The 63156-nt window shown below is 33.8% G+C and overlaps 2 protein-coding genes and 1 long non-coding RNA gene across 16 annotated transcripts; 1 reads left to right on the plus strand and 2 right to left on the minus strand.

Annotated features, from left to right (window-relative positions):
* Nucleotides 1–2465: 2465 nt before the first annotated feature.
* LOC141664409 (uncharacterized) lies at nucleotides 2466–6545 on the minus strand. 8 transcript variants are annotated; one of them, XM_074470354.1, is made up of 7 exons: nucleotides 6215–6541; nucleotides 5937–6057; nucleotides 5552–5622; nucleotides 4852–4993; nucleotides 4022–4099; nucleotides 3263–3332; nucleotides 2466–2853 (listed from the first exon to the last, which is right to left on the minus strand). In XM_074470354.1, the coding sequence occupies exons 1-7, from the start codon at nucleotides 6223–6225 to the stop codon at nucleotides 2843–2845; spliced, it is 504 nt and encodes a 167-aa protein (XP_074326455.1). In that variant the 5' UTR covers nucleotides 6226–6541; the 3' UTR covers nucleotides 2466–2842. The 8 variants fall into 8 exon arrangements, 7 of the variants coding, with proteins under 7 accessions (XP_074326455.1, XP_074326461.1, XP_074326470.1 ...); XM_074470360.1 differs by having other exon boundaries at nucleotides 5552–5619; nucleotides 6215–6540; XM_074470369.1 differs by having other exon boundaries at nucleotides 5937–6092; nucleotides 6215–6538.
* A 7077-nt stretch (nucleotides 6546–13622) lies between these two features.
* Nucleotides 13623–15062, plus strand: LOC141720031 (uncharacterized). The gene is made up of 3 exons (XR_012574215.1): nucleotides 13623–13642; nucleotides 14218–14314; nucleotides 14817–15062. It is a non-coding gene; the product is annotated as an uncharacterized LOC141720031 (long non-coding RNA).
* A 3027-nt stretch (nucleotides 15063–18089) lies between these two features.
* Nucleotides 18090–54061, minus strand: LOC141664443 (uncharacterized). 7 transcript variants are annotated; one of them, XR_012552023.1, is made up of 4 exons: nucleotides 53750–54053; nucleotides 48079–48320; nucleotides 44825–45012; nucleotides 31495–31710 (listed from the first exon to the last, which is right to left on the minus strand). XR_012552023.1 is itself a non-coding variant. In XM_074470398.1 (4 exons), the coding sequence occupies exon 4, from the start codon at nucleotides 39696–39698 to the stop codon at nucleotides 39180–39182; it is 519 nt and encodes a 172-aa protein (XP_074326499.1). In that variant the 5' UTR covers nucleotides 39699–40236; nucleotides 44825–45012; nucleotides 48079–48320; nucleotides 53750–54061; the 3' UTR covers nucleotides 37477–39179. The 7 variants fall into 7 exon arrangements, 5 of the variants coding, with proteins under 5 accessions (XP_074326502.1, XP_074326506.1, XP_074326499.1 ...); XM_074470398.1 differs by lacking the exon at nucleotides 31495–31710 and adding an exon at nucleotides 37477–40236 and having other exon boundaries at nucleotides 53750–54061; XM_074470401.1 differs by lacking the exons at nucleotides 31495–31710; nucleotides 48079–48320; nucleotides 53750–54053 and adding exons at nucleotides 18090–18173; nucleotides 45114–45252.
* Between the last annotated feature and the right edge of the window lie 9095 nt (nucleotides 54062–63156).

The following is a 63156-nucleotide window of genomic DNA, read 5'->3' on the forward strand; positions in this document are numbered from 1 at the left end:
CTTTCGATTGGAACCTTGCTGAGCTTGCTGACTGATCACTAGGCTATCTTTAGTCCGACGTCAACTCTCGGGTCCTCCGACTAGAACCTATAGAGTCGAACTACTTTATGTTAGACAACCAGTTATGCTTGACATATCCTCTCTATCAATTCTACCCAAACGATATCATAACCTGACTCGTAATTATACGTATTATTGCAATACACATAACAATCAGGTCTACGTACTTAAAACTCGGTTCGATAATCATTTTCAGAAATACACATACTCGTTATTTCGGAAAATAGAGTTGTCAAATATTTTACAAAATATTTTATCACAACATATAAGTATGTTTCGTGAAAAAATTATAATTATATGGTTATATACGTTTGACTAGTAATCCCGATAATCACAGGATATGTCCCTATATTTTCGAATTTAATTTCCCAAAAATTGGGCAGCGTCTCCTCTGTTTATCGGCCTACCCGTCGAAACATAATCGACGTCTCAATCAAAACCAATCAAATCCGGAATCCAATTAACGATGTGACTTTTAAAAATAATTAATTATTTTTGTCCTGAAAATAATTTTACGAACTAATATTATTTTAATAATTGTAGGACTCCGAAATATTCATCACAGTCCACCGTCGACTCGCCGAGGCTCATCGTCGACGGCGGCAAGATTCGGGTGTACCCGTTTATTTTCGGCTTCCTACATAATTTTCCGAACAAATTAAAATTAAAATTAAAGAATCACAGAAGTTCATAAAACATCAACCATGAATTCGAAGTACATCTTTGAATTTCACATAGAAATTCAGAGAACCCACCCGCAAAATTCACCGCACAACGGTCCTGACTGGGATATACACATGCATATGCGTGTGTATATATTCCAATAACCCCAACTGAAACTGAAATCAGGCAGCCAGAAATAGAATAGGTGATCGGCAAATGCCAAGGCGGCGGCCGAACAAAGAAAAGGCAGCAACACATTGACTACCAGTGAAGCAACAAGCGGGGAAACAGGGGAGAATATCCGGGGAATCATGGGAAGAAAAGAAGAAAAAATGGGGGGAAAAAGAGAGAGGAGCGAAGGGAGAGATTGAGAAGAGACCGATAGAGAGATTTGCAGAGAGATTTAGTGAAAGAGAGAGACGAGGTGTTTGTGTGTGTGTTGTGTTTTTGTGTTTCATTATTACTATTTATTTTATTTTATTTTACACAAGTGCAACAATGTCACGTATACAATAAATTGCCACACATCTGCTTTACTTGCCACGTAGTAGAAAAGATTAGTACAGTCTTTTTGAAGCTCGCTCCTAACTCGCATTTTGAAATTTAACGACCCAAATTGCGGATAAAAATAACCCAAATAATTATCGAAACAATTTTAAAATTCCCAGAATAATTTAAAACTAATAAAATAATTTTTTTCATAATTTTTAAAGCATTTTTGAATCGCAACTCATACCTGCATTTAACGATTAAACGAACAGACGTGCGGGTGAATTTAGTCCGAAAAATTTCCAAAATAATTTTAAAATTCTCGAAATATTGAAAACTTAAGACAATATGAGTTTCGTAATTTTTGAAGCATATTGAATTTACACTTAAATGCAATCAGAAAATAATTCAAGGCTAAATAATTGATAAAATATTGATTACTAAATTTTATAAACTCCCAAAAAAATTATTGTAATTATAAAACCATAAAAATAGTTTTTGAGACAATTCAAATATTTATGAAAATAAATCTTCAATAAAGTCACTTTTAAAAAAATAAAAATAACACAATACTGCTCAGCATTTAATTATACAAATAATCCTCGAACACTAATAAGCCTCACATAATTAATAATAAAGCAACACACAACTGACAGAACCAATGCACGTATTTTTATTTATTTAATTATTCGATAATTACATTTATAATAATACAAAAATACGAGTCGTTATATCCTTCCCCCTTAAAAAGATTGTGTCCTCAGAATCTCAATTGATTAAACAAGTGAGGATATTTGTCAAGCATATATGTCTCTAACTCCCAAGTAGACTCTTCTACTCGAGGATTTCTCACTACGCCATAGATTGGATTCCGCAACCCCAAGAAACCGTAACTAAAGGCCAAAAAAGCGTTGCTAAAGGCCAAAAAAAGGCTATGGCGACTTTTTTTCGGGGTTGCAATTTTAGGCGTTGCCATAGAGTTTTTTGCAACCCCGGTGACAGCCTATTGCAACCCTTGTTTATCCGTTACAGAAACGTTCTATTGCAACACCAATGGGGTTGCAATAGGTCTTGAAAAGTGTTACCAATAGGGTTTGGGCTATCAGTACAATATTTGTGGGCCCCACAATGGGGCCCACGTGTGGGGTATCGATGCAACCTTTTTGCAACGCTTTTTATTGTTTTTTACAACATTTTACACTGATTATTAGCAACACTATAAAGACATACTGCAACGCTTTTACAAAAAAAAATGCTAGGAATTGTTTGTAAATTAGCATGCCCGTAAATAAGACATTGTCTTAAAACCAACAAAATCCAACAACCATAAAATCAGTTACCCCATCAGAACCTTCATTGTATTCAAAGATAAACAGAAGCTATATATCATACACTAAAACCTATACTAGACTGTGAAAACTCTGTTCTAGTAGAAGAATAGATTGAAGCTTTGTCCTGCTTTATAAAATAAAATCAGAATCGATATTATGGTTAAAATCAGACGGCAGCTGAAACTTCATTTGCTGATATTTCGTTCTTCTTTAATGATTATGGAGGTTTCTGTACAGTAACAACTTTATTTGGTACCATTACTAGAGTCATGCTTCTTTCTCTGAAGCTTTTGCTCTCTTCAACTGCAAGCTGCAAAGTAGGCCGATAAAAAATACAAATAATTCAGTAATGAGAAAAAGGGAAGGTCTTAAATATGATGATAAGTTAATATATAACTTGATAGATTTATAGCTTTGGAAATTGAGAATTCATATTAAAACACTATCTGTGGAAAGAAAGTCACGAGTTGCTTCCCCTAAAAGCTGCTCTGCTTAGAATAATTATTAATGAAATGATTTTTGTTTCAGGTGTAGTGGTGAACAAAGAAAGCATACTACCCATATTCTTTGGCTTTGTGCAAAAATCAAGAGAAACGTGAAAGAGAAGTGGCTTTTGTAACTGATTTGGTGTTTTAATACTTTTGTTTACAAAAAATGATATTAATGATTAAAATAAGCATAATTCAGGGACAGAATCAACTGATCGAAAATGCTCTCACCTTGAAGAGCCTCCTTTACAAAGTGAAGTGATTCCCTCGCTGTCCCTCGCCTCATATATGCCTTCACATTCTACAAAGAGATCAAACAGGATGTCTGCGTCAACAACTAGTTATGAAATTTTGTATACCTAACCTATGGCTGATTACTAAAAAAGAATTGTAAGTTGATTTCATACTCCTTTTAAGTGCAATTCTCATAGTTAGGACAAGATATAAGTTGTTCAGTCCCAAAAGATTAGCTAGGATTAGATATTAGTTGTGTAGTCCCAACAAATTAGCCAGGAGATGACATTAGAAATTTATGTCCTAAAGGTTAAGAAAATAAACCTATTACAGCTAATTGAGGTTCAGCTAATAACTTGGTTGATTCCAAATTTTTAGCTGGATAGCAGATTGACATGCCTTATTATCACGACTCTTGCAATCTCATGTGTATTACTTACCAATTTAAAATAATACGAAGACTTAGCTAGTCACCCAGTCTCACCTTATGATTTAGAATATTAGAAGGCACATTTATATTCAAAAAATAGTTCTGAAAATAATTCATCTTTCTGATTTCAACCAGAATTGCACTTAGTATGTGTAAGCAAGCCTCAACAGCTAGTGTGAAGTCATTAACACTGCTTGTACCCCTAAACATGTAGTCAATGACAAGTACTAATTACTATTGAACAACCGACATGCTATACCGAGATGAGAGCAACGTAAAGATAAGTTAATGAGATGATATTTCTTTACATTAAATGGTTTACATACCAGTGATACGATATAGAAACAGAGGGTACACCTTGTAGAAAGGCTTGGCGAGCACCTACTACTGTCCCAGAGTACCAACTATCAGTCGAAGAAACTATATAACTTGAGTGTGAGAGCATAGACAACTCCTAAATGCCTTATAAACAACACAAACACATTCTTCAGCAACAGTTTTGCATTTAAAAGTCTTCATAAACTGCTAGTTTAAATCCGAGCCTAACCAAACAAAACAAGCCCTATTGGGCAAGAGTATTTCTGATCTGACATGACAAGGTACACCTGCCCTATAAGAAGTCCTGATCTTGCCACCTCGGACAAAGTGTAATAACTGCATCTGCCTTATTTTTAAAATATTTAGGCCTCATCTAAAAAAGGTTAAGCACAAAGTCCCCCTGGACATATTTACCTATAGAGCTCCATTGTTTAACCTTTATTTATTCAGACACTGAACTGGATTGTGGATTCCATCTCACGAGTTGTCTAGGTCTTTTGGTGGTTTCTTTATGACCACAAGGGTGATGAAAACCCGCAGCGAGGACACATCAAAACTTACATAGATACATATGACTGGAAACCCGATAGCTAGTATTAATTGTACATACATATGGCTAGATGACTAGTAATACAAGGAAAAATCCGATGTGAGTAACAAGACTCCTTGTTCACTATAATAGGCCGATATCAGTGACATAACTTCTTCCCCGCAATATAGTAATAATAAGAGTAATTTTTCCGTTAAAAACAGGCACTTGAATATTAAATAACAACTTATAAAATTGTTACAGATGTCGAAGACTATAAGGCTGAAGAAAGAAAAGAACTATACTAACATGCCATGGCCATAGTTGTTGTGCTTGTCCAATATCATGAAGAGAAAGTGCCAAGTTCCCAAGGACTGTCAAATATTGTGCAACAAGTTGAAGATTCCCCAGAGTAACGTGGGTCGTCTGCAAGCCATTAGCTAACCGAAGTCTACACATTAAATAAAAAACTATAATTCAATTACGTCACCGCTAAGTTATTCATACTATACGTGGATTCTATTCCTGTTCTTTTTGTGCTCAAAATCTGACAAAAGTAATTCAAGATAGAAAGGCTGAATTATTTTTAACTGTAGCAAAGGTAAGTTACAGAATCTGACATTGACAACAAAGTCATTCTGTCCCAGTTAATGGTTAACATATTTTACCTTGCTTCTTACAGATTCTGTTGTTTCATCAATAAGAACCCATAAGAAAAAAGGACAGAGGTTTTTTCCCAAACAGTAATTACAGAAACATATTTTAAACATTACAAAACATAATAGATTCATCATATCAAGAACAGGATCACAGTAAGTCACGGGAAATGCTTAATTAAATCAACACATAAGAGACATATTTCGGCTAAATACTGAGCTTCCTATCCTAAAATCAACACAGTAATGAAGACCTATCCAAAAATATGATGAAGTCGAAGGCATAAAAATTACCAAGGCATTATACATACACTACGATAAAATCAGCACATATAACTATATTACAAATGTACCTCAGAGTCACATTTGCCATAACAAAGTCCTGAAGTCCAAATCCTGGACCTCTTTCGGAAAAAGAAAACTGCTAAAGAATAAAGAGTTAGTAGAAGTGCCTAAGACTAATAACATCAATAGCAGATTAGCAGGTAGATTACAATCAACACAATGCTCAAATTAGAAATCAATTTAAGATCAATATCTCAAATAACTTAAAACTAGGAAGGATCATTATCAATTAACACAATGCTCAAATAAGACTTTAATATAAAGATGAATATCTCAAAGAACTTAAACTCAAAAGGATAGTTATCAACATATAACTTGGAGGGGGAGCCTCATGGTCCAAATTAACTTTGGAACTGTTATAGCAGACAAAGAACCTACAAACGCGGCACTCACCATCTCTAAACGCTGCACTCGCAAGCTCCGGAAAAGTCGCTTCCGGCAACCTAAATCTCCAAACATCAAGCTCCATCTCATCAACCGATAGCTCATCAACACAACCACCTCGTACAACGATCTTAATAATTCAAAAGTGTTGTCGGTTGTAATAACCTGAACAATTGAAAAGAAATCAACCGATTAAAATTAAACAATTATTTGTGACTTACAGGTCGATAATGATCAGAAGGTAAACGATAAATTGATGATTAAAAATAAATTTGAAAAGAACTTACAAATTGCACATGAACAGAGCTAAAATTTGAGACAATAATACCTAATCAAATTTGATTCCAACTAATTGCAATTAACAGAAATTAGGGTTTCGCCTAATTGAAAATTGACCATCTCTATTCAATCTAAGGTTTTAGTGTGAAGAAAAAAGCTAGGGCTTATGTATATGTATAGGGCTTTTGGATCTTTATGTGGGTCTTTGAGGGTGGGTTTTGAGAGAGCCGGGAGAGACAAAAAGAGGGGTGAGAGAGTACTGAAAAAAGAGGGAGAAAGTCGGGGGAATGAAAAATTAAAGGGGGCAAGTGTTTCAAAGTAGGGGGAAAATACGGGAGCCTGTTGTTTTATTTTTAAAAAAAAGTAATTGAGACATTGGTTTTAAGAACAACCGATGTGTATAAACTAATTTAACATCGATTCTAGTAAAATTGATGTAAAATATTTCATTAACATCGATCCGCAACTTAATTTTCAACCCTGCCCCCATCTCAAATCTCGGCCCAAATTTTATTCAAAATAAACACGCGACACAACTTTTTTTTCAAATTTAAATTATTAAATTCTTTTTTCTTTTAATAAATATATTTTTTAACAATTAATTATAAAAAACTAAATAAATTTAATAATATATATTATAAATCACTCCACCAGTGATTTTTAAGTTATAAAACTTTCAACTGATAAATATATTATAAATCATTTCACTAATATTATTAACTTTAATAAATAAATAAAATATATATTTCAATTATTAACTCATTTCTATGTAAATAATTATGTAAATAAAATATGTTATTTAATTTGGTAACACATTTTGACTATACCGCAACATCAAAAAATAGGGGTTGTGATAGACATGGGTTTAGAAGGCTATTATTACACTTTTGTTTGCAACCCCAGTGTGAACGGTTGCAGAATCCAATCTATGGCGTAGTATCTCCAAAGTACTTTAACTATAGGAATAAACTTATTCCTAAGGACTCGCTTTTTACGATCTATGATATGGATTGGTCTGTCAACGTAGGATAAATCTGGCTTAAGCTCAATTGGCTCATACTTAATGACTTGGTTTAAATCAGGGATATATCTCTTCAGCATAGATACGTGAAACACGTCATGGATACGTTGCAGCTGCGGCGACAGCGCTAACTGATAGGCGACTTTACCTACTTTTCTCAATATCTTAAATAGTATAATATACCTAGGACTCAGTTTACCCTTTTTTGTCCAAATCTAACCAAATCATTTCCAAGGTGAGACTTTCAAGAATACCTACGATCCTAATTCTATCTTCATATCGTTTCTATACAAGTTCGCGTTCTTTCTCTGTCCATCCTGGGGTGCTTCTAATCTTGGCCAAATCAATATCACTACATCTTTAGTTTGCTTTTTCTAACTCGGGACTAACAACTGCTTTTCTCCCAGTTCATCCCAATAAAGGGGGGCTTACACTTACATCCATACAAGGCTTCGTAGGATGGCATCCATATACTGGTATAATAATTATTACTATAGGAAAACTTAATCAACAACAGGTGATCATCCAAATTGCCTTTAAATTCTAAAGCACACATACACTCAATATATCTTATATCGTCTGAATCATCCTTTCGCTTGACCCTCTGTCTGGGGATGATAGGCAATACTTATTTTCAATTTTAGTGCTCAAATAATCCTGGAATTTCACCCAAATACAACTTCACTAACTTATCCAAAGAATAGTTTTCATTGGTCTTTGATATTCTGCCTTTACTGTTTGACAAGTGTTACATTTACTAATCCAATCTGCTATCTCCTTTTCATCCTTGGCCACCAAAAGTTCTTCTTCAAATATTGGTTCATCTTATTGCTTCTAGGATAGATAGAAAACTTGGAATTATGGGATTCTTACAAAATTTCATCCTTTAGCTCAGTCACATTGGGAATCCATATTCTCGATGAAAACTTGATTATACCTTTGCTATTGGATCCTGAATCCTCTCTGCTATCTTCATTTCTGAAATAGAAACCGAATATAAAACTTTTATTCCTCCTGACAGTCAACTTTTATTTACTTTCAATAACTAGGACTGTCTAACTACAGAGGTTACTGACGAATTCATTTCCATGGGATATCAAATGAAATTTCGAAATCAAGGAATCACTTATAAAGGAAGGAAAATTGAAGAATATGTAGATATGACTGAGAGAAACCATATAAGTACATAAGATGGCCAGTCTTAGTATCATACGGTTTATAACACATAATTCGGTGGCATCCACCAGACCCTTTGTCACACAAACAAATGGTCAAATCATATGCATTGTCTGCCCCAATCAACCAATAGAATTAATGAGGTAGGAAAAAATGTTTAAATAGAAAATTAATGGATAAGAAGGAGAAATTTGGATCATGATAAAATCAACACAGCCTCGAGTTCGCTTACTTCGAGTCTTGACCTTCTTGCGGGAAAATAAGCAACTTATTAGGCGATAGACAATCATTCTGGGAAATAAAATGTATCTCAAAAAATGTGTGTAAAGGTTCAAGATATAAACATCAGTATTGATCCATATATTCCACAAGACTTGGCTGTCATAGCAGCTGCCGACTAATATAATACTATCTAAACTCACTGTTATGGATTAAAAACTAAGGTAAATGATTGTTGTATTTATTACTAAGGAACGTGAGCTTCGAGGCTCGATTTGACTTCTCTTGTGTTTCGTGACTCAATCTGCCTTAACAAGATGCCTACGTACCTTGCTGATTGCCAAGGATCAAGTCGAAAATGTAGTTCTTGGTGATACTTGCCCTTGGGGCTATGGCGGCGAGGGCTCACCAAGGACGTAGTGACTTTCATGTCCTCCAAGGACTAAGTCTAAAACGTAGTTCTGATTTGTGGGGTGAGACCCCTTATATAGATGTTGGTGGTCCTTGAATTGGATTTGGTATAGGAGACTTGGTGGTCAAGTCTCTAAATTAGAATGGACTTTGGAGTCCTAGGAAGTAGGAAGCGGATTCCTTATCCCATGAGGTTCCTATGAGACCAATCTACAAGGATTTATATCCCCACCAGGACTCATCTTAATAGCTATTTTTCTCCCTTATTAATTAATTACGAAATTAATTAATATTCAGGGTTTTGGGCCTTCTTTGTTCCATCAGGCCTGATCTGGTCGATCAGGCCTGATCAATGTGTTAACCTTTTTGGTCTGAATATCATACATCTTCTAATTGGGTCTTGTAGCCCAAATCATGTGTAATTAATGCAATATTAACTACGTAATCAGGATTTCTTTTCTTCCCTATCATTTGCCCCTAACTTTTGGGAAACAGTGACTAGGTTTCGCAGAAGTTACGTTCATTTGTTCCCTTGCAGGGTATTGTTTTACATAAAGTGTGGAGCGACCTACACATTTACAATGATTTAATTTAATCCCTTTTATTTAGGAATTAACTTAATTTCCAAGAATTTTTCCCTTAATTCTGGGATTTTTCCTTAATTTTCAGGAATTTTTCCCTTAATTCTGGGATATTTCCTTAATTTTCTGGATTTTCCCCTTAATTATGGGATTTTTCCTTAATTTTCAGGAATTTTTCCCTTAATTCTGGGATTTTTCCTTAATTTTCCGGAATTTTTCCCTTAATTCTCGGATTTTCCTTAATTTTCAGGAATTTTCCCTTAATTCTGGGATTTTTCCTTTAATTATTATTTTTTTCCAGGATTTTTCTTCCCTCTTTTTTCTTCTTTTTTTTTCTTTTTCTTCTCTCTTTTTTTTATACCTGGTTCGACCAGGAATCCTTTCGACTAGGATCCTGGTCGAATTAGGCCTTTAATTGCCCTAGTCGACAGAAATTCGAGCAAGATCCATTCGACCTCACTTCCTGGTAGAATTTCGACCAGGGTTTTATATTATATATATATATATATATATATATTCGAGCAAGAAATTTTCGTTCAGGATTTTGGGTCAGAATTTCTTGCTTTGACCGAATTAGCCATCTTTTTAAGCCCTGATCGAAGCAATTTCGACCTCAAGAATTTCGATCAGGATTTCTTTACAGTTCCTGGTCGAATGGGTCTTAATTCTGGTCAAATTAAGCCTTTTATTCAGCCCTAATCGACAAGATTTCGAACTCAGCTCATTCGATTAGGAACGTAATGTAAGTCCTGATCGAATTGGGTCAGGATATCTACCTTTTATTTCTTTTTTCCTGGGCATTTATCTTGGTATTTATTTTTGGGCCAATCCGGGCCTATTTTTCTGGGCTTATCTGGGTTTTGTATTTGGGCCCTTATTCCCCAATTAGGCCCTTTTTCTGGGCTTACCTCTTATTGGGCTGATCTTTGCCCTAAACCTGGGCTAGTTTTATTGAACCTTGTATTGGGCTTTTACTTTGGGCCCATTGCTTTTAACTGGGCTTCCCTTCCACCCCTCTTTCTTTTTCTATTTTCTCTTAAAAGTTTAAGTTTGGGCCCTGTGCTGGGCTTGTTTTATCTCTAGGCCCAATAGGATTTGGGATGGGCCTCCTTTTCATCCTAAAATCAAGTTTTTTCTGGGGTTTTTGTTAGGGCGAAAACACGCGCTAATATTCACGCAAGTATACGCGTTCACAAGTAGTATAAGATATAAATCATATTCATTCCCACAGAGACTGGTTTAGGTTAAGTTTAATTTATGCACTGTTGCTTGCTAGCTGCTGCAATGTACTGTTATTTTATGTATGATGTTTGCTTTCAATTATGTGGAAGACACTTACTATCCTGTTCCTATATTGGGTTTCTGAACCCCATTTGGGTAATTTGTTTTGTAAAATGTACTTTCTTTATCGCTGAGTCCCACAAGCTTGCTAGGGTTGGTCAATTTATAGAGTTAATGAGACTTAATGGAACCAAGAAACAAACTGTATGTGTAGAAACAGGATAAATTGTAGAAATTGTAGAAATAGGATAAATGATCGATCGTAATAATTCCACTATGATGCAAGAAGCATATGTTGGACTAAACTTAATTGAAGAAAAAGAAGGACCACACTTCTATTCTCCAAGAAGAAGAGTTGATTTAATCAAGCAAAGATTAAACGAACGAATAAACACTGATGTGGCCGAAGAGTTCACTGAGTGTCATGCCTTCTATTGCTGTGAAGGTAAGATTTAATTAAGATTTAATTATCTTTAATTGATTAAATTCCGGTGTGGCCCCGAATTGGTATCAGACAGTAATCAAGGTAAAACCCATGAAGTACAGTCCTCAAGATCGAGAAGAATTTGGTAAACAAATTCAAGAGCTTCTGGAAATGAAAATCATCATTCCTAGTAAATCACCTCATATGTCTCCAGCATTTTTAGTAGAAAATGAAGCAGAAAGGAGAAGAGGCAAGAAAAGAATGGTAGTCAACTACAAGGCAATCAATGAAGCCACCATAGGAGACAGCCATAATCTACCAAATAAGGATGAATTACTCACCCTTATTAGAGGTAAGAAAATGTTTAGTTCATTAGACTGTAAATCTGGATTTTGGCAGGTATTGCTAGATGAAGAATCACAGCTATTGACAGCATTCACATGTCCCCAAGGGCATTATCAATGGATAGTCGTACCATTTGGACTCAAACAAGCACCATCCATATTTCAAAGGCATATGCAAAACGCATTCAGGACTTTTGAAAAATTCTGTTGTGTTTATGTTGATGATATTCTTATCTTTAGTGATAATGAACAGGATCATATTAGGCACTTAGCAGCAGTATTAAAGAAATGCCAATTACTTGGTATTATCTTATCAAAGAAGAAGGCTCAGCTCTTCAAGACAAAGATTAATTTCTTAGGATTAGAAATTGATCAAGGAACACATTGTCCTCATACGTGCATCCTCGAACATATTCATAAGTTCCCGGATAAACTTGAAGACAACAAACAATTACAGAGGTTTTTAGGTATATTAACTTATGCTTCTGATTATATTCCTAAACTTGCAGCTATACGTGCTCTTTTGCAGGCAACACCTGCAATTTTTCTTGCCTTTTGGGCAAAACTTAGGTTTATCATTAGAAAAACTTTTGACTTAAACTAGATTTGGGTTTGCCCTTTTTGTTGGTGCCTATGAAGGAAGGATAAATAGAAGTTATTAACTTGAAATCCAATTATTAAAAATTTCACTGTAATCAATATCAATATACTAAAAAAATTTCTAAACTTTATTACAAATTCAAATCACAGTATTTCATTTACATTTAAGTACCTTGTATAAGAGTCATGTCCTAGATCTAGGCCCCGCCCTGTTTATTCTACCTCCATCCCTAGTTTTGATGATTGAAAAAAATATGAATAATTTATTTAATTCAAACTTGAACCCAAGTCTCGAAGCTGTTGAATACAATTTGGGTGGGAGATTTAATTTGTTAGTTGATACGCTGTAGTTTGAGGTCAATTAATATGCAAGTAGTATGAGTCACTAGTCAGTACTATGTCCTATAGGAGGAGTCATATTTTAAATTATTAGCTGGAGTCATGTTGTGCACAACCACTTGTCTGTTAGTACTATGGTATTGAGTGTCCTATATATATGGTCTGCAGAAGTTTGTTATGCTCATGAATGAGAAGAATATTTCGTGAGGGGTAACCACATTCCTTGACCACTCTGCCACGGCCCGGGAGTCTCCCACAATTGTGTCCTTGTTGAGAAGGCCCCATTTAACCACATAAGGGTTGGGGTCCTCCTCGACCGACACAGGGTTAGGAGCAAGAAAGGCAGAGACTTGCTCCATAGGCTCAGATCCACCATCTTTCCTCGACCACTTGGGACGAGGAACTGAAACAGCAACAATTTGGGAGGTAGCATCCCAAGGTGAGCAAACTTGATTTGTTCGTGAGCAAACTCGTGTTCGGCTCGTTTATTAACGAGCTGATCTTGAACATTATTTTCCGCTCGGTTGAAAAACTCGGATCGGTTCGGCTCGTTTAAAAAAAACTTAAATTCGGCTCGACTCGGGCAAAACTCGGCCCGACTCTGTTCGTTTGCAGCTCTATCTGGGGCTGTGGACCAATTCCTTATATGTATTATATGGTTTTTAATTTTTTAGTAATAAATTTTTAAATCAGTCACGTTATATTATGAGTTTTTATTATTTAGCATTCTCATCATATTTTCCTAACCATGGTTAGATTAATAATTCAAATTTAAATGTAAATAATTATAATAATTTAATATTTTATAATTATTTTTATAGATAAAAATAAAGAAGAAAAAAAGTATAGACAAATAAGTGGACAAAATTGGGGAAAATTGTACAGGTCAATTTTATTCGTTCATCCCTAACTAAGACAAACTCTCTCTCGATAAATCCCTAAAACCACTGACGGATGCTCCAATTCTGAAGTTTTGAAGAATCAATTGGGTCAATTAAAGAATACGTTGGGTTCTCTCGCTACCTCGTTGCCTCGCCATTGTAAGAATCTTTCTCCCTTCACTCTCCCTCTCTCTGCATCTCTCTCCCTCTCCCTGTATTCATCTCTCTCCCTCTCTCTCCCCCTCTCCCTCTCTGTCTATTGTCAATTATCTCGATTGTTATCTTTTAAGTTGTCGATGATGTATATGTTCAATGACTTATATGTGTGTCTTGTTTTATGATCTCAAAATGCTAATACTCTCGCTCTCTCGTTCACTCTCATCTCAATTAAGTTGCTATATTTAATAAAATTCCATGGAAAAAAAACAATTCTTTGGGTTAATCAAAACGAACCTGGGTACAGTTCGGGTTATTTGTTAATCGAATCGAAACTTCACCGACTATTGAGTTCGAGAGAGTGAGTCACTACTGACTACTGAGAGAATGATACAAGCCCTTCTTCTTCAATTACATACAAAATTCTTAATTAGGTACGATTGTACGACTCTTCAAGCCCTTCTTCAATTTAGGGTTTTTAATTATTGCCTCTTTTCATTAATTTAGGGTTTTTCTCTCACTCTCTCTGTACAAAACCCCCAATTTAGGATTTCTGATTGTTTACTCTCTCAATGTAGGTAGATGGGATGAGGTCGCGACGAAGATGAATCAAGGGCAGCTTCACCACGAGCATCTCTGAAAACAATAAATAATTATTCCAATTGGAAACAAAAGGTAGCTTAGCCGCCTTTATAAGTAATAATTTGATTTTGTAATTTGTATGTATATGTGTATCAATTATTTGATTATCAATTATTTGATTCGAGCGAAGAAAGTTAGGGCTTGAAAATCTTTAGCAGCTAAAATGATGTTTCATGGATTACATGTCTTTGCATGAAAACACATGAGAATATGTCTCCTGCCTAATTTCCATTAAGATCATCATGTTTAGCGTGTAGTTTTTGCGTTATTTAAGATCACGAGAATTGAATTTTTGTGTGTTGGTTGTGATTAGGGTTAGGTTATTTGTGAATTTTGTATGAATGATGAATTTTAGAGTTTATAATACAAGTGTATGTTATTTAATTGATTATTTGATTCATTATTATTGTTCGTATAGTGAATCTTGTGTGAACGGTAAATTATGTGTGAGATTTTGTGTTGATTGTGATTGATTTGATTATCTATCCTTGGTTTATTACTTCTCATTCTACTCGATTCTGGTTGTGGGTTGTAGCTGTGGGAAGCCTGCCGTAGAAGGATCCATGATGATCGCACCCGCCTGCTTTGGAGGATGAGAAGCCTACCCAACAACAACAACATCAATATCAATTATTCTTCTTCTTTTTCTTCTCTTACTCATCAGGCATCCCCCCTCTAACTTATTCATCCTTTTCAAGATTATAATTTTATTATTTTGATCAGGTTATTGTTCATAAAATTTATCTATCCCCTCTAATGTATTAACCGAAGCTTGATTACCAGGAGTAAGAGAAGACCTAACCCAATTTTTATATCATGTCGAATTCTTCAGAAAAAATTGGGTCTTCCTTATTTTAAAGGCACCACCTTAGATGATTTATATAAAAAATTATTTATATCCTTTTTCACGCATCACTCTTTTCTCTTGCCTCCAATTATTATTTCAATATATTATTAATTTAATAATAAGACACAAATATATGACATGTTGTAAGAATTGATAAACAAAAATATTATCTTAAATTATTAGAACATTATTTTTCATTATATTTAAAAGGAACTATTGAATTGCATTATGTCCCTACAGAAAAATAATTAGCAGATATCTTTACAAAACCTATGATGGAATCTACCTTCACTAGGCTTGTTAGTGAAATTGGTATGTTAAATTCATCATAATTTTTACATGAAAATATTTATCTGTTAAATTGTTTCAGTAATATTATTTTTAGTTGTTCAAATAATCCAATATTATGTTCAGAGGCTGACATGATTGGTGACCGGTGAGTCATAACAGAGAGTGACAAGCTATTATTAGTTTTTATCATACGCACGAGCATTTCTTTTATATATATATATAGATAGATTTATTATGTTCTTTCCGTATAATCTAAGATTTTGAAATAAAAATGTTATGCATATGACTTTTTCTATGACCAAAAGACTATGAAGGAACCCGTATCCAAGTCAAATGAAGTTATATCATATTGGATTTCAATTTTCTTATCGATTAGAGTTGGTTCCCGCTATCATTCTTAAAGTAGTAGATCCATCGAGCTTTACAAATGTTAACTTTTATTAATTTGTTTATATGTGAGCGTTACATTTAGCATGGATATTTAAAGGTAATTTGCATTTGATTATTGACACATATGTTACATGTGTCCGGAAAATATCCGCACATTCCAGATAGAGGTGATGGATCAATGCTTGCAACGACAAGCAGTAAAGTCATTCTAATTAAACAACCAATATAAATTTTCTATATGTGATCATATGTCCAAGTCTTCGCAGCTCTTTGCCTGCGATCTTAGAAATCAAGAATTTCATATCACTGTACTCTTTTGTACTTTGCAAGCATTAGAAGAACTGGAAAACATGGATAATCAAACCATTTACATTAAAACAAAAAAACAAAAACCGCAACCGCATCAAAAACCGCAACCGCCGGTTCCGTTTCATTTTTTTCGATTCGGTTTTGACATTATATGTGAATAATATAATTAACTGTAAGTTCTTATCTTTCTTAATTTTCATGTTAGTTTTTCTGATTTTTTGGTGTTTGACCGCTTAATTATGGTTAAAAAAATTGAAATTTAAATTATATAAGGAATTATATTAGATTGATCTAAAATTTAGAAATTGCCAACATAGAATAATTGATGGATTTAACTATGGTTAAAAAAATTTGGAAGTTAAATTATATTAGGATTTATGTTAGATTTAATTTCATTGGTCTAAAATTTGGAAACGTATCAGTTGAACTATCATTTCTGTTGACTACTCTTAGAATTATAGACAAAGAAATGTATTATATTCATAACAGAAAATGAAGATAGAAAGAAATGTATTCCAGAAGTTATGAAATGATTTGTTACAGTACTATTTATAAGACTAAAGCATGATTAATTGAAGCCTTGTGTTGAATATGTGCTCCAGCCTTGACCATAGCAGTATAAAGGGCATTCACCCACACTAGAATCAGATATTATTAATTTTTTAATTTTCGATCCTTAACATATGATGCATATTACTTCTTTTGGCTCATCCAATTATTTACATTTTTTAATGTTCAACACGCATTTAAGGTGTAAATAAATCATACTTCTTCCTTTCCTTTTTATTTAGCATTTTAAAGTTTTAGAAAAAATTTCACAAATCAAGAAGGATTATTATTATTATTATTATTATTATTATTATTATTATTTTGTCACAAGGGAGTATATCCATTGATTGATAAATAACCGAGTATACAAATCCGGAGGAACCATTATTCCTAGGTCCGGAACAAAGAGTTTCTTTCGTTAAAAACTTATTATAATATATTATTTATATTATAGAGTGCTCTTAGTCATGTCCAATCTTGTACTTGATTTTTCTACTTACATGTAAACAAATTATATTTTATTTCTTCAATGCACGAATGATTTTATCTTCCATTCTCCTTTCCCAGACCATCTTCTTTGCTCACCTTTTTCCAATGTTCACATCACATCTCCCCCTGTCTCAACATTTGCGATAGATAATCGCCTAGAAACACATTCATTATTGTCTTCCGGGAATTTATATAGTCCTACGACTAAGATTTTGGTATTCTCACCTCCCACCGATGCCTCATTAAGGGGAAATGCCCCTCAGAATATCTCTTATTTAGACTTATGAAAGTGACATTGTTAGCTCGAAGGTCTTATGATAGTGACATTGTTAGTTCGAAAGTGCTTTTAATAGTTATGAAGAGAGAATACAAATCACATACCTCCACTATCCACATTGCGCCAATTGCGCTTGACTTCTTTAAGAATGCAGACTGCAGCTTTGCCAGGACAGCAGCTCCCCAAGCAAAGCCGTTTACAACATCAGGAGTTAAATCCTTCAGAAATAGTAGATAGCCGACGAAAATGTCAGTCTTGTGATTCTCAGGGAACAGAAGTGTCCCAATTAAGAAGAGTAGGTAGGCCCTTGCATAATTAGGAGTCCATGTGTTTCGGCTTTTTTCGTCTTGCATGTGAGCCTCGTCCACTGTCTCTAACCTCCTAAGCAACCAAGACTTCTGAACATAGTAGAAGGCCGCCTCTCTTCTCGGGTCATCATCGCCTAAAAAGTTCCACCAGGATATTTTGTGCATTAAAGTTTTTGCATATAAGTGGCAGCCCATCAACCGGAAGACCCGTGATATTGAATATGTCTTCCAAGCCCAGATACAGATGTGTTCCATTGAAATTGAACACCCCACATTCCAATTTTTTGATTGCAGCATCTATAAACCTATTTTCATTATGAAAATAAGTCATGTCTCTGAAGGAACTGAAGCACGTTTGATTTACTAGCTCAGCAACTCTTGCATCCAAATTCCAGGATTTGAATTGCTTGATTGCGCAAGAATTGCGTTCACCTGCATTGTCATTGTATTCGATTCAGTTTTTAATCTTCTACAGAAATAAGAAAACTCTTATTTTCAGAATACAAAAGAGAATATTAACTTCTGCTCTCAGTTTCCGAATACGACAAACCAATAGCCAACAAAACTAAAAGTTCCAAAGTTGAGAAGATAAACAACAAAAGAAATCTCTAATTTTACGGGGACGTACTAACAATTTCGGCTACCAATTCCCCCTGAACCAACAAACTTAATTAAAAAACTCGAGTACCTAAAAACACGATAACACCATCACGGAGACACACCAAAATACATCTTCTACAAAATATTCATATTATCAACAACCATTAACTGTTAGGTCACACACACACTGTAGAGGGGGTGAATATAGTGTATAGTACACTCAAATCGAACTTTAAGATCTTAAGTAATAGAAAACAAACTTTATTGAAACAATAAACTCTGTTACAGTATGGAACTGTTACCTCTCAGTGATGAACAAATATCACGAGAGCTGCTAGGGTTACAATGAATAATCTTTTCTAATAATGATAACACTTATAGTGTAAACCCTATGTCTGTGTTTATATACTACATAGTTACAAGATAATCGCTAATTGATATGGAATATAATTCCGCTTCCTAAAATATATCAATCAGATATCTTTTCTTCCAAGTATTCCATTCTTCACGGAATTCCTTCTTCATGCATATCTCTTCTTATGTTTATCTCGATCTTCTTTCCTTTAATCAGCTACTGTCCTTATCTGATTGTCCTTCAGCACTTAAGTTCTGATATCTATCTTCTGATGATTATCTCCTGATAATATAAGTACTGATATCCTTAAGTCCTGACTTCCAGTATAAGTACTGATCAACAATTAAGTACTGATTTATCCTGTTCACGTAAGATCTGAAAGCTAAACATAAAACATATTAGCCATGACATTATCAAATATATCTAACAATCTCCCCCAACTTGTAAATTAACAAAATATACAAGTTTAACAGATATTTGATGATGTCAAAAACATTAAGTACAAATGCATGAGAAATAGACTAGATAACTACAACTTACAGTCCTTAAAGTTTTTACCAATTTCAACTTCTGATAACAACTTCAATCTGTATAAATATCAGAATTTAAGCAGTTGTAGATCTTCGACTTGGTTTCTTCATTTTCTGATCTCTCTGATGTCAGGAGTTATTCTGAGATAGTTCTTCAACAAACATTTCTCAGCATATCTTAGTTCATCAATCATTCTCCTTTGAACACCTTTAAGCTCTGCAGTATCTTCACCAGTTTGAAAGATTGCAGCTCTGAGATCATTAATCTTTGCTATTCTCAACTCCTGATCTAGTCTTATGACATAAGCTTTGTCAGACTCAAGATTGAATTCAAGTCCCTTAATACCAAGATACGTTCTGATCTGTGCAGTATTAGGCTTCATATCAACAATATCACCATTGTGATCTCTGTACTTTGGAACATATCTGCTGTCAGACTTAACAGAATAAAGCCTTTTCTGTCTCTGAATCTCTTCTTTTAAGTAGTTTGCAGCAGTCTCTGTTATTTTGTCATCCACTTAAAGTAAGAAAAGTACATGCTCCAATTCTTCAAAATACTTCAAAGGAATGGCATTTTGTCTTATACGATAAACCCTACCATCTGTCATGAAATACAACATAATGTATTCTTTCAAGTAGGTATGGTAAACCATCTGTACAGATTCCAGTTGATTCAATCTCTCAGGAGTTGCTCCAATACCTGGTTCACTCAAGGAAGTTGGACCATTGGTAGTGTTGTGTACTCTTCTTTCATCAGCACTTCCCAATCCAGTTTTATCTCTAGCTTCCTTTCCAGTAACTACTCTTGCTTCAAAACCACTTGCAGTAGTCTTCAAAGATTGAGTCTATTTTGCTTTAGTGAATCCTGGTAGGAGTGTCTTTGATCTATTTTCTGATATTAAGTTAACTTGAGCTCTGTCAGAGGTTACTAGCTTCTTCTGAATATCAGAACTTACAATTTCTTGACTCTGAACAACTTGAGTTATGTTAAAGGTTGTTTTAAGAATATTTCTTGAAGTCAGAGCAAGACCATCTTTTCCATCAGTAATTTCTTCTTCCTCAGGAGGTACATAAGCCTTGATAGGTTCACCAACCTTTTCTTTACCCTTGGATCTTGGATCTATCTGTGGTTGTGATCTAGCCAAAGTTGCTTCAGTATGTGTCCTTTTTTAAATCACAATGCCTTTAAGTTTTGGAAGTAACTTTTTACCAGAAGCTTTAGATTTAGATGTGACTTTCTCTGATTTAAGTCTGGCTTCTTCTTCCTTTAAAATTTCCAAGTCCATCCCTGGATTTTCTTGAAGAAATAACTGTCTTGACATTTCCTCATCAAGATCTAGAAGTTCATCAGAACTTATCCTTTTACCAGCAGCAGAACTTATTCTTTTCCCAGTAGCAGAACTTGTTCTGTGACTAGCTTATCTTGATGTAAACCTTCTACCTTGACTATGACCACTACCCATTCCAGAGTTTCCTTGGTCATCTTTTCCATCATCCTTTCCTTGCAGTGTCTTGTTGGTTTTGCATTTGGACTTAATTACCTTCTCCCCCTTTTTGGCATCAACAGGTAATAAAAGAGAGATAAGTAGTTCCACTGAGGTCTGGATTTCAGTAAGTTGCGATTGCTGAGAAGCTTGATTTGTCAGAATTTGATCAATCTGAGCTTGTTGTTTCTCTTGAGTTTTCTCAATATAAGCAATCCTGTCAATGGTAGTTGAAAGAACTTTTTCTTATCAATTTTCCAAACTTGTTCCTGTTTGATAAAGTTCTCCTGAATCTTGTGTAGCTCTGCATGAGTATTGGAATGAAGACCTTGTAGATGTTTAGTACTCAATGCAGTGACTCTAAGCTGGGTTTTAAAATCATCAGAATTTAACATTTCATCAGCTTTAGTCAAGTGCTCAGCAAGATGTAAAGCATTTGGAACACATGAAACTGAGTTCCATTCCTTAGTCCACTCCTGACCTGCAGGAGTTTCACTCCAAGGCACTGGTGCATCCCTGATAACAAACTCCTTTACCAGTTCAGACTTAGGAAGAGTCGGTGGAGGAGTATGTCCTGAAGGACCTGCTTCATCAGCATCTACAGTTGTAGCGGCTTCACCAGTATCTCCAACATTTGCAGCATCAGAACTTAAAGAATCAGTATCTTCTGATAAGACAACAGTGTGAGTAGTAATGGAGGCTTCAGCATCCTCTAATTGCTGATCTGATACTAAGTTCTGATCAACGGCCATATCCTGATACTCACCTAAAATCTGATCATCAGCATCTTGACGCAGAGAAGGTGTTGTTGATAACTCTGGAGTTTGAACAGCATCAGAAACAGGTATTGTGGAAGGATTATTTGTTGTTGGAGCTTCTAAGAAAAGTATTACAGGCACAACCAGGTTCTGAATATCAATTTCAGCACTTGTGCCTAGATCAACAAGACACACGGATGGTGAGTTAGCCTTGTCAGATACAGCTTCCTGAGATGGAGTTGATGGAGAAGAAGTGACTGGAGCAAATTCCTTGTCTTGTGAGATCAGAGATTCCTGATCCCCTTCCTTAGCTGCTTCCTCCTCATCATCTGAAACTGGCCTTTGTTCCCTCTGTTTCTTGTACTTCCTTGTTGATTTGGATTCCTTGGGAGTTTCAGGAACTATCATACGTCTAAGCCTCTTGAGAAGCCTAGAACCCCCAATTTCAGAATCCTTCTGAGAAGTTGCTTTCTCAGCTTCAACCACCACAGGTTCCGAAGAAGGAATCTGTTCCTCAGAATCTGATTCATCTCTCAAAGTAATTCTCCTCCTCTTTTGAGGTGTTTGAGGAACAGTCTTTGTTCTCTTTGGCTTAGAGGATGTAGGCTTCACAGTAGGTGCTGAAGAAGAAGGTTGAGCAGTCTGTGAAGTGGAGAGATAGGATTTGAGATAAGTTCTGAGGGTAGGTTGAGTAGAATGAGAGGTAGGTACTGAGGTTGATGGATTTTGGATGGTGGGAGGTGGTTAGACATCAGAGTAAACAGATCTATAAGTATCAGGAGCAGCATTTACCAGGATCTGTTTTACAGACTTAGGAATCTGTAATGGTCTAACCACTTTCTTCTTAGTATCAGCATTTACCAGGTCATTAAAGTATCGTTTTGCAACCTTAAAATGTGGGGTTTGAGTGCTGACTAAATGAGGTTCATCAGTACAGTAAGTGTAAATAAGTTGACAGAATCTAGCAAAATAAACAACATCTCGATCCTCTGTCATCCTATCCCCAATAAAACCAATTATTCCAGTTGCAAAATCAAAATGTGTTTGATGGATAATAGCATACCCTATGTGCTGACTCAGAATTGGGATAGCATCAAAATTTGAACATTTGTTCCCAAAAGCTTTGGTGATGCAATCAAAGAAGAAACTCCATTCTCTTCTGATATTAGCCCGTTTCAACTGTCCAAGTTTCGTCAGACTCTTTTCATATCCCAATTCAGCCATTAACTCCCGAAGGGCTGAGTCCTCTGGAACTGAGAAAATACAATCCTCTGGAAGATGTAAAGCCCTGCGTACTGTACCAGGAGTAACTACAAAGGATGAATCACCCACTTGGAAGATAATACTGGGAGTTCCACGGTTACCACCATCATCAAAAACTCCAGTCCTCCAGAACCTCAGAACTTGTTGACTTGAAAATAATTCAGGCTGAGTTAAGGCGTACCCAACCTCACTATGTGCAAGAAGATCTTGCACAAAGTGCAATTCAAATGGAGCTTCAGCATGATCAAGAATTGCAGCATAGTTGTTTGGAACAAACTTTGCTCCATCAATGATTAAATCCTTTGGTGCCATGTGAAAAAATATTGAGATTCAAGTATGCCTGTTAGGTGTTTGAGATAATGTCTGTATGAAAAACCAACGTGAGAAAGAAGGAGAAAGAGAGTAAAAGTAAGGAGAGAGATAAAGTATAAAGAAAATAAAAGATTAAAGAAATCTTCTCTCTGTTGTACTTATACTCGGAACAAAAAAAATGTTACCGTTGGACACCTGTCAGACATGCAGTAATAACGGTCAGTTACCGGGCTCGAGAAAACAGGAATCATTACTTACCCAGTTGCCTAGTTTCAAGGAAAAACCGTTCCATTAATCAAGAGAAACAGTTTTAATTCAAAATTTAAACCATTAGTACTGATTGAATTATTTTTCACTGCATCATTGATATTCTGAAAATACATCACATGAAAATGACCAAGATAATTTAGATGAGTAAGTGCTGAAAATGAATCAGAACTTAATTAAAAACAAAATTTAAATGGTCATCAGAATATCAATCAGGATTTATCAACACAAGATAAAATAACTCAGAGACAAAATCTTGAAGTAAAAACAATTTTCATTAATATATCAAGTCAATACATTTATGAAATGGAAATTACATCAATACTTATACAAGATTTTCCCTAAGCTTCTAATCCTAACATCAACAGCTTTAGTCCTAGCTAAGAAGCCTGACAAAGCTGAGGATGAAGAAAAACAGGAAGAAGACAAGATTAAGTCATCTTCCTCTTCCTATCTTCGACGAACAAGATGGCGAGTCGTATGATTCGCTCTTGCTGACAGATACGACGAAGGTGAAGGTCTCTTCGAACGGCCACCAGATCACGTTTGATAACCTCTGGAAATTGAATCCAGAGATTGTGAGGGATGTTGGTGATAGGGTAGGGAGTTGGAATTCCATTCAAAAAGACATGCACAGTCTCATCACCGTAATTGTAGAACCAGCCAAATTCAGCCATTTGTGATAGAAAAAGAAAAACAAGACTGAATTTGTGATAAAAGTGTGATGAGAAGACTAATGTGAAGTGGCTGCTTATATAGGCAAGAGAATGCCAGGAGACGCAAAGATATTTAATGCTGACAGGTTTAATTAATTCTACCTCGTCTCCCTAGACTTTGAAAAAGAATAACAGTCATTGGAAAGGGGAATCATGGTCTAGACCGCACAAGACACAAGAAACAGTGGACTGTTCAAGTACAAATACCATTAATCCTAATCACAGTGACTATTAATCTTCCACTTCAACATATTCGAGTTCGAACTGAGACTGTTATCAAATTTTATTCAAAGATAAGCCAAGTAAAGGATTAGACTGAGAAATCAGAACTTAGACCTATACCAGAACTTAACAGTCATCAGAACATAATTTCTTAACTCGAAAAAGGAATGCCTATCTTAGTAAATACTCATACAAGTTCTGAGTTATGGACGTCAGAACTTAATCATTAGAACGTGTAACTTAGAACTTGTCCTCAGAATTTGTGCAATAATGACACAATGACTGTTTATCTAAAATAACATAGACCACCACAGAAATTTTCATCATTCAGATGGAGTGATTAGTGTGTGCATTAAGCTAAAAAACAAACAAAGAGTAAAGTCTGATTCACTTCAGTACATCTTAGAAATAAGGCATAACTAAAATTTTGCTAAAGATCTGTCATTGTCCTGAAACCTACTGATGAATGAGTTCATGCTAGAGTCCATCTCAACTGTTTTGTGCTAATTTTATGCATCTTTTGCAATTCTGTTTTACAGTGGCTTCTCAGTGTAAGTGAGTCACGACTGTTTATCAGAATTTATGCTATTTTCAGAGTATTTCTCCAGTAATCATAGAGTGTGAAAAGTCACCAAGAAAATATTTTGCTTTTCTGATGCATATTTACTTAATACCAGCAATGCACTTGGGTCGTCCCTTCCACATTTTTACTCTAGATCTCAAAGGAGTACCTGATTTTAATCTTTGATCTTTTTGCTTTTTTCTTTTGATAAGAGAGGTTTATCAGCACTTAGTACATTCAGCAGTTTTACTAGTATCAGAACTTAACAGATGAGTAGCATTATTCTAATTTGTGACTTAGTAATAAGATATACAAAGTAAACTTAACTAAGCTCAGTTATCAGAATTTGCTAGTGTCATAAGATTTCCACTGAAATAATTACTTCTTCCATGGAATCATTTTGTTTATTGAAGACTACTAGGTCAGTATCTAGCACAGTTATCCTCATAGGATTGAATAGGTACTAGAACAAACATATCACTTATCATAGTTTAGAAACATATATCAGACAACAGTCAGTACTTAAAGACATTTATCAATTAAGCACAGAATATACAATGAGATTAATTCTGTAAATACTGAACATAAAGTCTGATAACACAGAACAAGTCTAAGCAGATTTAGAGAAAGAACCTGAAACCATTCCAAGTTCATTTACCAATCTTGTAAAAGTAGCTTCACATAATGGTTTTGTGAAGATATCTGCCAACTGTTGATCTGTGGGAACAAAATGCAATTCCACTGTACCTTCATCCACATGTTCCCTGATGAAATGGTACCTGATGCTGATGTGCTTTGTCATTGAATGTTGAACTGGATTACCTGTCATAGCAATAGCACTTTGATTATCACAGTAAATAGGGATTTTGAAATATGTTAACCCATAATCCAGTAACTGATTCTTCATCCAAAGAATCTGTGCACAACAGCTTCCTGCAGCAATATACTCTGCTTCTGCAGTTGATGTGGAAATTGACTTTTGTTTCTTGCTGTACCAAGAAACCAATCTACCTCCAAGAAATTGGCAGCTTCCACTTGTGCTTTTCCTGTCAATTTTGCAACCTGCAAAATCTGCATCTGAGTAACCTATTAGTTTAAAATCTGATTCTCTAGGATACCATAATCCCAGAGCAGCTGTTCCTTTAAGATACTTAAAGATTCTTTTTACAGCTGTTAAGTGAGGTTCTCTTGGATCTGCTTGAAATCTTGCACAAAGACAGGTAGCATACATGATATCAGGTCTACTAGCAGTTAGATAGAGTAGAGAGCCAATCATACCTCTGTAGTCAGTAATATCTACTGATTTACCGGTATCCTTATCCAGTTTTGTTGCAGTGGCCATTGGAGTGGATGCACTTGAACAATCTTGCATTCCAAATTTCTTTAGCAAGTTTCTGGTGTACTTGGTTTGACAAATAAAAGTGCCTTCCTCATTCTGCTTGACTTTAAGGCCCAGAAAATAGCTAAGTTCCCCCGTCATACTCATCTGATATCTTGACTGCATAAGTTTGGCAAACTTCTTGCAAAGTTTGTCATTTGTAGATCCAAAAATGATATCATCAACATAAATCTGGACCAGAAGTAAGTCCTTTCCATGGTTGAGGTAGAACAGTGTTTTGTCTATTGTCCCTCTGTGGAATCCACTTTCCAGAAGAAACTGAGCTAAAGTCTCATACCCTGCTCTAGGAGCTTGCTTAAGTCCATAAAGTGCTTTGTCAAGTCTGTAGACATAGTCTGGATGTTTGGTATCTACAAAACCTGGAGGTTGTTCAACATATACCTCTTCCTCCAATTCTCCATTGAGAAAAGCACTTTTCACATCCATTTGAAAGACAGTAAACTTTTTGTGAGCAGCATAAGCCAAAAATATCCTTATGGCTTCTAACCTAGCAACTGGTGCAAATGTTTCATCATAATCAATTCCCTCCTGTTGAGAATATCCTTTTGCAACCAGCCTTACCTTATTCCTTATAATTATGCCATCACTGTCAGTTTTGATTCTGAATACCCACTTTGTACCAACAACAGATCTATTCTTTGGTCTTGGTACTAGGGTCCAGACTTTGTTTCTTTCAGATTCATTCAACTCTTCCTGCATTGCTTGCACCCAATCAGCATCTTGAAGAGCTTCTTCCACTTTCTTTGGCTCAGTCTCAGAGAGAAAAGAATTCTAAAGACACTCATTTGAAGTACCTGTTCTAGTTCTGACACCTGCATCAGGATTTCCAATTATCAAATCAGGTGTATGTGATTTTGTCCACTTCCTTGCAGATGGAAGGTTTTCTCTAGAACTGGATGCTCCCCCATGATCCATGCTATCTTCATTTTCATTTTCTGATGCTCCCCCTGAAACTATGCTCTCTGAGTTGGATTCTTCAGTATTTAGATTTTCAGCACTATCAGAACTTGGCTTATCAGAACTTGACGAATCAGAACTTGAAGAGCCAGATGCATGTTCGGATGTTTCTTGAGATGTGGTAGGATCTTGAGTATGCTCCCCCTGCATAGGTGCATCTTCCTTTAACGTAGTCACCACAGTTTCAATAACATCAGAGTTTAATCCATCAGAGTTTGCAGTATCAGGACTTAGACTGTCAGGATTTTCAGTATCAGAATATGAGTCTTCATTTGCAAATCTCAGCTGATCATGGTCAATGAAATCTTTAAGACCAGTGATCTTCTTGCCATCAAAAGAGACATTGATAGATTCCATGACCACTTTTGTTCTCAAATTATAGACTCTGAAGGCTTTTGTGGAAAGTGGATATCCAACAAAGATTCCTTCATCAGCTTTTAGATCAAACTTTGATAGCTGTTCAGGATGAGTCTTGAGAACAAAACACTTGCATCCAAATACATGAAAATATTTCAGATTTGGCTTCTTTTTCTGCACTATCTCATATGGTGTTTTTCCATGCTTGTTAATGAGTGTTGCATTTTGAGTAAAACAAGCAGTCTGCACAGCTTCATCCCAGAAATAGGTTGGAAGCTTTGCTTCTTCAAGCATTATACGTGCAACTTCAATGAGAGTTCTATTCTTCCTTTCAACAACTCCATTTTGCTGTGGAGTACCAGGAGCAGAAAATTCATGCTTTATTCCATGGCTTTTGCAGAACTCTTCCATTTTCAAATTCTTGAACTCAGTGCCATTATCACTCCTTAAAATTTTCACAGAATCTTTGACCATTTTATCCAGCTGTTTGACATGATCAATCAAGATAGATGCAGTTTCACTTTTTGTGTGCAAGAAATACACCCATGTGTATCTGGTGAACTCATCCACTATGACCAATGCATACTTCTTCTTTGCAATAGACATGACATTTACTGGACCAAATAGATCAACATGTATAAGATGATAAGGCTCAAGAATTGATGAATCAGTCTTGCTCTTGAATGAAGATTTTCTTTGTTTGGCTTTCTGACATGAATCACAAAGACCATCAGGAGCAAATACTGTGTTTGGCAATCCTCTCACAAGATCTTTCTTGACCAGTTCATTTATATTGTTGAAATTTAAATGAGAGAGTTTCTTATGCCAATTCCAGCTTTCTTCAATTGATGCTCTACTTAACAGACAGATTGCAGAGCCATCAGTACTTGTTGAAAGCTTAGCTTCATAAATGTTACCACGTCTGTATCCTTTCAGAACAACTTTGCCTTTAGATTTACTCATAATTTCACAGTGTTCTTCAAAGAAATCAACATGATAACCTCTGTCACAGATTTGACTTATACTCAGTAGGTTGTGTTTAAGTCCTGAGACCAGTGCTACTTGTTTAATTATGACATTTTCAAGATTGATATTGCCATATCCCAATGTTTTTCCAATGTTGCCATCTCCATAAGAAACAGTTGGGCCAGCTTTCTCCACAAAGTCTGATAGCAGGGCCTTATTTCCAGTCATATGTCCTGAACATCCACTGTCCAGAACTAGAATATTTTTCATGTTGCCCTGCAATCACAAAGACCACTAATTATTAGTTTTAAGGACCCAGACTTGCTTGGATCCTTTGGCCTTATTAAGTTTGTTAACATTTGCAGCGGATTTAGCATCAGAGTTTATGTTAACATTTTTCTTAACAGAATTTACACTAGAAGGAACAATGGAAACTTTCTTCAAAGAAGGTTTTATTTGATAATAATCATAGTACAAACTATGATATTCCTTACAAGTATAAATGGAATGCCATAAACTACCACAATGAAAACAAGGATTTTGTGGTTTGTATCTAACAGACTGACTCTTAACTCCTGATTTTGAAGGTAAGGAGTTAATATTCTTATTCTTCCTGCAAAAAGAAGCCAGATGGTTAGAACTTCCACAGTTATGACATGTTTTCCTAGGAGCATCAGGAACAGGTTTATAATCATTGCTTTTATTCATACCTTCCTTTCCATTCCTATTTTTCCTAGGTGATTTTACCTTGTTTGCATTCTTGATATCTTTCAGCTTATGCTTAAGCTGCTTCTTTGTCATTAAGCCTATATTTACTTCAGCTGTCTTTTCCTGTTTTAGTTTGTCAGAATTTAATTCCTCTTTAACTTCTGATTTCTCATTATCAGACTTTACAGTTACAAACTTAACAGGTTTTAACTTTGGATTTTGCTTAACAACGGGCTTAATTTCTTCAGTTCCTTTATCATTCTCATTCTCTCCATAACCTAAGCCCTCTTTCCAATTTTCACTACTTAGCAAATTTTGAGTTGTTCTGCCAGAGTTAGTCCAAGTCCTGATTATCTCTCTTTCCTTTTCTAACTCAGTTTTTAGAGATTCATTCATTTTTAGCACTTCATCCCTAACATAAAAAGCATCATCTCTATCCTTCTGAGTTTGATGGAATATAACTAACTCTTTTTCTAAGAAATCATTTCTTTTCTTAAAAGCAAGATTTTCAGAAGTTAATTTTTCACATGTTAAGGTTTGATCTGTATAACTAACAAACATGGTTTTAAGATATATTCTCAACTCATTAATATCATCAGTATGAAAAGCATAAGTAGTCTGAGGTACTTTTGTTTCAGCAGCTTCAGAACTGCTCTCAGCACTTTCTTTATCAGCATTTGCCATCAATGCATAGTTCTCCTCACTTTCAGAGTCTGAAGTATCTGTCCAGCTTTTCTGCTTTGTGACAAGAGCCTTGCCTCTGTCACCCTTTACCTTCTTGCAGTCAGGAGATATGTGGCCTTTCTCACCACAGTTATAGCATTTAACATTGGTGTAATCTCCTCTGTCAGACTTTCCTCCTCTGCCTTCAGATCTTCTGAAATTTTTCTTATCAGAAATTATGCTTTTCCTGGAAAACTTCTTTCCCTTCCTGAACTTCCTGTATGCAATCTTGGTGATTCCTTTCACCATAAGAGCACACAGCTTCATCATCTCCTCATCAGCATCAGTCTCAGGCAAACTTTCAGAATCTGAGTCATCATCACTCTCAGAACTTGATGACTCAGTATCAGACTTTATGAAAAGAGCTTTACCCTTGTCTTTCTTTGAGGAAGCTGCTTTGGGGAATTCTTCTTCAGCCTTAAGAGCAACTGTCCTTGACTTTCCTCCTTTCCTCTTGCTTCTTTGTTCCATCTCCAGCTCATGAGTCTTGAGCATTCCATAGATTTCGTCAAGAGTTGTTTCATCAAGATTGTAGTTGTCTCTTATTGTCGTTGCCTTCAAATCCCAGCATTCAGGAAGAGCTAACAGGAACTTAAGGTTTGAATCTTCAAGATCATACTCTTTATCAACCAATGACAAATCATTCAAAAGTTTGATAAATCTATCATATAAATCATTCAATGACTCATTAGTCTTTGAGTCAAAGTGTTCATACTCTTGAGTGAGTATTGTCTTCCTGTTCTTCTTAATTGTGTCAGTTCCCTGACACCTTGTTTCCAGAGCATCCCATATCTCCTTAGCAGTCTTGCAGTTGATTACCCTGTTTGACATTACATTATCAATGGCACTATACAGTAAGTGTCGTACCTTAGCATCCTTAGCAATTGATGTTATGTCCTCAGCAGTATAATCACTCTTCTCCTTTGGTACGGTCATTGCTGCTTCACCTGCAACTGCAACAGCGAGTTTGGTTGGTTTGTGAGGACCTTCCTTGATTCTATCCAGGTATTCTGGGTCTGTTGCTTCCAGGAACATGGTCATCCTTACCTTCCATATGGGATATTCAGATGGTCTCAGTATGGGGACTCTGATGGTCTCATACCGACTCTGAATTTGTGTCTTTGGTGGTTCCTCAGTTGTGGTAGGTTTAGTTGGAGTTTCTGTGTCCGACATGATTGTGTTTGGATCTTTAACTGTATGTAAGTTAACAGATAGGCTCTGATACCAATTTTTAGGTCACACACACACTGTAGAGGGGGTGAATACAGTGTATAGTACACTCAAATCGAACTTTAAGATCTTAAGTAATAGAAAACAAACTTTATTGAAACAATAAACTCTGTTACAGTATGGAACTGTTACCTCTCAGTGATGAACAAATATCACGAGAGCTGCTAGGGTTACAATGAATAATCTTTTCTAATAATGATAACACTTATAGTGTAAACCCTATGTCTGTGTTTATATACTACACAGTTACAAGATAATCGCTAATTGATATGGAATATAATTCTGCTTCCTAAAATATATCAATCAGATATCTTTTCTTCCAAGTATTCCATTCTTCACGGAATTCCTTCTTCATGCATATCTCTTCTTATGTTTATCTCGATCTTCTTTCCTTTAATCAGCTACTGTCCTTATCTGATTGTCCTTCAGCACTTAAGTTCTGATATCTATCTTCTGATGATTATCTCCTGATAATATAAGTACTGATGTCCTTAAGTCCTAACTTCCAGTATAAGTACTGATCAACAATTAAGTACTGATTTATCCTGTTCACGTAAGATCTGAAAGCTAAACATAAAACATATTAGCCATGATATTATCAAATATATCTAACATTAACAAATACCCATTTCAGACTAGTACATTTTACTCCATTAAACAGCTCAATTTCAAGAACTCTGCCCCCAATTCAAAAACACAACTTTGTTTACAATTCAAACAAGTACCCACCAATACAATCATATCAGATAATCACCCACTAACCCACAAAAGACCACCCACCCACATTTAACTAAACTATAAGAAATGCTGGTAAATAGACAAATTATACAATCCAAACAAATTTAACAACAGAGTTAAGTAATAGATAGATACAGTGTGAAATAGTTAAAATAATATTTTTAATTAATAAAATGAGGTTGAATTGCACTACTTCCACCCGGTTCCTGGAAATAAGTTGAGATGACAACGTTGGTTCGCCCGTGTAGTTTCCGACCTCGAGTTGCACTTGACCTGGACATTCATATAAGTATGATTGTCATAGTAAATACAGCACAAATAAATATTTTTAGTAAAAGTATGATTTCAATAACTTAATTTATATGATTAGACTGTAGAAAGGGTTAACACAATAGATCGAATTAGACGTACAGTATGTCTAATTCGATCTATTGTGTTAACCCCTTCTACAGTTTAATCATAAAAATTAAGTTATTGTAATTATACTTTACTAAAAATATTTATTTGTGCTTTATTTAATCTGACAATCATACTTATATGAAATAGTTAAAATAATATTTTTAATTAATAAAATGAGGTTGAATTGCACTACTTTCACCCGGTTCCTAGAAATAAGTTGAGATGACAACGTTTGTTCGCCCGTGTAGTTTCCGAACTCGAGTTGCACTTGACCTGGACATTCATATAAGTATGATTGTCATAGTAAATACAGCACAAATAAATATTTTTAGTAAAAGTATGATTTCAATAACTTAATTTATATGATTAGACTGTAGAAAGGGTTAACACAATAGATCGAATGAGACGTACAGTATGTCTAATTCGATCTATTGTGTTAACCCTTCTACAGTCTAATCATAAAAAGTAAGTTATTGGAATTATACTTTACTAAAAATATTTATTTGTGCTTTATTTAATCTGACAATCATACTTATATGAAATAGTTAAAATAATATTTTTAATTAATAAAATGATGTGGTTGAACGATTTAAGATGTCAAAACCCTAACTAATAGTTATGCATCATTAGTTGTATTTATATATGCATAACTAATATTGTAATAATCAAAACCAATTAATGCTAGGGCCGTAAAATGATCCGGGTGATCCCTGGTACCCTTTTGCTCAAGTCTCAAATCATTTTATTTTCGTAGTGTCCAGATTTGGGTCCATTTAAGAAGTATTATACAATTATGCATTTAAGTTTTACTCCTAAGAAGAGTAAATTTAGTATTTATTAGAATTTAGTTATTTATATATAAATTATATATATTTTTTATGAATATTTTAATTTTAAGTAACTGCGTATATTCAATTTTAATTAATTTATTTTCATTTTGAAATTGAAAAATACATTCTAAGTACATAATTACAATTAGATTTTGGCATAACTTTTTCATCCGTTGTTTCTGCTCCCTTTTCAAATTCTAATTCCATTATCTATTATCTATTTTCCAGCAAACCAATCTCCGAGCTGCAAAAATGAACAGTAAGTCATTTCCCACACTCTCCTTGTCTTCTAAATATATGTTACACACACACACTGTATCTATCTATTGCTTAACTCTGTTGTTAAATTTGTTTGTTTGGTTTGTATAATTTCTTACAGTTTAGTTAAATGTGGGTGGGTGGTATGATTGTATTGGTGGGTACTTGTTTGAATTGTAAACAAAGTTGTGTTTTTGAATTGGGGGCAGAGTTCTAGAAATTGAGCTGTTTAATGGACTAAAATGTACTAGTCTAAAATGGGTATTTGTTAATGGTTGTTGATAATCTGAATCTTTTATAGAAGATGGTATTTTGGTGTGTCTCCGTGATGGTGTTATCTTGTTTTTAGGTACTCGAGTTTTTTAATTAAGTTTGTTGGTTCAAGGGGAATTGGTAGCCGAATTTGTTAGTACGTCCCCGTAAAATTAGAGATTTCTTTTGTTGTTTGTCTTCTCAACTTTGGAACTTTTAATTTTGTTGGCTATTGGTTTGTCGTATTTGGAAACTGAGAGCTGAAGTTAATATTCTCTTTTGTATTCTGAGAATAAGAGTTTTCTTATTTCTGTAGAAGATTAAAAACTGAATCGAATACAATGACAATGCAGGTGAACGCAATTCTTGCGCGATCAAGCAATTCAAATCCTGGAATTTGGATGCAAGAGTTGCTGAGCTAGTAAATCAAACGTGCTTCAGTTCCTTCAGAGACATGTCTTATTTTCATAATTACAATAGGTTTATAGATGCTGCAATCAAAAAATTGGAACGTGGGGTGTTCAATTTCAATGGAACACATCTGTATCTGGGCTTGGAAGACATATTCAATATCACGGGTCTTCCGGTTGATGGGCTGCCACTTGTATGCAAAAACTTTAATGCACAAAATATCCTGGTGGAACTTTTAGGTGATGATGACCCGAGAAGAGAGGCGGCCTCCTGCTATATTCAGAAGTCTTGGTTGCTTAGGAGGTTTGAGACAGTGGACGAGGCTCACATGCAAGACGAAAGAAGCCGAAACACATGGACTCCTAAGGGCCTACCTACTTTTCTTAATTGGGACACTTCTGTTCCTTGAGAATCACAAGACTGACATTTTCGTCGGCTATCTACTATTTCTGAAGGATTTAACTCCTGATGTTGTAAACGGCTTTGCTTGGGAAGCTGCTGTCCTGCCAAAGATGCAGTCTGCATTCTTGAAGAAGTCAAATGCAATTGGCGCAATGTGGATAGTGGAGGTATGTGATTTGTATTCTCTCTTCACAACTATTAAAAGCACTTTCGAACTAACAATGTCACTATCATAAGACCTTCGAACTAACAATGTCACTGTAATAAGACCAAGCATTTTGTCCTTCATTATCTGTACTTTCACAATTAGAGCTATCTTTATGAAAGCTCAAATTTTGCTCTACTTCTACTAGATTCTCATCATCTAGATCCGCTTTTAGCATATCGACATAAATAGTAAGAGAACAACTTATTTAGATATGGATTAAAAACAATGAACTTATGCCACATTAAAATACTCAATATTCCAAGATTTGAATATTATAGAAATGTTAAAAAAACATCGAGGAACCATAAGAATCTAAAATACTCTCTATCTAGAACTAGGACCACACATATTCACATGATAACCCACCTGATGTAATACATATTATAAATTTTGCCCATTAAGTAACTAGGGTTTAGCGCAATATTTAAAGGAATGGACACTTACCACCATATGGTGGGATTTCACTTTCAGCATCACCATACACGGAAGCAACAACGCCATTTCCTGGTCTAATACGCAGTCGACCCCTCATTGATCAAGTCAGGATGTGATTTTAGATCCAAGACATGTATTCAGATATCTTAAACTTAATTTGGGTATAGCTATATATGATTTCTTTTCTTTTTATTTTGATTTTAATTAATAGAACATAGATGTAGTTGTTAAAAGACTAAAATATCCTTTTGAAACGTTAATTCTAACAGCAGATTTAAACGGAAAGTACGTGGGGATGTGAAGTGACTGAGAAATTTAAATTATAGATTCATATTGTCTTAATTGAAAATGAATGTACATATCTGCCAATAGCCTATTGCTGGGGGATGTATAATGCAAAACACTCTTTGTAATCTGTATTTGTAACTCTTTGTTTATATTTTCTAGATGTTTTTGTTGGAGCGAATACGCTTTCTCCGGAACAATTACTTGGAACTTCCTCACGTTAATTCTGTGGAATTCCCATCTGTTTTATACTAGAGTCGGTTGTTGGAAAAAAAATCACTAAACACCCATTTAGATATAGACTGGAAAGATTTGCTGGATGAAGTAGAGAGTGAAGTAGAAGACAATTCTCTAATTAACACTTTCATGGACAACAAAGTGAGTGAGCAATTTATTATTTACAATTTTCTTGCTTTTTTCAATTTTCTTGCTTTGAACTCTATGTGTTATAACATCCATGTTTATGATTTTTTCTTTAGGTCACTTGGCGTCCCTATAGAAGATTTCGTAAAGAAACTTTGCTAATCTTCTTCTTCCATACTCCAATTTTTAACATGGCTACATGAACCTGAATTGTCTCCACGACAATTAGGTATAACTCAGGTAGACTTGACAAAAATAATGTCGGTGCGCATTAAACAGAATGAAAAGCGTGGCTATGCAGATTGGAATTACGTGGAAAAGTATAAAAGAGAGATCGAGTTCTATAATGATAATAGATACGCTTCTGTTGTCCGAGGGATTGGAGGTTAGTTTTCTAATTTATTAACCCATATGTTGTTTCAATTTTTTCGAATTTTTTTTGAAATAATTAAATCTGTTACAAAGAAATAGATAACAATTTTTTTATATTTTATTAATAATCAGAAGATGTATTATAAACTATTTAATAATTGTAAGATATGGTATAATTAGGTATGGTTATAAAAGATAATATAATTAAATTTGAAATTTAACATGTTTTATTTAGAAGAGACAATGTTATTATTGTGAGATATAGTATAATTGGTATATTTAGGCATATATTATTCCTATATATATATTAATGATTTTAAAATAATGGATATTTATTATTGTGTTTATAAAAGGTAGTAGGTTTCCTTCGTAGTATGAAGCACCCTATATTACCCTTCCTTCATAGCATAACAATATAGTTTCTATTCATATATTCATTCATACCCTGAAATTACAACTGGTAGTCTATTTATAGACTCTACTAACTTGTAACTAACTACTCCTGTAAAGACATAAATGCCCCTGCCTCAATACTCGCTACTAATTATTTAATATCATAAACTACTACTGATTAGTACAAATACTAGTATATGTCAATCCTGACATTCCTCCCTCCTTAAATGCAACCATGTCCTCATGGTAGATTATGCATTTCCAGATTTTCACCTCTGGCCACAATTGCTTGCTGAGTATGTACAATTCCAGTAGTACCACCAACAAGTTGAGCATCATAAGCACATATTATACATCCTCCTGGATCAAAGATTGTAATTGTATACTTTCTCCTCGAGACCTTGTGGTATTTGAGCTTCATTACCTTGTTCATCTCAAGACTACACTGGCTAAACACAATGTCATTGGACCTGTAGAGTATCACATGCGGCCCAATTCTCACAAAATCAACATTTGGTTGATTAATCTTGCTGCTTATTTCACCTGTCTCTGTGTTAACTTTCTGAAAATCTTGGAACAGTATTCCAGCAGAACAATTCTTGACATCTCTAGCATGTTGGAAGCCTTGAATCTGTTGTAGTTACAGAGAGCCATGGGTTGGAATACTCAATACCCTTACTTTACTTTAAAATCTATGGGTTGGATTTTTCTATTGATGTGCACAAAACCAAATCAATTCAAAATGTTTAAGGGCATAAACTAAAACCTGTCCTATTGAAGACGCAGGCCAATCATACATATAAGTATGATTGTCATAGTAAATACAGCACAAATAAATATTTTTAGTAAAAGTATGATTTCAATAACTTAATTTATATGATTAGACTGTAGAAAGGGTTAACACAATAGATCAAATTAGACGTACAGTATGTCTAATTCGATCTATTGTGTTAACCCTTCTACAGTCTAATCACAAAAATTAAGTTATTGAAATTATACTTTACTAAAAATATTTATTTGTGATTTATTTAATCTCCCAACTTAAAAGGAAACAAATCTGCACACAACTTAATCCCATGTAATTCAATTTCACAATCAGGACAGACTCGATTAACGGAAATACAATCTTGATTAGCCAATTCTACATTCATGACTTCATTCAATAACTTAACCGGGCAATTCAACTTAGCAACAAAATCTTGAGAAATAAATGATTTAGTAGCTCCCGAATCAATTAACACCTTAGCATTTAAAGAATTTACTGTAAGCGTACCTGCAACAACGTCTGCATCCTGAATTGCATCTTTGACTGTCATGTCAAACACTCTAGCTCTTGGGGTCTCAATCACCTCTGGCGTTGTCCCCGTGATTCTCAATGCACTACTCGCTAGAAATGACATCTTACAATCTCTAGATATATGCCCTGGTTTACCACATCGGAAGCATGTAAGTCCAATGGCTGGAGACTTACTTGCTGCGCTTTTACCGGGCTGATCTCTTAGTACTGTATCCCGGGTCACTTGATTGGGACAATCCTTCGCATAATGACCCTTCTGATTACATTTAAAACAAGTTACCTTCAATTTACTGCACATTCCACCATGTCTTTTACCACAAGTATGGCATTCCGGAATAGAAGGTCTCGGCGAGTTCATTTAGTTTCCCATACCGGGTAATCTTCCAATACCCTCTACATTTGGTCTCCTAAAATTTACATTCCTTCCTAGGAATCTGCCTTTCTTCTGAAACTTTCCTCCTTGGGATGATCCTTCCTTGTTCTCAAATCTCCGTTTCTTACCTTCCCTCTCCTTCAAGAACATCTCACTTTCCTGCTCTGCAATCATGGCCTTTTGAACTACGGCCGCGTAAATGTCCAACTCCAATATAGCCAGCTTGCTACGTATCCATGGCTTCAACCCTTGCTGAAACCTCTTTGCCTTCTTCCTGTCTGAATCCACATAGGAAGTAGCAAACCTAGCCAACTCCGCAAACTTATTCTCGTATTCTATCACCGACATATTTCCTTGCTTCAATTCCAAAACTTAAGCCACAACTGGTCTCTCACAAACTGGGGGAAATACCTTTCTAAAAATAATTCAGTAAATCTTTTCCATGTAATCTCACATGCGGGTTCCAATCCTTTAACCGACTCCCACCAATAGGTGGCTTCACCCTTCAAATAGTAACTGGCAAACTCAGTTTTCTGTCCATCTTCCACCTTAGCTAATGTAAACGACTTCTCAATCTCCTTCAACAAAGTCTTGGCTGCTATCGGGTCCGAAGAACCTCTAAACTCTGGTGGATTGACAGCTTGAAAATTTTTAAAAGTCACCTTCGAGTTATCTCGCTGTTGCTGTTGGCGAGTCAGGTTAGCAGTCTGTTGAGCTAAAATCTGTAACACTTGGGCCATAGCAGTGTCCAAGTTGTTCGGATTAGGATTCTGATGATTTTGAGTGACATTGCTCTGGTTATTGGTGTTAGTTCCTCAGATTGAGAAGCTGTTGTAGCACGAGTTCTTCTTCCACGAGGCATTCTGCAACAACCTACTCACTACACAGCTAGTCTATATACAGGGCAAAAAGCTGCTAATACAATACTAAGCTGCATCCATACACCCTACAAGCATACATACTACACACATACATACTATAACTCCAACTCTGAAATGCTAATGTTGACATCTCTAAGGAAACTCTGAACCTCCGATCTCCTGAAGCTCTCTCATCACATATTTAGCCCACTCTCTGAGGTGATCAAAATCATCTATGTCCACATGCAGTGTGGCTCTAGCTACCATCCTGGAAATAAGGATCTTCTCTCTCAAATCACGCTCAACCTGAGCCCTATCAGTGGTCCTCATCACATGCTCCATCTCTCTGAGCTGACCAAGAAGGTCATCACGCTCTCTGACAATAGCCTCATAAACACGATACGGAACAGGGCCTGGAACAGGGTGAGGAGGTGTCCTGGCAACAGAATGATCAGTAGAACTAGTGTCCCCAGGAGGAGGACCTCTAACTGGTGGTCGAACCTGATGTGGTTGAGGTGGGATAGCTCGCAGAGGAACCGCAGAGACTATCGGGATAATAGGTCCAACAGCTGGTATCGGTGCGGGAACAACAGGGTCAACAAGCTGTGGATCTACCATAGGGGAATACAAGTGCAAAGGTCCATGAACATAATGCTCAGAATTGTCAGACATAGCTCGTACCTGTAGGTAAATACAATACCAAATAAGAATCTCTAATCTACACAAAACACAACAAGTCCTATATCGTACTACGCTCAACCTCTCCGCGAAATCTTGAACCTAATCTTACGTCTAATCCTAGTCCTAATTCTACCCTTCTACCCATTTGTAACAAATTGGGCTTGTTTCAGTGACTTATAACCTGTAGCTCTGATACCAAGCTCTGATACCAAGCTCTGTGACGCCCTCCAAACCCGAGTCAGTAGTTTGGGGTTCACAGCACACACCATTTACCAATGCATATTATAAATAAATATAAATAGTGACCCGTCAACACTTACCGAACCACGGATCGCAACAGGTTAAAGTATGAACACAAGCCCCGCCTTTATTACAAACCATAAAATCCCAAATCAAGACTTAAGTTTTACAAAAGTCAAAGATTATAAACCCAAATAAACTAGTAAAGACTAAACATCCAGCTCTCATCATGTTATCCTGAGCTAACGACTAGGCTGCGGGTCCTCACTAGCATTTGTTTCCTTTTTCACTGGGAAAAGAAAATACAAGGGATCGCAAGGGTGAGCTAACTAGCTCAGCAAGTCACAATAATATCAACAGGATATGTAATGTAATATCAATGAGTTAAGCAATATCAATGAGATGTACAAAAGCAGGGGAATGAACAGGATTCAACAAAGAAATCAAAGAATCAATAGATTATAGAATTGGACTTTTATATTTTCATTTTTTTAAAAACAAAGGTTAGGCCGTTGTATAGTCGTGCACTAACCCCGAGCATGACCTCTCATACTCTTCTTTATTGGATCCATGGCACACATTGACCTTATATGACCTTTACCTTAGGTCCGACCCCCTTTCGGGTCCACATTCATAAAAACAAGCCAATTCTATTTCAATTCACATTTCAAAAAGTACATGGGCAAGACTACCTGTCAACCGCCCAGCTATTTTTAATAAAAGTGCATAGGCATGACTATTCTGTCAACCGCCAGCTATTTTTAATAAAAACTCATCAACAGTTCCATGATCATAATTCAATATCAACATCAATAGATTCAACAACAATATCACTGGATTCAACGATATCAATGATAAAACTGAAACATTTCCAATAATATCACAATCAATAACAACGATATTCATTTCTGGAATCAACAAGATATAGCATGATTGGATTGTCAGGTATCTTCAATCGTCAACAAGAATAAGTCTTACAAGTTAGAAAGAAATCAGACACAGTATGAAAGTGGTTTAGGGATCATATGTATTTTGGTATAATAATGGGGTCAAAAGTCAGTAATTAGGGATACTCTATATATCCCATTTATAAATCAAAAGAAGTTTAGGGATTTTCGATAGTTCTATGTTAGGTGTAGGGTATTTTATAACTTTTGTGTCCGATAGATCAACTATTTAGGGTATTGTAACAAAATCAGGTTACAAATCGGGTCTCGAAAGAATCAGTCTAGGGAATTTGAAAAGAAACGGTATCACAATCCATGCTATAATTTATCACGTCTCGAAACAATCACAATTCGATTGTACTTCAGAAAGCAATCTTGAAGTACTCTCAATAATTCAATATTTCAAAATCATTCAACAATCTAAGTCAAAATCAATTGACTTGGATTCACATGAAAGATAGATCAACAATGTCTGTATTCAATGAAGAAAATTCAAGAATAACTTGCATCATATAAAAGAAAGTCAGGAAGACTTGCCTTGTATTGCCAATATACACACGCTTAATATAATCTGATCAACCGCTAGTCTACGGCTTTCTGTTTCCCCTTTCTAACCCTCGTCTCTTCTGTCAATCAATGTCAATCAACTATTAACATCATACTCATTCTATTCTAATCATCACATATGCTCTACGAGCTTCTATCTACCCTTCGTTTCACCCGAATCCGACGTACGGATTAAAAATTACAATTAAAACAATATTATGATACTCAATCAGATATATTCCACGTAATCCACATAGCACATAGCACATAACACGTAAGATTTTTATTACAAAATATTTCTCAAATCAATATTAGGGTTAACAGGATTTTTCGGATAATTAATATGATTTTTTGGGCATTTTTCTAAATTTAAATAGGCTTAAAACTCAATTTTTAAATAAATAATCAAGTCCGAATGCTCGAAAATCAATTTAAAATAATTAATAAATAATTATTGAGCCTTGAAAATAATTTAGAAAAATATTTTAAAGCTCAAAACTATTTTTAGACATTTTTAAATCATTTAAAGTAATTAAATCTAATTTTTAAATCAATTAAAATTAATTAATAATTAATTAAATCAATTAATCAATTAATATTTGATTAATCGATTAATTAAAATAATTAAAAACTAATTAAAATTAATTAATAAACTAATCAGATTTATTTTTAAATAAATAAATAATTAAAACAATTTTCTGAAATTAAAATAATTAAATAAACATTTTTCTGAAAATTTAAATCAATTTTTTGATTTTTAAAATAATAAAACATAATTTATAAATTAAATTATGAGGGAATGGCAGTTTTGTAAATAAATCAAAGTTAGGGGTAATTTTTAGAAAAATTGGAAAATTGAGGGGCAAGAGTGTAATTTCAGCTTCGTCTCCTCCTTCCTCCTCCTCCGGCGCCGTCGTCGCCATTAACGCCGGCGAGAAGCTCGCCGACGGCGACCAAAACCGCCCAGATTCACTCCATATTGTGTATATATAGCCTAATTCGTTCCAGGAATCAGTTTATAAAATCTAAACAGTCAAAAACATAACGAACTGGCCGTAAAATTCGTCGCCGTTTTCGACTCTCGTTTTCCGTCGACCCTTTTCCCGACCTCCACCGTAGAAACGGCTGGCACCGTTGGATTCGTCGTGAAACGATCTATCCAACGGTGTAAGCCATATACACCCAGAATTAGCCGAACGAATTCTCCGGCCAAACATTCAAGAAATTCGATGAACATTCAAACATTTACCCAGGCAGAATCAAACACAGATTTCTATATGTTATTGATGTCCAAATTCAACATATAATATATGAAAATGATCAGGAAAACAAGATCTTTCACATAAAATCATCAAAATCATCATCAAACTTCAATTACGAAAAATCATATTTTAAAATTTATAATTTCGAATTTTAAAAATTAATTATAAATTTACATGTAAATTCTGCAGTAACGAGGTTGATAAATCTAGATTCTACGCTTCGATAGGCATAATATACAAAAATTAATAATCTATATAATTAGAGTTGCAGTCCGAAACTAAGGAGCAGATGAGTCAATTGAAGATGGATATTGTAGTCCTGAAATAGGGGAACTTTGAAACAAATCATCGGTTAAACGAGCTCACAGAACTGTTGAAGAAGGAGATCTTGAATCGACCCAAAACCCAAGAAGAAGCTAGTAGTCAAGTTTCAAGAGGACTGGGAAGCTGTTCTGTGGTAAGCTCTCAACCTTCAACTCCTACCCATGTTGCTACTATGAATAGCCCTGTTAGTGTGTGTCATATGAGTAACTCTCGGAGTGTTAACTGGAGTGGGTCTGGTAGTACTCAAATCACGGTACCTATACACTCTGTTTCCACGGTGATTAATCCCACCTCAATATCAGAGATGTAATTCACCCAACCACAGGCTATTCAGAATATGCCACCACACCCTTTGCCGACTCTTCCCTTAAACAATATGGTACTACCTTTTCAACAACAGTACATACAGTCTACCTTAAACCCATATGCCCTCCCTATATACCCTCACTGCACTCAAAACTCTATCTCAACACCACAAACCCATTATTCTTCATTCAGACAACCCAATATAACTTATGTACCACAGAATATGAGTCAAAACATTAACCAAAACCCTCCAAACCCTTGGTTTCCACCTTCAACGCAAAACCCTTACAAAACCTCTAAGCTGGATTTTCCAAGATTTGATGGCAAGGATCCGAGGGGATGGATAAATAAATGTGAGAAGTTCTTCCAGTTGCATTCCACCGCAGATTTAAGGACTAGAGTTCTCTGTGCTGCAATACACATGGAGGAGGAGGCCGACATTTGGTATCGAACCATTGAGAGAGAAAAGTTTAATTTGTTGTGGCCTGAATTCTGCAATCTAGTTTGCCAGAGATTCTCAAAAGGAGGCTATGAAAATATTGTTGGGCAGTTTAACAAGCTAACGCAGAAAGGAAGAGTGGAAGATTACATTACGCAATTTGATGAACTAAGAAATTACGTAATGGCTGAAGAAGGGTTTCATCGAGAATCTTACTACATAGACAATTTCATTAGCGGATTGAAGGAGGATATCGCCCAACACTTGTATAACCAGAAACCAAGTACTATGCAAGAGGCTCGCGACATGGCAAGGGGGCAGGAATTTTATTTATCAGTGCTAGATAAGAGATATAAAAGCAATAATTTAAGTCAGAAGGGGAGTTATCAAAAATCTCTAGCAACAGGAGGAACAAATAATAGCCCTGTAACTAAGTATGCTCCAACGGAAGGATTCAAGAAACCAACCATTGCTGAGCTGACAGAGAAAAGGTAGAAGGGTCTTTGTTATCATTGTGACAAGAAATACGAACCCGGGCATGATTGTAGGAAAAAAAAACTTTATGTAATGTTGGGGGATGAAACTGCAGACACTATGCAAGGTGATGAAGAGATTTCTTTAATTTGGGAGAATAAAGAAGAAGAACAGGGTCCTACACTGGAGGAACAAGAATCCAAGGTTTCAATACATGCTATGAATGGGTCACAAGGTAAAGGCACAATTAAATTGCAAGGCCAGCTGCAAGGTCAGGCTTGTTCATGACATTCAATACCAATGTCAATATTTGTGATTCCTAAGGGATGCAACGTGCAATTTATTTGTAGAAAGTGTAAAGTATACTATCTAATGTTCAAAATAAAAAATTCCTAATTGACGAACCCTAATTATCCATGGGTCAAGATAAACCAATTACGAATACTTCAATATTCTTCAATAATTTAGATAAACCCTAATTAAACACACATACAAATAGCTACATACATACAATTCATATACTTTCTATTCAATTCATATACTTTCTATACATACAAATAGCTAACAACAATTATATACCTTCTTCAAGTTGTCATCTTGTAAAGCTCTGCAGGTTTCGGCTAACTGATTTTGGACGGTATCGATGTACCGAGTTATGGCTTCTTTGGCCACTTCCACCGATTGGGCACTTTTTTTAGTGCAGAAATTTCTTCTTCGAGCGATTTCATCCTCTGATCTTGGGCAGCGAAGCGATTCTCGAACCCTTCCTGCATTTTGGTAATGTATGTAAGAATTTGGTCAGTACTTACACTTACTGTAGAAGAAGACATCCTGCGGCTGAAACGAGAGAAGAGAATATGAAACCTACCGTAGGCTCTGAGTCTCCTAGACATAAATTAGGGTAAATTAGGGTATCTATAAAATATAATATTTTTACTGTTTTCGGTACTATAGCTTACTACAGTAGTAAAATTAGATTTGGGGCCCGAAAAATTGAGTCCAATATCAATTAAAGTGAAACCATTAACCTGACCCACTAGAAAATCAATTCATGAAAATATAAAATTTAATCAAAAATATTTAAATTAAATAAATTATATATTTATCATATCGCACATAGTTTTTTACACATTTTTTCGTGTTATTTAATTTATGCAAGTAAAAAGAACAAAAATAAAAATTAATAAATTTAATTTTATTAAATTTAGTACGGTATGATAACTTTTAGGGCAGTATATAGATTGCCTAAAGTATTTTATTTTCTCCTTTATCTCTAACATGAATTAAACCCTCAATAAGGCCATAAATGTTTATCTAATTCTGCAATGTTTAAAAAATAATAATAAAAGATAAAATTACTTATTCGTGAGAGATAACGTTATACTCTTTAACGAGATGGTTTTATTCTTTAACGATGTGGTTATACGGTTTTCCATGTATCTTACTTTAATATTAGTTTCATTCGGATTTTAAAAATGAAAATTCGAAGTATTCTTTACTCAAGTTTGACCAATTAACAGAAAAAATTAAATTTTCATAGTAAATTTTGTGCGATTTTTGATCAAAAATTTTATAGTAAAATATGCAAAAAATGTAAAAAAAATTATAGTAAAATATGTAATGGGAACGATTGCTTTCCTATTCAAAAAATCAGAAAAAAAAAATTCGAGTACAGGGATCGAAAAAACAATTCAAAAAATTTGGGTATTGGGTCGGGCAAACATTTTCAAATTGAAAAACTTGCAAACATTCTCAGAGGTTTAACCACCCCGTTTTCCACTTCCGTTCGTGTTCAACCAGTTGTCCTGCCGCTCGTTCAGATTTCTCCCGCCTAATTGCCAGTAATTTCAACCAGTTCGCTCTATTTTGTTCTTATTTCCGATTTACATACTTGTGGTTAGAGTTCTTTGATCTTATTCATTACTCATCAACCATAAGCTTGGGGACTCTCAACAGGAATAAGCCAAGGAAGGAGTGGAGCTATGTATTCGGTACTTTACTGAATGTCTTTGCTTGCAGGAAATCAAGCTTTGACCAATTGAATAGCATGGTACAGCAGCTTGCCCTCTCTTTGGCCTATAACAAAAGAATCAATGTAGGACAACTGATCATCCAAGAACTTGCACAAAGACTAGGTAAGTCCTCTGTTCGAAGATGTTCAGACATATTTATGCCTAGGTTTATTATGAGTGTATTAAATTTTAAATGCAATGTTTTGAATGCACTTCCTAGTATAGATGTTCAAAGAATTGGGTATGTAAAAATAATGTCCAAAATGCTATTTGGTTCATTGGACACAAGAAATCAAGTGGATGTCCCATTAGTTGTCACTCAATTCATGAGGGATACCTTTAAGAGTTATCCACTTGATCAACCCATATACCATTCTCTTTCTGAGCAAAAGAGGCTGCAACAAGAGGGCAACCAACTTGTTCAGCCACAGCCTCTTATCCCAAGCTCACAACCCATTGATTCAACACCAAACACTGAGCCAACTGCCTCATCCTCTCAAAAGGGTGAGGTGAGTAAAATGAAGAAAAGGAAGGCAGCCTCCAACCCTCTAAAAAGTATATTTATCATTTAAGACGGATAAATACACAATCTAATTAACACTGTTGATATACAATATCAAAAAATCAATATGTGCTAAAGTAAAAATTGGTGATTAAACATTGATTATTCTCTGTTCATAGCTCACATTAAAATCCTGATTGTTTTTCAATTTTTTAATTAATCACCTTATTAATAGCAAATTTTATCGGATTAATCCTGGTTCCATACCTCCACCGACCTCTCTTTTTAGGTGGCGTTAAGGAATTAGAGGATTCGAGAGAGCATCCGTCATGCAAGCTTAGAGGAGTGTTTAGTGACTTGAAGTCCCAAGAAAGTTTAAAATAGTGTATTTTTAAGGCATGAGTCTTCCACTGGAAGTTACAAAACTTGAGCATCAAATTATACAGTCAAGTATTACAGTACTCCACAAGTGAACATATGCATTGTTTCATTTATGCCCTTGAAGTTTGAGTTCCTAATAGAATTAGATCTATTCAAGGGATTAATGTTGGCTTCATTATTACGATGAAAGAAACATGCTAATTTATCACTATAAATTGGCAACAATGTTAATTGTTCAGGAAATAAAATTAAAAATAATAAATATAATTCTTTCATTCGATAAGTCTTGAAATATCATTCGATAAGTGCAAGAAGACTCATTCGATAAGTCTGAATGACCTATTCGAGAAGTCTCAAATCAACTGATTCGAGAAGTCTCAGACTAGTCATTCGACAACTCCTAAATGGCCTATTCGATAAGCCCCAAATCTATGATTCGAGAAGTCTCAAAAGGACCATTCGAGAAGTATGAAAAGACAATATTTAATATTTTTAACTAGCTCAGTTTTAAATCATATAACGTGAAAATTAATATTTAATAAAATTCTAACTCCCTGAAACATTTATTAACTAAATATTCAAGAAATTAAAATTTCATTCTCAAAATTTGATTGCTAAAATTTCAAGCTACAGATAATAATAAATAAAAGATACCATGTGCAGTAATTTGTGAAATATTTGAAAATATCTCAAATTACTTCTAGTTACTCAAATATCAATTTCTTGAGCAACTAAAAATAATATTACTGCAACAATTTAGTAGACAAATATTTTGCAGGTAAAATCATAATGAATTGAGCATACCAATTTTAATAATAAGCCTAGTGAAGGTAGAGTCATTCAAAGGATTTGTAAAAATATCTGCTAATTGTTTTTCTGTAGGGACATAATGCAATTCAATAGTTCCATTTGTAGCATGTTCCCTAATGAAATGGTACCTGATATCAATGTGATTTGTCATGGAGTGGTTGACTGGATTGGCCACAATGGAAATAGCACTTATATTATCACACATTATTGGGATCCTTTCCAAAGTGAGACCATAATCCATCAATTGATTCCTTATCCAGAGCAACTGAGCACAACAACTTCCAGCAGCAATATATTCAGCCTCAGCTGTTGAAGTTGACACAGATTGTTGTTTCTTCCTGCACCAAGAGACCAATCTTTGGCCACCAATCTGTCATTTTTAAACTCGGGTCAATATTTTGCGAATTTGTGAAAACTTTAGCCACGTTTATGCTTTTTACTCATTTTTTTATAAGGATTAAATTTTTTTTTGTTTGGGCAATATATGTTAATTAATCTAATGTAACTATTAACATTATTTGCAACCAAAATCGAGCCAATGTACTATGTATTAAAGTATTTATGACATTAAGAATTTTATAAAATGGATTAAAAAATGGTTTTAGCTACAAACTTTACGAAAATTAATTAAGTATTTATGATTGTATTACATTTTATTTTTGTTCTTTTTATTTGCATAAAATTAATTAACATGAAAAAAATGTATAAAAAATATGTGCGATATGATAAATATATAATTGATTTAATTTTATATTTTCATGAATTATTTTTCTAGTTTTTATATTTTCATGAATTGATTTTCCAGTGGGCTTAAGTACACTGGGTTCACTTTTATTGATATAGGGCTCAATGTATCATTCAGTTTCATGACCCAAATCTAATTTCACAAATTTAGATTATTGGACTCGACACTATCCGACCCCATAATATCAATAATTTCACTTTTACTGATATTGCTCAGTTTTTGAATATGCAGACCGTGCAATTTAGACTGTTGTCGGGAAAAATTATGCAGAGGGTTTCGATGGGGAGGCTAGAGGAGGTTGGCATCCATAATTATGTGGTTACTCCCTCGGATATCGAGGTTGGCATCATCAAATAAGTGGTTAGGCATCAAATCAAAAGTAATTCAAAGGCCATTAAGAGGAGAAGAGGGGAAGACCAATTCTCCACAACCGCCGAGAGGAATTCTGCTTTTATTGAATTCTCCATTACGTTGATGCAAGTCTAGCTTAGCAACTGCATTCTGCTCGACTCGGTAAAAATAACTCGAACTCAACTTGATAGAAACTCGGTTCGTTTGCATGAAAAGATTTATCAATTTTTTGTCTTGGGAAGGTTTCATATATATTCGGTCATTTTATCGTAACAGAAAATTAACTCGTATTAATCAATAACAGTTATGATTTTGTATATTCAGAACCACATATTCATTGAATCAGACTCGACTGAACCTCGGCTCGGGCATTAAGATAATGCTCGACTCAGTACAAAATAACTCGAACTCAACTTGATAGCAACTCGGTTCGTTTGCTGTTTCTCCGACAAGTATCGACACAAATGAAAAGAATTATCTTCGGGCGTTAAGATAATGCTCGACTCGGTACAAAATAACTCGAACTCAACTTGATAGAAACTCGATTCGTTTGCATGAAAAGAATTATCAATTTTTTGTCTTGGGAAGGTTTCATATATATTCGGTCATTTTATCGTAACAGAAAATTAACTCGTATAAATCAATCACAGTTACTAAAAATTATAAAAAGTAACATACTTTATCTGATAAAAAAAATTGATATATTATGTTTTAGCTAAAAAGGGAAATTGATTATTATTAATAATGAAAAAGGCAACATGTCATACATGATAAAAGAAATTAATTACTTATTATATTATGAATATTTAAATATAATATAGGGATAAATAAGTAATTTCACGACATACCAAAAAATAGGGACAAAAAAGTAATTTCACGAACGACCAAAAAACTGGTACCAAAAAATTGGTACCAAAACTTCGTTTGCATGAAAAGATTTATCAATTTTTTGTCTTGGGAAGGTTTCATATATATTCAGTCATTTTATCGTAACAGAAAATTAACTCGTATCAATCAATAACAGTTATGATTTTGTATATTAAGAACCACTGATTCATTAAATCGGACTCGACTGAACCTCGACTCGGCTCGGGCGTTAAGATAATGCTCGACTCGGTACAAAATAACTCGAACTCAACTTGATAGAAACTCGGTTCGTTTGAATCGGACTCGACTGAACTCAACTTGCTTTTCAGTGGTGGTATTAGAAACTTTCTGGCACTCTCCAACTGTATTACAGTTGTCATCGAATTCACTTCTCTTACGTTTGTATCCATTCACAATAGGAAACACAAGCTTCTCAATGCCAGTTTTGTCAATAGTTTGAACAACAAAGTGAGACACCATATAGTGGAATGCAAGAGTATATCCCTCTCTCAGGCCATGACCTGCAAAAAACTTATCCCATCCCTTTCCAAAAGCCAACTCGCCATCTTTGGTGGATAATATTACTTTCCATACCTGATTATTGGAATCTTCAATATTTTGTAGTGCCTGCCTCAGACATTTTCCGTGGTAAATTACGCATATTTTTAAGTGTTTTGACCGGGTTGTTAAAAATATTTACAAGCAAAAAAAATATTGTTAGATCTCTCATTAGAATCTTAGTATTTGAAACACCATAATGAATCTCCATATTAATCAAAATAATAAATTTCTATTAGTAAATTTTATAATAACACAACCATGTAATTTTTTTTGTCAGAGTATGAGGTATGCATACTCATAGATGAATTATATATATCATAGATACAATAGCCGCATCAGGGATTACTTTCATCCAATAAAGTTTATCACCTAACTGAAAGGTACGTGCATTATCTTGTAAAATAGTACTTGAAAAGCTCATGTCGTGTTTTAAAACTGTGCGTTGAGAGAAAAGTTAATATTCTCTTGGTGTTAACATCCAATAAATATTTAAAGAATTGACTAAAATTAGAATTTAGAATCCTAAATAATTTTATTTGGTTATTTACACGTATCAATTAGAGTAGACAGTTTTATACACGACACGGAAATTCAGTGTTTGAGTTTATATTTTGAGTACACGACACGAAAAGTACACGATACGAAAGTAAACAACCCTGATTTAGTATCGGTTTTGGGTTTACCCTATGGGTACACGACACGAAGTACACGACATAATTAAATATTTAAATAAATAAATATATATTATCAAATTTATAATAGATATATGTATGTTTATGTATATAGATATACATATTTGTATAATATTTTATGTAAATATATTATAAATGTATATATTTACAATATATTTGGAAAAGCATACCCAAATTAATGATATTTTAATATTTAAAAAAAAAGCGAGAAACAAAACTTATTTTCTCAGCGATTTTCTTCACATTTTATTAGGTCGACGCCCATTATAATTAAAATATTAATTAGCGAACTTTGAAATGCGTGGAAATAGTGGACGTAGAGAAATGAAAGGGACGGAGGGAATAATTATTTAATGAATGGTTTATAGATATATTTTTAAAAAATAAAAATTCAATTTCGGCTACATTTACATGTTTTTATTCCTTTATATACACTCATTTTATAATATTTTGACGTATAGTTTGAACAATAAATTTTAAAAATTTAAAATTAATGTTATACAGATCAAGTCAAAATCAAAAAATCACTGTTTGATTCTCAAGAACAGTTGAGAGGATTTTCATATTTTTCTTTAATTTTCGGATTTTTTTGTTGAATTAATTAATTAATTAATTAATTAAAATGATAAAAATATTTTATATTTACCAAAATTATATCCCGTAATTACAATTAAAGATCGACTTATATCATTATTTATTTTTAATTACACATAAAAACAACTATTTAAATTTTAAAATATAAAATGTATAAATATTACAATATATATGTCAAAATTTCCCAAAAATTATGAACTGCACAGGAATGCAAAGATAACAGTAATTTGAATATTTTTCAAATTAATATAATTAAAAATATATTAAGTAAATAGACTGATTTTTAATAGTTAATAAAACAATTAGAAAACTTATTTATATTTTAGAAAAAATTGTACCCAAAAATCACCTAAGGTCTGGGTAGTTTTTAACCCTAATTTAGAATAATTAGGCCCTAAAATATATTTTAAATAAAATATTTCCAAAAATTATGAACAATTCGAAAGTACAAAAATTTTGGATACGTGAAGTAATTTCGATGTTATGAAAATAAAAATACAAATTTTGAGGGTCCGGGAGTCACGATAGGGACTCGATTTGATAAATTTTTGAAAAATGAAATATTTTCTAAATTGATAATAATTTCCGAAAAGGATTATTACTAGAATGCAATTATAAAAATTTATTATATATTTAAATTACCACTCACCTAAACAGTGGAATCCTCATTTTTTCCTTTTGCAAGATGAAAATATAGTATTTTATTTAGCAAAATGTATACTCCCTCCGTCTCACTAATATTGGCCATCACAAAAAACATGTATTTAGCAATCATTTGAAAATTACCAAACTTGATCTCAATTGTTAACTCTCAATTGTTAACATAGTTGGAAAAACTTAACATATTTAACACTTAATTTTCTTTAATAGGAAAATGTGGCCAATATTTTTGGTACAGACGAAAAAGGAAACAATATAAATGGAACGGAGGGAGTAATATATTAGTAAAATATACAACAGACATAAAACAAATGGTTTTGTTTCACAAACATATCATTCCTTGTATTCCTATATCAAATAACTAATAAACATATCTTATTTTAATATGGGCTTTTTATGTTTCTCCAGAGTAGAAAGTAGAACAAGTGTGACTTTTTGTTCTATTTATTTTTCTAATTTTCTCAAAATTTTGAATTATTAATAATAAATATTTCTCAAAATTTTGAATTATTAATAATACATATTCAATGTTTCAAGAGTGTTAAGATTTTCCCAAGGTTTTCTCGGGGATATGCATTAGGCCGCCTTGTTAATATGAACTACCAAATATTCAAACAACAAATTGTCTTCATACTAAATAAAAAATATAGAAACTACTCCAAGTCCAGCAACGGGAGAATGTTAATATTGCCATCCTTGTCATTGTATTAAATACCGGAGTTGAAGAAGTCGAGCTGAGTTGTCGCCCAGGCTCATTCTATCATTGAATGCGGGAAGGGTTCGATAATCATTTAAATAATATAGGCATAATATATAATAATTGGACAGTATTTACAGCCCCTACGTGTGATATTAATGGGTCCTATGGTTCATGGGTTTATGGGTCTTATGGTGAAAATTACTTATGGCATTAAATTACTTATCAGAAAAGTTTTGTAATTGAAGTTTGAGTTAGATGGAAAGGAAGTGTATCTCCAGGGGAACAACTCTAACTCTGTAGAGCCTGTTTCTACTTCACATATTGTCACATTTTTTCATGGTTCAACTTCTGGAACAGCCTGATAATGTTATTTTTTCATGGTTCAATTTCATGAACTGAAATTGTGTGTGTAGATGTGGGAAGATCTCATCCTCAAAGCTAAACAAGGAGGTCTTGATGTTATTGAAACCTATGTTCACCACAGATTCAATTACACAAATAATACTCAAAATTAACAACAAACCCAGATTCAATTACACAAATAATACTCGAAATTAAAAACGAACCCAGATTCAATTACACATATAATACTCAAAATTGACTTTAAAAGCACAAAAAAGTAAAACTACCTTCCTCTTTTTTGTTCCTCCGCAACTACCGCAACTGCCGCTGCTCGCTTCCGGTTGCTTTCTCTTAACCATCTTTATAACTATAAGTACACAGATAATTAGAGTATCAGTCAAATCAGAATCAGAAAATTAATTAATAAATAAAAGGTACGAGCAGAAATTATATTGGAAGAGATGTGATGGTCTCAGAGCTCTGAGAAGAGATGTGTGTGTGTGTGTTGGGGGTGCTGCGCCTAGTATTAGGGGTAGATAGGCGGTGGGAGTAATTATAGTGTTTTTGAGTATGCACGGAGGGTAGATAGAGGCCAGGTAGTACCATAAATAAAAACTTGTGTTAAAAATGGGAATTACACTTAATTTGTGAAGTGAAGGTATGTAACATGGATTAATCGGGTAAATTTATCATAGGATTACTTAGATAATCGGAAATTTAATCATTTCGATGAGTTATGAAATAGGGATTAATTAGTGATTTTTAGAACAATGGTTAAATATAATAAAATACTTTAAATGTGTTAAAATAAAATTGTTAAAATTTATATAAAGTTAATGCAACTAAAATATTATCGCAATTTCTTTACTTTAAAAAATATATTTATTTAATATTTTACTATATAAAAATATTTTAGTAAGTATTTTGTGAGGTGGTAAATCGTAAAAAAAATAAAAAAAATAAATAATATTTTAATATATGACATTTGTTATATTCTTCTATATATAATAGCACAACAAGGGGAATAATGAAAGATTGAGCAAGAACAATGATAATACAAATTAAGAACAATAATACTTACAAGGATTGAGGTATAATCGGTATAACCGGTAAGAAGATTATAACTGCAAGGTATAATTGGTATATTTTCAGGTAAGAAGAGGGTATAACCGCATGATATAATTGGTGTCTTTTCGATATAACTTGCAGGCTGTATTTTTAAAAATTAGTATTAGCACATGGTATAAGCAGGTCCGCCCATATTACCTCATGATATAAGCGAGTCCGCCCATATTATCGAATGGTATAAGCAGGTCGGCCCATAAAATATATTTTAAACTCGAGTTTTTATTGCTTTTGTATATTATAATTAGTTTTTGTATTAAAGAATCTATTATTTTATATAAATTATATATTTAATCAATTTGAAGCTCAAAATCAAAGCACATGAAGTGAGGGTTTTACCTCAAAACTCGTTGAACCGAATGGAATCCCCCGATGCTTGTTCTCCCCCTTTCCAATATTAGTAATTAAAACTGATTTTTAATAATTAATAAAATAATTAGGAGTTATTTATATTTTAGGAAAAATTAGTATCACTGACATTAATATTGAAAGAGAGAAGTAGTGAAATTTAGAAGATTTATGTTACTTTAAAATAAACAATGATTCTGGCAAAAAAAAAAAATTAAACAATGACTTAAGTTTTAATTCCGTTTCAAACATAATATATAAAAAAATTGTGTATATTTAAAATTTTAAGTTAGTCTTAGTATATTTAAAATTTTAAATATTAAATTTGAAGATATTATTATAATAAATTTTTAATATATATATATATATTTTTATTACGTAGAATTTCATTGAGTTTATATGTTTGTTTTGCATAATATTTCTTAATGGTTCCGCTGCCGCTCGTTCAGAGTTCTCCGTAAATTTATGTATATTAAAAAAAACTCTATTAGAAAATATATAATAAAAATATTTTTATTACTTTCATTTATGTCTATCACAATTTTTTACTAGAAAGTACTGCAACGGCCCCCTTCCCCGCAACAAAGTGATGAGTGCATCAGGTAGAGTCGAGTACGTAGTCACAAATCATGATGCATTTTTAGACAAAGAAGCAGAAGCAGTGCATACAGACTTTTATTATCCGATAGATTTTGTATCGGTGGGACTTGGGAGGTGAGAATACCAAAATCTTAGTCGTAGGACTATATAAATTCCCGGAAGACAATAATGAAAGTATTTCTAGGCGATTATCTATCGCAAATGTTGAGACAGGGGGAGATGTGATGTGAACATTGGAAAAAGGTGAGCAAAGAAGATGATATGGGAAAGGAGAGTGGAAGATAAAATCATTCGTGCATTGAAGAAATAAAATATAATTTGTTTACATGTAAATAGAAAAATCAAGTACAAGATTGGACATGACTAAGAGCACTCTATAATATAAATAATAAATTATAATAAGTTTTTAATGAAATAAACTCTTTGTTCCGGACTTAGGAATAATGGTTCCTCTGGATTTGTATACTCGGTTATTTATCAATCAATGGATATACTCCCTTGTAACAAAATAATAATAATAATAATAATAATAATAATAATCCTTCTTGATTTGTGAATTTTTTTCTAAAACTTTAAAATGCTAAATAAAAAGGAAAGGAAAAAGTATGTTTTATTTACACCTTAAATGCGTGTTGAACATTAAAAAAATGTAAATAATTGAATGAGTCAAAAGAAGTAATATGCGTCATATGTTAAGGATCGAAAATTAAAAAGTTAATAATATCTGATTCTAGTGTCGGTGAATACCCTTTATACTGCTATGGTCAAGGCTGGAGCACATATTCAACACAAGGCTTCAATTAATCATGTTTTAGTCTTATAAATAGTATTGTAACAAATCATTTCATAACTTCTGGAATACATTTCTTTCTATCTTCATTTTCTGTTATGAATATAATACATTTATTTGTCTGTAATTCTAAGAGTAGTCAACAAAAATGATAGTTCAACTGATACGTTTCCAAATTTTAGACCAATGAAATTAAATCTAACATAAATCCTAATATAATTTAACTTCCAAATTTTTTTAACCATAGTTAAATCCATCAATTATTCTATATTGGCAATTTCTAAATTTTAGATCAATCTAACATAATTCCTTATATAATTTAAATTTCAATTTTTTAACCATAATTAAAATATTTTAAACCAATCAAAGTATAAATATGCCTAAAAATATAAAATTTTAGTATATTTATATGAGAAGTTGATTAAAGTGATAAGTAAGGTATAATTATAAGTTAACTAAGAGTTCAGATAAATTTAGAAATAATTAATAACTTATTATGTATAAGGGAATGAATCAATAAAATGAGGTTGGATTTGGGTTGAGATTGTATATTTGAGTCTGGGCTTTAAACCATGTGTTAGTAAATGTATTGAATTTGGGCCGGTGTAAATATTGGATTCGGGCTAGGGTTTTATAGTACCGGAAAACAGTAAATATATTGTATTTTATTGATAAAGAAGGACGCATATCTTACCCTTACAAATATTAAATTATAATTTAATATAATATAAAAAATTGACAAATAATATTTACAAAATATCAGATTATAATTTCCTATAATATTAAATTGAAATATAATATTTATAAAATATCCTGAATGCACGGGTGTAAAGCTAGTATAATATAATAACCCTTAAACAATTAAACAAGAATAAATGATTTTGAAATTATTCAAAGAGAAAACGGGAAATCAGATTAACCTTAAAAATATACTCTAAATATATAATACTCTCTATCTAGAATTAGGACCACACATATTCACATGATAACCCACCTGATGCAATACATATTATAAACTCTGCCCATTAAGTAACTAGGGTTTAGCGCAATATTTAAAGGAATGGACACTTACCACCATATGATGGGATTTCACTTTCAGCATCACCATACACGGAAGCAACAACGCCATTTCCTGGTCTAATACGTAGTCGACCCCTCATTGATCAAGTCAGGATGTGATTTTAGATCCAAGACATGTATTCAAATATCTTAAACTTAATTTGGGTATAGCTATATATGATTTTTTTTTTTCTTTTTATTTTGATTTTAATTAATAGTTTACATAGATGTAGTTGTTAAAAGACTAAAATATCCTTTTGAAACGTTAATTCTAACAGCAGATTTAAACGGAAAGTACGTGGGGATGAAAGGTTTTAATATGATAGTGTTTGTTTTTATTTTATCTATCATTTTATTATTTCTAAGAAATTATGGGGTGAAAACTTCTAGGTAAATTGTTTTAGGCTTTGAGGCAGTAACTAATAAAATTTGAACTTTTGGGTTGTGGACCCACTATGTAGTTACATAGGTCCCACTAATTTTCTGTAAAAACGAATAAATAAAAAAATTTGAGAATAAATTATATATCATGTTACATATTTCATTATTTTATACTTTTATTTTATTTTTAATCATAACATAATTTTTTAATATATAAAAAATAACAATGTTTTAATTTTAATTTCAAATTGATAATATCCAAGACCTATTAGCTTTCAGCTCCATCCTCTAGTCTTTTCCTTCTCCTCTGCTAATTCCCTCTCAGCCTCCCTGAACCGCTCAAAGTTAGCGGTTAAGGACTTGAAATATCTGTCTCTATCACGCTCCGCCATAATGAAATCGGCCCTCAAAGTCCGAAGGTTGTGGAGGGCAGCCTGGTGATAGGTGTTGGCCTGCAAAAGAAAAAGCGGTCAAACACCAGAAAATCAGAAAAACTAACATGAAAATTAAGAAAGATAAGAACTTACAGTTAATTATATTATTCACATATAATGCCAAAACCGAATCAAAAAAATCGAAACCTAACCGGCAGTTGTGGTTTTTGATGCGGTTGCGGTTTCTGTTTTTTTGTTTTAATGTAAATGGTTTGATTATCCATGTTTTCCGATTCTTCTAATGCTTGCAAAGTATAAAAGAGTACAGTGATATGAAATTCTTGATTTCTAAGATAGCAGGCAAAGAGCTGCGAAGACTTGGACATAGGATCACATATAGCAAATTTATATTGGTTGTTTAATTAGAATGACTTACTGCTTGTCATTGCAAGCATTGATCCATCACCTCTATCTGGAATGTGTGGATATTTTCCGGACACATGTAATATATGTGTCAATGATCAAATGCAAATTACCTTTAAATATCCATGTTAAATGTAACGCTCACATATAAATAAATTAATAAAAGTTAACATTGGTAAAGCTCGATGGATCTACTACTTTAAAAATGATAGGGGGAACCAACTCTAATCGATAAGAAAATTGAAATCCAATATGATATAACTTTATTTGACTTGGATACAGGTTCCTTCATAGTCTTTTGGTCATAGAAAAAGTCATATGCATAACATTTTTATTTCAAAATCTTAGATTATACGGAAAGAACATAATAAATCTATATATATATATAAAAGAAATGCTCATGCGTATGATAAAAACTAATAATAGCTTGTCACTCTCTGTTATGACTCACCGGTCACCAATCATGTCAGCCTCTGAACATAATATTGGATTATTTGAGCAACTAAAAATAATATTACTGAAACAATTTAACAGATAAATATTTTCATGTAAAAATCATGATGAATTTAACATACCAATTTCACTAACAAGCCTAGTGAAGGTATATTCCATCAAAGGTTTTGTAAAGATATCTGCTAATTGTTTTTCTGTAGGGACATAATGCAATTCAATAGTTCCTTTTAAATATAATGAAAAATAGTGTTCTAATAATTTAAGATAATATTTTTGTTTATCAATTCTTACAACATGTCATATATTTGTGTCTTATTATTAAATTAATAATATATTGAAATAATAATTGGAGGCAAGAGAAAAGAGTGATGCGTGAAAAAGGACATAAATAATTTTTTTGAAATATAAATGATATAAACCATTCGTCTGGGCCCTCTCTCTGGGGAGGGGTATGAGGCCATAAGTGCAGGTCTTTCAGCTTTAAAGATGACTCCAGAGACCAAGGAGGACGGGCGAGAGAAAGGCAAGGGAGAGGAGGCCAAGGCCGAGGAGGCAGAGTGAAGCAGAGTGAGAGGAGGCAGAGGGAGAGGAGGGAGAGGAGGCAGAGGGAGAAGAGGCCGAGGGAGATAAACCCAAGAGGCAGAGCCCGTGATGCGGCCCATGAGGAATAGACAAGTGCCAGCCAAGTTGAAGGACTAGGTTTAAGAGTTATTTAAGAAGTGCAATCATGTTTCTTTTAATATTTGCTGGAGAATTGTGGTTTTGAGGACACCGTTAGAATTAATCTGCCTGAGTATGCAGGAGCTAAAAACTTTATGGCTGAGATATTTCGTTAATTATATTCATTATGGATTGTGTTTGGTAAATTATTTGTGCTTATTAGCGATTTTATAATATTTTATTGGCTGATCCATTATATGTATGGAGTTTATATTCTATTTATTTATGTTTCTACATTATTTGTATAATTTTTAAGAGTTAGTTCAAAATAACTCTATCATAATTAATATAACTCTATTATATTACCTCCTTATTTGCCTGCTTAACTTTTTCTTCGAACCAGCATACTATGTTATTAAATTTCATTGAAATTTTTAAGATGTAGAACCTCTTACTATGACAATCATACTTATATTAATGTCCAGGTCAAGTGCAACTCGAGGTCGGAAACTACACGGGCGAACCAACGTTGTCATCTCAACTTATTTCCAAGAACCGGGTGGAAGTAGTGCAATTCAACCTCATTTTATTAATTAAAAATATTATTTTAACTATTTCATATAAGTATGATTGTCAGATTAAATAAAGCACAAATAAATATTTTTAGTAAAGTATAATTTCAATAACTTAATTTTTGTGATTAGACTGTAGAAGGGTTAACACAATAGATCGAATTAGACATACTGTACGTCTAATTCGATCTATTGTGTTAACCCTTTCTACAGTCTAACCATATAAATTAAGTTATTGAAATCATACTTTTACTAAAAATATTTATTTGTGGTGTATTTACTATGACAATCATACTTATATGTATGATTGGTCTGCGTCTTCAATAGGACATGTTTTAGTTTATGCCTTTAAACATTTTGAATTGATTTGGTTTTGTGCACATCAATAGAAAAATCCAACCCATAGATTTTTAAAGTAAAGTAAGGGTATTGAGTATTCCAACCTATGGCTCTCCGCAACTACAACAGATTCAAGGCTTCCAACATGCTAGAGATGTCAAGAATTCTTCTGCTGGAAACTGTTCCAAGATTTTCAGAAAGTTAATACAGAGACAGGTGAAACAAGCAGCAAGATTAATCAACCAAATGTTGATTTTGTGAGAATTGGGCCGCATGTGATACTCTACAGGTCCAATGACATTGTGTTTAGATAGTGTAGTCTTGAGATGAACAAGGTAATGAAGCTCAAATACCACAAGGTCTCGAGGAGAAAGTATACAATTACAATCTTTGATCCAGGAGGATGTATAATATGTGCTTATGATGCTCAACTTGTTGGTGGTACTACTGGAATTGTACATACTCAGCAAGCAACTGTGGCCAGATGTGAAAATCTGGAAATGCATAATCTACCATGAGGACATGGTTGCATTTAAGGAGGGAGGAATGTCAGGATTGACATACACTAGTATTTGTACTAATCAGTAGTAGTTTGTGATATTAAATAATTAGTAGTGAGTATTGAGGCAAGGGCATTTATGTCTTTACATGAGTAGTTAGTTACAAGTTAGTAGAGTCTATAAATAGACTACCAGTTGTAATTTCAGGGTATGAATGAATATATGAATAGAAACTATGCTGTTATGCTATGAAGGAAGGGTAATATAAGGTGCTTCATGCTACGAAGGAAACCTACTACATTTTATAAACACAACTATAAGTATCCATTATTTTAAAATCATTAATATACATATAGGAATAATATATGCCTAAATATACCAATTATACTATATCTCACAATAATAACATTGTCTCTTCTAAATAAAACATGTTAAATTTCAAATTTAATTATATTATCTTTTATAACCATACCTAATTATACCATATCTTACAATTATTAAATAGTTTATAATACATCTTCTGATTATTAATAAAATATAAAAAATTGTTATCTATTTATTTGTAACAGATTTACTTATTTCAATAAAAAATGTTACCAAATTTAACATATAAAATTATTTTAAAGATATATTCTAATTAAAATACATAAATTATTGTAATTTAAACACATACTTTATGAATTACTTACTTTTACAATTAATAGAATCAATAAGACAATGAAATACAAATCATATAAAAAGTCAATATTAAAAAGTAACATTTATCTATTATAGAAGCCGAAATATTTTATTTTCAGTTTTTGATTTTCACTCATTCTATTCAATTAATAACAAAAAGATTTTTCATTAATAGTAACTAATCATTTATTTTTTTAATCGAAATATGTTAGCATTTATTTTCTAAATAAAACCTATTTATTTATAAATACAACAACTTTTCAAAATTTATTTAACTTATTAAAAATAACCCGCGCATTGCACGAGATATAAATTACTAAAAGTATATATCCTGATTAATAAAACCAACCAAACGCACTATTACCGCATAAAGCAGGGGAGAGTATGATGTACGCAGCCTTACCCTCCTTCAAAAGAATGAAGAGGCTGTTTCCACATAGACCCGGGTTGTGTGTGTAAATAAACAAGGTACAATATCATAAATGAAATGTAATACATAGTACCAGTAGTGACTATCGAAAGTCACTTCAAACCCCCATTTTGCATCCCTTGTCATGTTTCAATGTTAATTTTTTTGAAAGTCTTGCTCAAAAAAAATTCCTCAGTGCTACGCGCTGATTCGCACTCATCCTCCTCGTCTTGGAGCTCACCATCATTTATGTTCTTTGTAATATTAATTGAACTACAAAAGGCACCCACTGTTGTTGGGGATGGGGTTCCTTTTTTTCTTCTTCCTCCCTTTTCTTCCTCTTCCCTTTCTCCAATTTAGCCATTCTACAATCAAGTTCTTGCACTCGCCGATATAATTCTTGGATTTTCTGGGAAAAAAATATATATTAAAATCTTGACTGATAATAGTACTAAAATATAGGTTTCAAAGTATGACTGATAGTAGTACTAAAATATAGGTTTCAAAGTAAGTTACTCCATACATCATTCAGTACAGGCTTTTCTTCATCAATGTCCATCTTGTCCACTGCAATCTTTATCTTCTCATCTGTCCATGCAAACATCAATGGTTTATCACCATCAACATGCCATGGACACACTCGTTGGAGATAAATAATCTAGGGTATATAATCTGATACACAGCCGTCTCTAAACACAAACCCTCTGATACACCGTCGTCTCTAAACACAAACTCTATTCTTCTCTCTCTCGTCGGTGATAGTTTCCTGCTCTGTTCTAGCTCGTCGGAAGTGTTGTTTGTACAACGACACCGTCTTCTCGTTGGGGTACCATATATCTTTTTAGCATTTAGAATGATAAAAAAACAATATGTTTCTTTCATTGGCAAAATCAATATTCCATGAAATAGTGTTTACAAGGTACTGTGCACAATCTTGGTTCATCTGATATTTGTTGCAATTGTTAATGGTGGTTTCTGTTAGT

This window comes from Apium graveolens, chromosome 1 (genome assembly GCF_009905375.1).
Source record: "Apium graveolens cultivar Ventura chromosome 1, ASM990537v1, whole genome shotgun sequence".
In the NCBI taxonomy this organism is placed as follows: domain Eukaryota; kingdom Viridiplantae; phylum Streptophyta; class Magnoliopsida; order Apiales; family Apiaceae; genus Apium; species Apium graveolens.

Excerpts from the sequence above, each read along its gene's own strand:
- LOC141664409 (XM_074470354.1), bottom strand. Across the intron at positions 5,623-5,936 it reads GAGTGCAGCGTTTAGAGATG|CAGTTTTCTTTTTCCGAAAG; the intron begins GTGAGTGCCGCG and ends TTTATTCTTTAG. Across the intron at positions 4,100-4,851 it reads AACAACTATGGCCATGGCAT|TTGGTACTCTGGGACAGTAG; the intron begins GTTAGTATAGTT and ends TTCGACTGATAG.
- LOC141664443 (XM_074470398.1), bottom strand. The coding sequence starts at position 39,698 with ATGTCTGACAATTCTGAGCATTATGTTCATGGACCTTTGCACTTGTAT.